This window comes from Spermophilus citellus, assembly GCF_964194105.1.
Source record: "Spermophilus citellus genome assembly, contig: SCAFFOLD_58, whole genome shotgun sequence".
Classification (NCBI taxonomy): Eukaryota; Metazoa; Chordata; class Mammalia; order Rodentia; family Sciuridae; genus Spermophilus; species Spermophilus citellus.
In genome coordinates this window covers 1,296,805-1,367,999 of record NW_027672891.1, presented here as the reverse complement: position 1 = coordinate 1,367,999, position 71,195 = coordinate 1,296,805, and the positions used below count along the sequence as shown (strand labels likewise).

The window sequence follows — 71,195 nt, the reverse complement described above, 5'->3', positions numbered from 1 at the left end:
TTGTGCATTGATTGATTGATTGAATCATGCTTTGTCTCTGCTGTAGGAATTCTCTGGGAGTAGACCATGCTAAGTGTATCATATGTATAACCTTTTGGGATGCTTTTGACATTGCTGTAAGCATGCAAAGGGTTCAACATGTACCACTTCTGTTCTCTGTGTCAGGGTGTTGGGAAGAAAATGGGAGAGGAAGTTATATACATCTTGAGCAAATCAGGCTTTTCTATTTTTAGTCCTTGCTACTGTTTGGAAAGTACAGTCCCTGTTCGTGGCAGTCTGGCATGTGTTTCCTTAGTGCCATTTCAGAAAAGAGAAAAAAATAAATATGGGATTTTTTTTTGGAGTGAAAATAGTTACTCAGTGAAATCACATAAGTTTCCCCTTTTTCTCTTGATGAAACCTCAAACCAACTAAGCACAGATTCCTCAACCTCAGCTATGCATGTCATGGCCTCATGTAGAACAGGAGACTGGAGTCAGCAAAATGTAGTTTAGCAAGATATGTTCTGGTGCTTCAGCGAGACAGTGGGTGGGGAAGGCAGGGGTGGGAGTGGCGATGTGGCTTTGACCAGCACCAGACTAATGCCCTATGGAGAAACTGAAGCCAGAGTTAGGTAGACAGACATGTATCACTGGAACCCTTTTCTTTAGCTGTTCCTTCTTCATGTCTCTCCTTGGAGAAATTCTCCCTAACATCCAGTCCATCAATTTCAATCAATGAATGACTTCTCTTCTGGACTTAAGATGAGTTTTGGGGGGATTTTCCTCGTCCAGAGATGTATTAGTTATCATCAGCAAACAAGAGAGGGACTTATCCTGGTGAACACGATGTGATCTGCATTTAGGGTTGTTTTACTAGAGTGGGACATGACCAAACAAAAGAGGCAGTGGTAGCAGAGATTGGGGTCAACTTCAGGAGTCCATGGGGGCAGACACGCCTGAACTGAAGTTCTTCCCATGAATGTGGGGAAGGGCTATTTGGAAAGGAAGGTTCCTGGAAAAGGGAAGGGTTCAGGATGTTTTGCAGGATTCTGACTTTTTTCAGGGGAGATGAGTTTGCTTCCTGACTTAGTGTTTATCAAACAGGAAAATCCTCCAAAAATCAGAAACTCTGAGGCAAGCATGATGTGAACATTACTAGAGGAAATGTTGATAACAGCAATATTGTTCCTCTTTAAGGAGAGAGGGTATACATACAGTCAACATACATAAGCAACTCTTCTTTGATAAAATTGTGGGAGTAGGGTGAGAATAATGCATTGGTATAATTAATGCTAATTTGTGGATACTGCTGTATTGTTGTCATTGTTTTATAATTGAATATGTATTAAGCTCCAACAGAGTGCTATGAATAATACCAACTTATAGTTGATTTATTAGAACACTCAGTAGACTTATAAACACCAATAAATGGAAAATCACAGCACCCCTTGGAGGTGGTAAACATCTTTGCCATTTCTACAAATGAGGAGAAGTGAAGTAGATTGTGTTTGCTTTTCTGGCACTGTGGGTGAGAACGCAGAACTGTCGAATGAAAGAGAAGTATTTTCCCTGTCCCTGGGAACTGGGTTAGAAAACATTACTAAATAATTCTTAAATGTGTTCAGAGTTGTGGGATTTTAATTAAATTGTTCCAATTGTTGTTAGCACTTGAATTAACAACAGGCAGCCAAATTTTTGGCCAGCAGATTTTAAATTTATTATGGAAAAGAATTGAGGAAGGCACAGAAGGTTTATTAAATGCAGATGACTAGACCCTGCCTTCATGTGTTTAAACTGTTAAATCAGAGGGTAAAAGCTAAGACTGCCCCCCTTTAATGGGCATCTGAGATGCTTCTATCTCCAGAGGATGCTCAGTTTCCCTTTGCTACCCCAGCTTTGCCTTATTATAAGAACTTCCTTTGGCTACTGAAATCTAGAGCAACCCTGAGACAAACTTTGCATTTCATATTATTAGGGTCTCCTCAAAAATCACCTGGTATGATCTTATAATCCTCTATTTTAGGGAACATATCACCAGTGAACATTTACAGAAGGGCTGCTGCCTGCTTAGCATTCTAATGGACATTTAAATACCAGTTCTTGATTTCACCTGGTCTTAAAGATGCCGCTTTGGAGCTGGTTTTACATTCCCCTGTTTCATAAGCAGAATCTGAAAGTAACATTATATGACTTGGTCAAACCTCATGCTTGTTTAAATCCTTTCTGTTTAAATCTAGTAGGGCCTACATTTCACTTTTGAGTTTGAAACACAGGTGGAAAGCTTTGCAGCACTGAAAGCATTTGAATATGGCTGTAGAGCCTCCAGACCTGGTTTAAGTATGACATATTTTTTTAAGCTTTCACCCCATTCTTTAATCCATCAAATTAAGAAGAATTTTTTAATACATTTAAACATGTAACTAAACTACTTATATTATAAGTATAAACATCAATATTAGTGTTATTAATATCAGGGACAAGATAATATCAGTAAGCCAAAATTATAATATCAGTGTTGCTTCATTTATTAAAGGAATATTATTTTTTTAATTGGATGTTCACAACATTACAAAGCTCATGACAAATCATATTTCATAGATTAGAATCAATTGGGTTATGAACTCCCATTTTTACCCCAAATACAGATTGCAGAATCACATCGGTTACACATCACATTTTTACATACTGCCATATTAGTGACTGTTGTATTCTGCTACCTTTCCTATCCTCTAATATCCCCCCTCCCCTTCCCTCCCATCTTCTCTCTCTATCCCATCTACTGTAAATCATTTTCCTCCATGTTTGTTATCCCATTCCCCTCGTAAACTCTTATATGTAATTTTGTATAACAATGAGGGTCTCCCTCCATTTCCATGTGATTTCCCTTTTTTTCTCCCTTTCCCTCCCACCTCATGTCTCTGTTTAATGCTAATCTTTTCTTCCTGCTCAGCCTCCCTGTTCTGTTCTTAGTTGCTCTCATTATATCAAAGAAGACATTTGGTACTTGTTTTTTAGGGATTGGCTAGCTTCACTAAGCATAATCTGCTCTAGTGCCATCCATTTCCCTGCAAATTCCGTGATTTTGTCATTTTTCAGTGCTGTGTAATACTCCATGGTGTATAAATGCCACATTTTTTTATCCATTCATCTATTGAAGGGCATCTAGGTTGATTCCACAGTCTAGCAATTGTGAATTGTGCTGCAATGAACATCGATGTGGCAGTATCCCTGTAGTGTGCTCTTGTAAGGTCTTCAGGAAATAGTCCAAATAGGGCAATAGCTGGGTCAAATGGTGGTTACATTCCCAGCTTTCCCAGGAATCTCCATACTGCTTTCCAAATTGGCCACACCCGTTTGCAGTCCCACCAGCAGTGTACAAGAGTACCCTTTTCCCCACATCCTCGCCAGCACTTGTTGTTGTTTGACTTCATAGTAGCTGCCAATCTTACTGGAGTGAGATGGTATCTTAGGGTGGTTTTGATTTGCATTTCTCTGACTGCTAGAGATGGTGAGCATTTTTTCATATACTTGTTGATTGATTGTATGTCCTCCTCTGTGAAGTGTTTGTTCATGTCCTTGGCCCATTTGTTGATTGGGTTGTTTGTTTTCTTATTGTCTAATTTTTTGAGTTCTTTGTATACTCTGGATATTAGGGCTCTATCTGAAGTGTGAGGAGTAAAAATTTGTTCCCAGGATGTAGGCTCCTTATTTACCTCTCTTATTGTTTCTCTTGCTGAGAAGAAACTTTTCAGTTTAAGAAAGTCCCATTTGTTGATTCTTGTTATTAACTCTTGTGCTATGGGTGTCCTATTAAGGAATTTTGAGCCCGTCCCCACAATCTGTAGATCGGAGCCAACTTTTTCTTCTATCAGATGGAGAGTCTCTGATTTGATATCTAGCTCCTTTATCCACTTTGAGTTGACTTTTGTGCATGGCGAGAGGAGGGGATTCAGTTTCATTTTGTTGCATATGGATTTCCAGTTTTCCCAACACCATTTGTTGAAGATGCTATCCTTTCTCCATTGCATGTTTTTAGCTCCTTTATCAAATATAAGATAGTTGTAGCTTTGTGGATTAGTCTCTGTGTCCTCTATTCTGTACCATTGGTCCACCCGCCTGTTCTGGTACCAGTACCATGCTGTTTTTATTACTATTGCTCTGTAATATAGTTTGAAATCTGGTATCGCTATACCACCTGATTCACACTTCCTGCTTAGAATTGTTTTTGCTATTCTGGGTCTTTTATTTTTCCATATGAATTTCATGATTGCTTTATCTATTTCTACAAGAAATGCCATTGGGATTTTGATTGGCATTGCATTGAACCTATAGAGTACTTTTGGTAATATCGCCATTTTGATGATGTTAGTTCTGCCTATCCATGAACAGGGTATATTTTTCCATCTTCTAAGATCTTCTTCTACTTCTCTCTTTAGGGTTCTGTAGTTTTCATTGTATAGGTCTTTCACCTCTTTTGTTAGGTTGATTCCCAAGTATTTTATTTTTTTTTTTTTTGAGGATATTGTGAATGGAGTGTTTTTCCTCATTTCCGTTTCAGAAGTTTTGTCGCTGATATACAGAAATGCCTTTGATTTATGTGTGTTGATTTTATATCCTGCCACTTTGCTGAATTCATTTATTAGTTCTAGTAGTTTTTTTGTAGACCCTTTTGGGTCTTCTAGGTATAGAATCATGTCATCCGCAAATAGTGATAATTTAAGTTCTTCTTTTCCTATTTTTATGCCTTTAATTTCTTTCGTTTGTCTAATTGCTCTGGCCAGTGTTTCAAGAACTATATTGAATAGAAGTGGTGATAGGGGGCATCCCTGTCTTGTTCCAGATTTTAGAGGGAATGCCTTCAATTTTTCTCCATTCAGAATGACGCTAGCCTGAGGCTTGGCATAGATAGCTTTTACATTGTCGAGGTAAGTTCCTGTTATCCCTATTTTTTTCTAACGTTTTGAACATAAAGGGATGCTGTACTTTGTCAAATGCTTTTTCTGCATCTATTGAGATGATCATATGGTTCTTATCTTTAAGCCTATTGATGTGGTGAATAACATTTATTGATTTCTGTATATTGAACCATCCTTGCATCCCAGGGATGAATCCTACTTGATCATGGTGCACAATTTTTTTGATATGCCTTTGTATCCGATTCGCCAGAATTTTATTGAGGATTTTTGTATCTAGGTTCATTAGAGATATTGGTCTGTAGTTTTCTTTCTTTGAGGCGTCTTTGTCTGGTTTCAGAATCAGGGTGATGTTGGCCTCATAGAATGAATTTGGAAGAGCTCCCTCGTTTTCTATTTCCTGAAATTACTTGAAAAGTATTGGTATTAATTCTTCTTTAAAGGTTTTGTAGAACTCCGCTGTATACCCATCCGGTCCTGGGCTTTTCTTGGTTGGAAGTTTTTTAATTGCTTCTTCTATTTCATCTATTGATATTGGTCTGTTTAAGTTGTGAGTTTCCTCCTGACTCTGTCTGGGCAAATCATATGACTTAAGGAATTTATCGATGTCTTCACTTTCTTCTATTTTATTGGAATATAGGTTTTCAAAATAATTTCTAATTGTTTTCTGTATTTCTGAAGCGTCTGTTGTAATATTGCCTTTTTCATCCTGTATGTTAGTGATTTGAGTTCTCTCTCTTCTTCTCTTTGTTAGCATGGCTAGGGGTCTGTCGATCTTATTTATTTTTTCAAAGAACCAACTTTTTGTTTTGTTAATTTTTTCAATAGTTTCTTTTGTTTCAATTTTATTGATTTCTGCTCTGATTTTAATTAGTTCTTGCCTTCTGCTACATTTGCTATTGTTTTGCTCTTCCTTTTCTAGGGCTTTGAGATGAAGTGTGAGCTCATTTATTTGTTGGTTTTTCCTTTTTTTGAGGAATGACCTCCAGGCGATGAATTTCCCTCTTAAAACTGCTTTCATTGGGTCCCATAGATTCCGATACGTTGTGTCTGTATTTTCATTTATCTCTAAGAATTTTTTGATTTCCTCCTTTATGTCTTCTGTAACCCATTGATCATTCAGTAACATATTGTTCATTGTCCATGTGATGTAGGATTTTTCCTTCCTTCTTTTATCATTGATTTCCAGCTTCATTCCATTATGATCTGATAAAGTGCATGGTATTATCTCAACCCCTTTATATTTATTGAGGGTTGCCCTATGGCATAATATATGATCTATTTTTGAGAAGGTTCCATGTGCTGCTGAGAAAAAAGTATATCCACTTGATGATGGTTGATATATTCTATATATGTCAGTTAAGTCTAGGTTATTGATTGTGGTATTGAGGTCAATAGTTTCTTTATTCAACTTTTGTTTGGAGGATCTGTCCAATGGTGAGAGAGGTGTGTTGAAGTCACCCATGATTATTGTGTTGTGGTCTATTTGATTCTTGAGCTTGAGGAGAGTTTGTTTTATGAACGTCGCAGCGCCATTATTTGGTGCATAAATATTGATAATTGTTATGTCTTGTTGGTGAATGGTTCCTTTTAACAGTATATAATGTCCTTCCTTATCCCTTTTGATTAGTCTTGAAGTTGATTTTATTCGATATGAGAATGGCCACGACTGCTTGCTTACGAGGACCGTGTGCTTGGTATATTTTTTCCCAACCTTTTACCTTGAGCCTGTGTATGTCTTTTCCAATCAGATGTGTCTCCTGGAGGCAGCATATTGTTGGATTTGTTTTTTTAATCCATGTTACCAGCGTATGTCGCTTTATTGGAGAGTTTAAGCCATTAACGTTTAGAGTTACTATTGATATATGGTTTGTACTTCCTGCCATGTTTGATTATTTATCTCTTTTTTTCCTAATTTAGTTTGTTTCTCCATGGTTAGCTTTCCCCTCATCCTCTGTCTTTACCGAGGCACTTCCCGCTGATGGTTTTGGTTATTGTTTTCCATTTCTTCCTTGTGTAGAGTTTTGCTCAAGACGCTTTGCAATGCTGGTTTTCTGGCTACAAATTCTTTTAGCTTTTGTTTATCATGAAAGATTTTTATTTCGTTGTCGTATCTGAAGCTTAATTTTGCTGGATACAGAATTCTTGGTTGGCATCCATTGTCTTTCAGTGTTTGAAATACGTTGTTCCAGGATCTTCTCGCTTTCAGCGTCTGTGATGAAAAATCCGTTGTCAACCTTATTGGTTTACCCCTAAATGTAATCTGCCTCTTTTCTCTTGTAGCTTTTAATATTTTCTCTTTGTTCTGTATATTGGATATCTTCATAACATTGTGTCTTGGCGTTGGTCTACTGTGATTTTGTGTGCTCGGTGTCCTGTATGCATCTACAATTTGTATATCTGTTTCCTTTTTTATTTCTGGGAAGTTTTCTGTAATTATTTCCTTCAACAGGTTACCCATTCCCTTGGCATGATAGTGCCTTCCTCTATCCCGATGACTCGTAAGTTTGGTTTTTTTATGTTATCCCAAATCTCTTGGATGTTTTTCTCGTGATTTTTTACCAGCCTATCTGAGTTGGCTAGACTCTTTTCAAGATGGTATATTTTGTCTTCATTATCTGATGTTCGGGCTTCTACTTGCTCCACTCTGTTAGTGATACTCTCGATTGAGTTTTTAATTTGGTTTATTGTTTCCTTCATTTCTAGAATTATTGTTTGATTTTTTTAATAATCTCTATCTCCTGATAAAGATGCTTAACTTCTTCTTTTATCTGTTTTTGTAATTCATTTTCAATGTGATCTTTAAGGTTCCTTTCCATCTGTCTAAGGTGTTCCTTGAGTTCTTTATATGGCCATTTTTCTGATGACTCCATGTCCTCCTGAATATTTAGGCTGTCTTTCATTGTTTGTACTCCTTTTCTTCCTTGCTTTTTTATGCTCATGATACTTCTTGTTCTGTTTGACTGTTGAGTTACTGTTTACTCTTATAAGTTTATTTGATGCTTGGGAGGAGAGGTATTAGAAGGGAAGGGAAGAAGTCATATTTCCGGCAGGTCTCCTTTCAGCGGAATTTTGCTAGAAGTTCCTCCGTAGGTAGAATCTGGGTGTATTAATGGGTCTTTCTGATCCCGTTACTGTGGAGATACTGAAAGTGCTGCTTCCTCGCCGGCCGCCATGTTGGGTCCCCCCTGACATATTTTAAATAAAGCATTCATGTAAAAATGGTGGAGAGGTGGGGAAGGAAATGTGGAAGGGATAATTTAGCATTTTGTTATTCCTTTATTGTGCAGCTTTTTTCTTTTATATAGACTGGGGACTGAACTGACCCTAGGTGAATAGCAGATCTTTGATTGTCACTTGACTCTCCACAGCCAGAGCAAAAGAAAATATTTGTCAGGAAAGATTGCAGTTGGGCATGAGCAGCATTTTGGAGGAGAGAGAGGATTTTTAGGTTGGGACAAAAACAGTGAGGTTGAGACAACATCATTCCTTGCACTCTTTAGACTTTTTTCAGCCTCCATCTAGTGAAGTGACAGACTAGTCTCTGCAGTCTGTTAATCTGTAATTTTGTGTTCAAAGGTGGAGATGTTTGTGTGATCTAGCCATGCTTGTTCCTCATGTTGTGGAAATCACACGTATTCCTGATCATGGTGGGATCAATAGTTTCCCGATATGTTTCTATACTCACTTTTTATCAATGGCAAACTTTGTCATAAAAATAGGAATTCCTGCTGAGAGTGTTAGTGTAAATTGTCTGTGCACTGCTTAAAATATATGTGATTCATACCCTGTGTTTGTTCCCACATCAACACTAAGTCCCAAGATACAATTACCCCTGCCCACTCTCTCCTTCGTCACGGTGACTGTGTTTATCCTTTAGAGATCTATAACTTGGATCAGAGCCAACCTCCTTCTATCCCTAGGGTCTGCACAGCTGAGTGGTCTGATCATAGCTGACCCTCTGAGTCTGCGCTTACTCTTATTTGTACCTCAGAGAACACTTGTATTTGCCAAGTGCTCCCAGGTGTTGTAGAAATCCTCTCATGTCTTTATGCTCATATAGTAAATTTCTTAAGTATTTTTTTTCTCCATCCAAGGTCTTCTCAACCATCACTGCACCCATGCAGCTCACTCTCCCCAATTTCTCTATTTAGCCGCTCTTTCTTCTTCCTCTCTTTTTTTCTCTAACATCGTGTGCTTCATATATTTACCCACACGTATCCTGTCTTTTAATGTGGCCATTTTTGGATAAACTAGCGCCTCTAATGCAGCTGTATTCACTTGGAGGGCAGAGAATTACTGATTTTCCTTTATCTCAGTCCCTCCTCCCTTCCCTTCTCTTTCCTCCCTCCCTCCCTTCCTTCCTCCCTTTCTCCCTTCCTTCCTTTCTTCCCTGAACTTCTGGTTCCTGTACTCTTAATATTTGATAAATATTTATGGAAAAGTGAGTAAAACTATCCCAAATGGGGAAGTAGAAGATGAAAGAAAATGTTGGATCTTGCCTTTTTAATTATAGTTACAGCCATGACCTAATTCTTGGTAACCTAATGCGCTCTTATAATCTCGGTTTGAGCTTACAGGCAAGACTGTTCCCCTTCTTCATTTTCAGCTGGATGTCAAGCAAAGTGCAAGAGCTTTGGAACACAATGTTTGGGTTCCAAATTGTAATTATTTTATTTCCTACATGAGTGACCCTAGAAGGGTCTCTCTTTCTTTCTGATCTTTGTTTTCCTCTTTTGTTAAACAAGAAGAATAACTCTTACCAATCTCTAGGAATGCTAGGCAAATGCAGTGAGGTGCTTGTGAAAGTGCTTTCCTAAAGTTAAGCATTCCTTTACTAACAGTGGCAGTGCAGAAGGAGCTAAGGGCCCCGCCCAGGTCCCCAAGGTGACTGTCCCAGGCCCAGTGTGGTAGACTGTTTAGCTGGCTAGAAACGCTGCTGTCTTGTAGGATCTTTACCAGAACTGCCTTGAAACAGGAAATTTGGCCAAGAGAAAATGATGCTCAAATGAGGATGCTCATAATGGATCTGATGCATCTTTTCATACCAAAAAATATGATTACTGGGGTTTTAGATAATTCCTCCCATCTCTCCCCCATTCTAAGACTTCATGATAAGGCATAGCTTATATTTTGAGGATTCCTCTCCTGACTTCTTGCTCAAATGCTGTCACTCTCACCTCTATTTCCATTTCCACTAAACAGTATACGTTTCCTCTACAAAATTGTTACCAATAGCCCTATTTTTGAAATGAGTATGTCAGATTCTATCCTATTAGTTTCTGTTGTATGGGTTCTGTCTTTTCAATGATCAAAATGTTTAAACTAAACAGAAATAAATATGAAACAAAAATATGATTAAAATTAATACTATTAATATTTTTATTATATAGACTTCTCTCTAGCTGTAAATTCATCATAATTTTGCACAGGCATTGAAACCAGTGTTGTAACAGAAAGCAGAGAAACCACAGAAATATTACAGGATAAATTATATTTTCAAATTAAATCAAGTTTTGAACTGTAACAAATTGTATAAATAAAATGAGAGTCAACAGACTCCTGATTAAAATAATATTTCCTCATTATGTGTCAAAACAAGTCCAATGTTTAAATATTAGGAAATAAGACACCATTTAAGATGGGGTGATTTTAACAGGTCTATTTCTGTTTGACATCCCAATTATGCCTTTGTATGAACTAAAAAGAACCAGTATGGTGATGTGTTTCTGTAATATCAGTTACTCAGAAGATTTAGGCAGGGAGATTTCACATTCAAGGACAGCTTCAGCAATTGAGTAAATACTAAAGCAAACAAACAAACAAAATCACGACTGTGTTGGGCAAGGTGCACACAACTATAATCCCAGAAGGATGGGAAAATGAGGCAAGATGATTGTAAATTCAAAGTCACCCTCAGCCAAAGTGAGACCCTAGACAACTCAGTGAGACTCTGTCTCTAAGTATAATACAAAATAGGGCTGGGGATGTGGCCCAGGGTTAAGTGCCCCTGGCTTCAATCCCTGGTACAAAAAATAAAATAAAATAAAATGGGGCTGGAGGTGTGACTTTGTGCTTAAATGCCCCTGAGTAAAATCTCTGGTACAAAAGAAACAAAAATTCTGCTCTTTTGAATAAGTGTCACTATCTAACATCCAAGAGAATATGAAAATATTGATAACTCCTGTAGCCTAGAAGAGGTTGAGTTTTGGCTTTGAGATAAGGTAGAGTTGAACGTGAATTCCAGTAAAGTTACATAGCAAATATTCTTGTGAGACTTACCAAATATTCTTTCACAGTGAACACCTATGTGAACCTCATCTATTTTAAAAGGTACAATAATCATAAATGCCAACATGTAACAATTCTTCAGCTTCATCTATATACAGAAAGTAGATGATATGATTTTACTCTGTTAAGAGCCACATTTTAGTCAGAATGACGCCTTGCATTTTTGGCAGAGGGAATGATTGAAAGGTGACCCTGCTCCGGGATTAGGACAGCTCTGGGATTAGGGCAGATCCTGCTGCCTTGGGCGCCCGCTACTTTGGAATTCCCATTGAGTTCTCGCAGGGTTCTGAGAGAATTGACATGCGGAGCCCAGTGGAGGCAGTGTGTTCCGGCAAGTGTGTGTAGAGTGCCCGTGAGAGTTCAGGAATAAAGATTGCTGTTTGAACCTTCAAGGCTGTGTGGAGGCTCGGTTATTTTGTGCCTAGCCAGACTGCGGCATTACTCCTACTCTAGAAAAATGTGGAGTGTGTTTCCAAAACTTTGGATATGGTCTCTTATTATTTTTTATGGATTATGTAATGCTGTAGCTATGAAAGATTATCAGTCAGGTATCTGGTAAAGAAACATTTGAATGTTTTTGTTTTTGCTTTCAGAACACTGTTACCTCCATGAGAACAAGCCCACAATACTTTTTTAATCATGAGTTATTTTGGGAAAAACATCAGAGTGTTTTATTGGCAGCCAGATGACACTCTAAAGTTCAGTGTATTTACCAACCATCAGCTAATCATATGCAGCAAAGATTCCAAGTGAACTGAGCCTAAATTGACGACCATCCCAAATATGAGCTAATAAGTTTTAGAATGAGTTAAATAGTGACAGATAATTAGTTAATTTATTCACTATAGGCTGGATGCCAGGATTCAATCACATGATGTGCAGAGGTTGTATGAAAAACAACAGTCATCTTATGGACAGTGATTTATTTTTTCTTCATTAAAATTTTGTTGACTCTCTTAATAAATTGCATTGAACTATAGAAAAATATTTATAGACATAGATGCCTTTAATTCTGAAAATATTCTCCCACTACCTTATAAATTTGGTATGAATATTAGCACAATTATAAAAGCCAAACACCTCAATCCTGCCTCTAGTGTCAAGGTAAAATTGCAAATAAGTTTCCCTTTAATGTATTTATATCATACAGTCGGGGCTACCAAAAAATCTGAAGACCTGGCACCATGCACCTCCTGTGACACCAATTCTTTATGTTTACCATATGGATATGAAATGGGAATGAATCTGTTCTTAGAATCTAGTGAGAAACAATGCCCACATTTTTACAGTTCTGGGTTGGAGCTGCCAGCTGTCTCAATGTTCACTGTCTCTCCTCTTCTTTGACCCTGTTGAGAATATGTCCAGGAAGTGTATTCCATCACCTAGGAAATAAAAATGAGTGGTTCAGGCCTTTCATCTTGCTGATGTCAATGAATCCATAGCTCTCAATGTGAAATTTGGATACAGTAAATTGAGATATACCTGAGACTTCACGTAAATAGTGAATATTAAGATGATTTTCCAAAAGTGCATGTATGTATTAATAACTTCATAGTGTCAAGCCATGATAATATATTGAATATAGTGTTTTAGTTACAATTTGTTTAAGCTCTTATTTTCTTCCTCTCCTCCTCCTTTTCCTCTTCCTCCTTCTCCTCCTTCTTTTTCATTTAAGGACAGGGTCTTACTGAGTTTCTTAGTGCCTTACTTTTTGCTGAAGGTAACATTGAACTCACAGTTCTCCTGCAACCACCTCCTGAGCCAATTGGATTACAGGTGTTTGTCACTGTGCCTGACTTTTGTTTTTCATTTTTAATTTGAATAGAAAAAACTTTAAAATTATACTTGTAAGTCTCTTTTTAGGGGTGAGAGATATGGGGGCATTGATGCCTAAGGAAATTGCTAATGAGTTTAAAACCTCAAGCTGTTTTTCATAAGATCAGAGAACAGAAAAGTTAAATAAAGATTTAAAATAACTGTGATATCATTTCCATAAATAAAAATATATACATATTTATTCACAAATTGCTTTAACCTTATATACAGTGATAAGTGTCAATGCACTTCTGTCTGAGTTAGGTCCTACTATTGGAAGGAAATTCTCCCTCAAAGTCACTCAACCCAATGCATTTAATGCAATTCACAGCCACTCAAAATAATAATTTGAAGAATGGTAGGGGGATTCTAGAATTGTGATGCACACCTGTAATATAAGTTACTTGAAAAAGCATCACAGGAAAAAATTATACTCTCTCTCTCTCTCTCTCTATAAATATATATATATATATATATATATATATATATATATATATATATATATACACACACACACACACACACACACACACAAGTAGTGAGGGTGCACAAGTTATATATATATATATATATATATATATATATATATATATATATATATATATGTATGTTTATGGGTACACTAGTAGTGAGGGTACACAAGTCTAATACACAGTCCTTTTTTCTTGAATCTTTATTTGTTGCTGTAGATGGATATAATATCATTATTAGTTTGTTTCTTTGTTGTTTTTTTTTTTTTTTAATGTGGTGCTGGGTGTTCAACCCAGTACCTCACACATACTAGAAAAGCACTCTACCAGAAGATTCTGACCCCTTTTTTCTTTGACATTGAGGGCCTGCTATCCTCTCATGTTTTTAATTGCTGAACTCAGCAGTTTTAGGTGTGCTTCTTTTCACATTTTGACACCATTGTCAGCAGATCCAAGATCTTAACTTAGATAGTCCTTTTTTTTAAAGAGAGAGAGAGAGAGAGAGAGAGAGAGAGAGAGAGAGAGAGAATTTTTAATATTTATTTTTTTAGTTCTCGGCGGACACAACATCTTTGTTGGTATGTGGTGCTGAGGCTCGAACCCGGGTCGCACGCATACCAGGCGAGCGCGCTACCGCTTGAGCCACATCCCCAGCCCCTAGATAGTCCTTAATACACAGTTTCTCATTTTGACTTCTGGGTTAAAGATTAGTTTCCAACTATAGGTAGATGCAAACTATTATTGAATTAAATAGTTTTTATTTGAGTTTCTTTACAAAAGTCTTTTTTTTTCTTTTCTTAGTTCACTATGTTCTCAGGTTAGAGTTTTGACAGTAGATGCTTTCAGTTCATGGATATGCGGGAAAGAGTCCAGGGCTGGGAGTGGTCAGGAGAGGACAAAGGCTGCAGGTCGGCAGAGAGTAGGTGGCAGCCCTGCTGGCCAGATCCTGGGATATGGAGTGGACTCAGTTCCAAAGATAGTGACAAGACACTGCAGGGCTTTTTGCCGGTTTGGTAGGGCGGGCAAGAGATGGTGGACACCTGTCTCTGTGTCCCTGTGAACCTGCCAAGGCCCCTGTGATCCCCCCTCCGCTTGGCTGCTGATTGGCTGTGAGGTTTGACTTCTCAGAGGTGAGAAGTGCCACGGAAGGGCTTTGGGGCTTCAGAAGCAGGTCCAGGCCTCCTTAGGTCTTTCCTGGACGCTCAGAGATGCAGCAAGGAGGTGAGAGCCAGAGAGAAGCAGCTCTCTCATCCTCTCTGGACAGTGACCCTGCCAGTGGAGTGGCATTCACAGGCTCTGGTCTGTGGCAGTTTTCAGGACAGTCCTGGGGACCGCTGCTTTTTGTCATGAAAAGGGACCTTTGATTGTAATTCTGAGCTTTCCCTAGGAAGAAGAGGGCCTAGGTAATTCATCCGCTTCCGCTACCCCAGGGAGCATGGGGCAAAGATTGCTAGAACTGTACAAGTGTAGCTTTCATTGTTCACACCACAGAACAAACGGAGTCTTCCAAGAATCCTGCAGGGTACTGGGTTACACTTATGAGCAAGAGCGTTCACAGTTTAGCAGAGAATGCTGCATCAACAGATAATCTCTCTCTCTCTCTCTCTCTCTCTCTTTCTCTCTCTCTTACACACACACACACACACACACACACACACACAGTATATTAAAAAAAAATCGCAGTCATCATTATAGAAGACCTAAGGGAGTGATCAAAGATTATCATGGGGATCCTGGTTTACATGGTGGGCCAGGGAGGGCCTGCTTGAGAACGTAAATCCTGAGTTGACACGCAAAGGAAGGGGAAGTACTTTCTAGGCAGAGGCAACAACAGCATGTGCAGAGTCCCTGAGGTCAGAAATAAGTCTTAGGAAGATTAGACCTAAAACTTAAAAGACCCTTGCGGTTGTCTTCCCCACTCAGCCACAGCTTCTTGCACACTTACATCAACAGGGAGTTCACTCTCAACCAAAGCCTCCAGCCCTTTGCTCAGAGAGCTCTGGCTGTAGAGGCCCCTCATCTGGAGCTGACCTCTGCCTTCCTCTGTCTCCTACTCTGTTCACTTGTGGTTCAAACCAGGAAAGGTCTGGCCGTCACCCTCCCTGACCAGTTGGGCCTCCAAGTGTTGGCAGGGGGTGGGCTTTTAAATGCCTTTCTTTGCCTACCCCATCCTCCATGGGGAAGCCTGGCCCCTGCCCACTGACCTCCTTGCCTCTTCCCGTCCAGGTCATCCGGAAGGGCTGGCTGACCATCAATAATATTGGCATCATGAAGGGGGGTTCCAAGGAGTACTCTCCCCCCTAGCTGCCTGCGTCTGGGGTGAGGGAGGCCCTCAGGGCAGACAAGCGCTGCCCACGTCCCCAGCTCCCCGTGACCCCGTCTTCCCAGCCTTCCTCCGCTGACCCCCCCACTCCCCACCAGTCCCACAGCAGGGTGGCACCCCCATCTCTCTGCACATCCTCCCAGCCCACCCTGTGTCCCCAAGTCCCCTGCCCCAGCTGCGGGCTCCGGTTCTGGGATGGCAGGCGGGTCGGTCCAGCTTGCAGCGGCGGCACCGAGGGTCTAACCCAGCCCAGCCTAACCAATGTGCAGACTACTGTACAATGCGGGAGTCCTGAACAGATAGTCTAAACACTGGGTAGACGGAGTGGAGGTGTCCTCTGGTCATCCAGGCAGCAGGGTCCGACCGTCCGGTGGTAGCTTCAGCTCCATGGCCTGGAGATCCAAGGCCCCCCCAACCCAGGCCCTGTGTCCCCCCAGCCCCAGCCCGGCCAGCCGCAGTCCCCTCTCTGCTCTGGACTCCCCTTCTGCCTCCTTGGCAGGGGTGAGCGGGAGCTGGGCTGGGAAGGAGGGGCCTGGGGAGGGGGCTGGCCGGCAGGAAAGGAGGGGTGGGGGAGGAGGCCGCTCCTACCTAGTGTCCAACCCCCAAGCGCAGGGCGGGTGGCGGGCCTCCCTCGAACGGTTCCAGATGTTCCCTGGCCGTGTGTGCAACTTCCTCCTCTCCTCCCACAGTGGCCCTCTGGGGCTAGCGGCCACCCGCCTGGCATAAAGAGGGCTTTATGTGGCTGCATGGGCCCGTTGGGTGTGGGGGTGAGGGGGGAAAGGATGACGGATGACGCACCAGGAAGGGGAAACAAAGTCCCCCTAAACCCAGCTTCCCTACCTGGACCTTAAGTGATTTTCCTGTCCAAATCCTGAGTCCCCTGGAGATCATCCCTCCAACACAGGTCCCATGGTGTTGGGTGGGCAATTGGGTGGAGCAGAAACCCCTCCTACTCCTGGAGCCCTGGCCTGGGACACCTTCTCCTGAGATCCCTGAACCCCACCCTGGGATACAGCAGCCTACAGATGCATGTATGTTCACAGATACACACTACAGGCCAACCATGTTTAGCCCCTTGCACACACTGTATGTAGGTAAATCTGTGTTCCCACGCACAGGTCCTGTGGGCACATGCACGCAAACACACAGCCATTCACAACTGCCCCACATCCACAGTGTGCACACATCCACACCCATACACAGCATGGTCACACTCACACGTGCACACACCTCTGTACCACAGACACATGAACACCCACAGAACAGTGACAGGATGCATGCTTAGGCTTGCCTGTGCTTGCACAAATGTAACCACACACGTGCACAACCACAGACACTCCATCTCTGGGCTTGTGCTATGTGTCTGATTGCTAACACATGGGCAGCTGGGGGAGTGGGATGAGCTGGCCCTTTGAAGCTCCAGGCTGGTGGCCCCCCTTCCCTGTCTCTGTAGTCAGGAAATGAAGTCAGAGGCCACCAGGCCAGGGGTGAGAAAGACTCATGTGAGCTGTCCCTGCCTGGGGCTGGCCTGGCTTGCCTCCAGGATTCGCTTAGGGTGGGCTGTGGGACCCACACTCAGCCTCCCCTGCCTCTCCTGCCTCCCCAGTGCCTTGGGCTCTGGGGTATATGCAGAGCTGCTGGATTGGCTTGAAGTCAGGGGGCGCTGGTGGTGCCAATTCAAGTCAGGGTCCCACAGGTTTTATTGGGCAGCACCTGTGTGGTGGGAGGGACTAGCACCCAGAAGCCCACCACTTCCCCTGGGAAAGTCCTCAGGAAGGTGCCAGTAGAGGTCTGAGTCCCAAGCCAGGGCTGCATGCTTTAGTGTCCCTACGGTTCAGGGCTTGGTCCCTTTCCAAGTACTTTTCAGCGCTAGGTGCTGACCAGTGTGGAACACTTGGGGACTGAGGCATGGCATGCCAACCTCACCCGAGGCTCCTCCCTCTGCCCACAGGAGAAAGAGAAGAAATACATGCTGTCTGTGGACAACCTGAAGCTGCGTGATGTGGAGAAGGGTTTCATGTCCAGCAAGCATATATTTGCCCTCTTCAACACAGAGCAGAGGTACCTGCCTGGCCCAGCCGGGCTGCTGAGGCCCCAGGTTCTGCAAGCCCCCAAACACTCCTGTTGAGTAGAAACTGGGTACTTTCCAGGAAAGAGCAGGACTTGCCCGAGGTTCACAAGGAGCCATTTATTTGACCCACAACTGTTGACTTTGTCCTGTGCTCTGGACATCATATCTAGATCTCTTCCTCTTCCTATCTTTGCCCTTCCTTCTTCCTTCCTCCCTCCCTTTCAGTCAGTTGCTTAATGCCTGATCTGCACTGATGCTCTGACAGGCACTGGGGACAGAGAAGATTCCTGCTTAGACCTTGTCCCTTCTTGCATTGCCCAGTTTCTCCTGGGGGCAGTGGAAGCACCAGGCCTCTCACCCACAACCCCAGACCCTAGCCTTCAGGCCTCTACTACTCAGAGATGAGGGTTTAGCACCACTTCCCCTGGGAAAGTCCTCAGGAAGGTGCCAGTAGAGGTCTGAGTCCCAAGCCATGGCAGCATGCTTTAGTGTCCCTACGGTTCAGGGCTTGGTCCCTTTCCAAGTACTTTTCTGCCTCACAATAACCATAAGAGAACAATCATTGCTGATGAGGAAGCTGAGCCTTAGAAAGAGGAGGGGACTTGCCTGGAGTCACACAGCTAGGATACTGCAAAGCCAGGGCTGGACCCTAAGTGTGACAATCTCAAAGTCCAGGTCTGCCCTTAACCCCCAGGGGTGGGGCTCCACCCCACTTCCCTCCCCGCCTGCTGCATCTTGCAGGAATGTCTACAAGGGTTATCGGCAGCTGGAACTGGCCTAGGGTTCAATCCCTAGTACCAAAAAAAAAAAAATGTGAAAAGAAAACTGGAGATATAGTACAGTGGTAGAGCTTGTGTCTGACATGCTTAAGGCCCTGGATTCCAGATTCAGTTCCCAGCAAAACACACACACACACACACACACACACACACACACACACGACCAAAAGAAAACAAAACTTTATATTTTAAGTCCATGATATCAAAAATATTCTTTTCAGTATGTACTCATCTAGAATATATTAGCAAGATACTTTACATACTTTTCTACCAAATTTTCCAAATCCGATTCAGATATTAAGTTTCCATTGGAAATGATCTAAATTTAGATTTCATGAAATTTACAATTGAAAAAGCGGATGCACATAGCCAAGTTGTCCCAAACATACATAAATGTTTTCCAAGAGCAGCACCTTTTGAGAACCCCCAGACATTTTCCAGCTCCTTCATAACTTGTGGCTTAGTGAAAAACCAGGTCCCCAGGGAAGTAGAACTAGGTTTGAATCCTGGCTTTGCCACAAATTCCCTGTGTGACTTTGGGCAAATAAGCTACCCAATCTAAGCCTGTCTCCTTACATGTAAAGTATAGATGTTGATGATAGATTCAATGCATATACAGTGTGTAGCAACTCAATGCCTGACACGGGACAGGTGCTCCACGTGTATTTGAATAAAGAGTAAATGAGACTGGGTGTCAAAATCTCAGCCATGAATAACGCAAAGCCTGTGCAGAATAACACCTGGAGGTTTTAAGGGGAACATTAACAATGTATCCCCATGCACAGACTCGCGTTTCACTCAGTCCAGGCACACATTTACAGCTGCTACAGAACAGCGCTGAAGACCGCTGAGCGCCGTCAAGGGCTCAGAACATTTTAAACTGTTATCTTCCTTAGTGGAGCATGAAAGTTCTTGGAAAGGCTCAAAAAAAAAATGAATAGGCAAGTGTGTCCTCGTGGCATACTAGGTTCTAAGTCTCTTCCCAGATCTGTGACTTTGGACAGGTGACTCTTCCGCCTTGGAGTTCACGGTCCCCTTCTGAGAAAAGTGCAGTGCAGTGGGGCAGGAAATCCCCGAGGTTAGGCTCAAAGTCGCAACTGAAAACTGAATCTCGCTCCCAGTCGGGCGCACTGCCCCAGCAGGGCCTGGGGGGAAGGCAAGGCGGCACAGGCATCAGGTCCCACGCTCCTCCCTTCTTCGCCCGCAGACCAAGGAGTTCATCTTATCAGAGCTGCTGGCCAACCTGTACTCCTGCGGGGACCAGAACACACTGATGGAGGAGTCTGCGGAGCAGGCACAGCGGCGCGACCAGATGCTGCGCATGTATCACGCGCTGAAGGAGGCGCTCAGCATCATCGGCGACATCAACACGACCACCGTCAGCACGCCTATGCCCCCGCCCGTGGACGACTCCTGGCTGCAGGTGCAGAGCGTACCGGCCGGACGCAGGTACCAGGGCCGGCCCCCACGGCCCCAAAGCCCCCAAGCCCGGGGCCCGCGGGAGGAAGGCCGGGACCGGGCAGTGGCGCGCCCGAGTCGCCGAGGCGGCTCCCACCTCGAGCGAGGGGCGGAGCGTAGAAAGGGCGGGGCTTAACGCGGGGCGGGGCTTGCCGTGGAGCGCTGGCTGCGGGGCGGAGCCGGATCATTGGTGATGTTAGGGGCGGGGCTTAAGCTCCCTCCACCACCTTGGGGCGGGGCTTGCGTGCATGGGCGTGGCTGGCACTGGGCTGGGGCGGGGCCTCAGGCTGGGGCGGACGGCTCACGTCGGGTTCTTCTGTCCCTGTCGCCCGCAGATCGCCCACGTCCAGCCCCACGCCGCAGCGCCGAGCCCCCGCCGTGCCCCCAGCCCGGCCCGGGTCGCGGGGCCCTGCTCCTGGGCCTCCGCCTGCTGGGTCCGCCCTGGGGGGGGCGCCCCCCCGTGCCCTCCAGGCCGGGGGCTTCCCCTGACCCCTTTGGCCCCCCTCCCCAGGTGCCCTCGCGCCCCAACCGCGCCCCGCCTGGGGTCCCCAGGTGAGTAGGGTCTGACTGCGGCGGGAGAGGCCGCCGGGTGGGCGTGGCCGGGTGGGAGATGAAGTCGAATTCTAGAGCAGCTGCCTGGTCGCCAGAGCCGACCGGCTGCATCCCAGGCACTGGGTCTCCAGTGCCGGAGCCACGGACGTGGGGCCAAGGGCTGGCGAAGCCAGCTGAGTCCCGGAGGTGCTCTTTTCTGGGAACGGCTGTGGGGCTCATCCCACCTGCTCCCTTCTCTCCAGCACTTGCATGGCGCTTCACTCTTTTTTCACTTCTGGCGCCCCAAACATTGCCTTCTTTCCTCCTCTCTTCTCAGTTCTCCATTATGTCCTCCTTTCTCCTGGTGAGCCTTGCTCAGGCCCAGGGACCTGAACCCAGAACCTTCCTCTGTCGACCATGAGGATTGTGTTGTTACACTCAGGGCTACTTGATCCCCCGTTTTCTAGCCCTCTTTTGACTTGTCTGTCTCAGGGTGGTGTCTAGCTTCTGGCCCACAGGAAGAGAGGCCAGGCTGCGACTGTGTGACCAGCAAGGTGTGTGATGTGTGTGTGGGCGTGCACACAGGTGTGAGTGTGAGTGGAACCCAGGCATGGGTAGGACAGGAAGCAGGTGGGGAAGGATTTTGGAAGCCATGGGACAATCTGGTGGCCCTTCCTACCTCCTCTGGACCAATGTGGTAGGGGTGGGGAATGAGTAGGAGTAGGTATAGGCTGTCCCATTCCAGAATTCCAGAGATTTCTAGAGAAAAGTATTCTTTCCTTCCCTTAGTTTTTGGTTTTGCTCCTTTTTTTTTCTTTTGCAGTGCTGGGGATGGAACCCAGGGCCTTACTCATGCCAGGCAGCACTGAGCCATACCCCCAGTCCTGACTTTGCCTTCTTCATCCATGATCCTCTTTAAGGAAGTTCACTCCAATATCTCACTTAGTCTGCCCTATATCCACTGGCACATTCTCTGAGGAAAAACCCAGACCAATAGCATCTGTTTCCAGATAGCTGGAGGGTGGGGCTGGAGTTCTAGCCTCCCATACCCAAATGAAGTTGGCATGGGGCCTGCTCTTTGAGGATATGATGACGAAAGCAGATGGGGTGAAGGCAAGCTGCGTGGCACTGGGCAGGAGCACTGGACTGGGAGTCTAGAAATGCTGGTTCACCCTGACCTAGTTTTAGACAAGTCATTTTCCCTCCCTGGGTCTCAGTTTCCCTTCTACTGAATGATAATTAACTTTCTGCCTTTCTCTCAGGGTTGGTGTGGGGATCAAGGGAGACAAGGGCTGTAGGGATGCCAAACGACACATGTGGCTATAGGAGCACTTTGCCAACTGCCAATGTGAGCTCAGACTCTTATGGGTATTCCACCTGCCCAGGTCCCTGCTGAGGTGTAACATATAAGAACTGTCAGATCAGGTACCTGCTCTAATTCCATTCTCAATGATATATGGGAAACATCTGGAAAATGATGACTCTGCCTGGGGAAGGAGCAGACTGAAGGAGCTTCTTCAAAGCAGCTTGACTTTAGTGGGGAATGGGGCATGATGGAGATAAAGCTCAGGTGTAAAGAATCCAGAGGACATTGGGTTGGGAGAAGACATATGGGCAGATTTAGTGTGGACTACACTAAGGAGAGCTGCTGGCTGGGCAGAGTACAGACAATAAGGAAAGTGTGGATAAGGTGGGGCAGGTTGGAGAACCTTCATAGAAGAGACTGACTTGGGACTCTGCTATAAGCAGTAGGGAGCCATGGAAGGCTCTTGGACAGAGAAATGACAGCTGGGCCCTAGAAAGCAAGCCTTTCCCTTGTAGAGCCGTGCAGTGGCCCTGTGAGCACATTAGGCACAAGAGCGCAGGGAGCTGGTGCAAATGCCTTGTGTGCAGGCAAGCTTCTGTATTGTGACAGCCCACGCGTGTGCTTCAGTGTGCCAAGTGGCTGCATGCCCCAGATCCATGCTGCACGAGCCAACCAGCAAGAGTGTTGGGCACTGGGAGGTGGTTGGAGGGAGGTGTATGCGTGTTGTTTGTGGGCATGTGTGTTAGCATGTGCATGCAGGGCCGTGGGGCCTCACAGCATGTGTGTGCATGCCCGGGCGTGTGTGTGTGCGTGTCCCCTGCCCCCAGGCCTGCCCGACTTGTGCGTGTGAACTGCCCTGTTGATTTCGTGCTGTCTTTCAGAATCACTATCAGTGACCCCTGAGGAATGTCAGCCATAGTAGGTACATGCTCTCAGCCTGCTGCATGAACGGTGTGTCTGACCCCACTGCACCAGCTCCATGCTGGGGGGTGCAACCTGGGATCTCAGAGCAGGCCCCCCTCCCTCTCCCTTCTGCAGCTCCAGACTCCCTCTTCCTTTCTGTCCTCTGCCAGCTGGCTATCTTACCTCCCTTTTTAGCGAGCCTCGGGACTCAGCACCGCTGCCCAATGTCTCCATGGACAGGCTCCCTGCCCCAGATGGCAGATGTGGGTGCTCTCTGGAGCTACCAAGAGGCCAGAGAGCTCATGGTTTATGGTGAACGGGCTGGGACCTTGGAGGAGTTGTGCACACAGTTGATCTCTGAGGAGGCTAGAGGCCTTTGAACTTTATCCTGGGCATTCCACATCCAGCCCCCAGTCTGAGCCAGTAGCTGTGGCATGGCATCCTACTCCTGGCCTGGGAGCTCTGGGAACCAAGTCCTCCCCAGGGCAGGGGCTTGAGTGGACGCTGTGGTTGTTTGATTTCTGAAAGCCTGAGTGTCTTATACACAGTCAGTCCAGATGAGGCAGGGACACAGAGCCCCCTTCCCTGCCTCCTTGTGACAGAAAACAGAGTCCTCAGCCCCAGGTGAAGCAGCTCAGCCAGCCCTGGGTTCCCGCATTTTGGCCTGTTGCTCCTAAGGGTGACCTACACTTTTCAGCCTGGGGAGAGTACAGACAACAGTGTCTGCTAACTTGGGCGAGTCAGTCTCTGAGTTCCACCTGGCCAGGCCACAGTATGGGCCCGGTGACCCCACCTGCCACCATTCCCTGGCTACTGACTCTCACTCTTCTGCTTTTCCCCAGCAGGAAGGGCCCAGCCTCACCTACGCGACCTGCAGCCCCCCGACCAGCTGAGGCTCCCCTCTTAGACTTATAAGTCTGTGGCCACTGGCATCCGGCTGCCTGCCTCCCCTTCCCCCCAGGTCCCCTCAGAGGACTCCTGGGCTTTCCGATCACCAAGGGGCCTCCAGTGCTCCCTCCAGCACCCCTTTTAGCTTTGCCCTCCTGGTTCAAGTCTTCTTTCCAGCCTGGTGGCTGCTGTGGAGGCTAGGGGTAGAACACAGGGTAATCAGAGGTGGGGGTGGCCCCAGGGCCAGGCTCATGTCTGAACTGTGGGAGCACTGCCTGGGTGGCGAGTGAAGGTTGTGTGTGTGGTTAAGCAGGGCTGCCCTGCCTGCACCAGGCTAACTGGGAGCGCTGGCCCAGCCACCTCCAGCTCCTCCATTCCATTTGCCTTCCCTTTCCTATCTGTCCATCTGTCCGTTTCCTCTTTTCCAGAAACCTTGTCCACGCCCACAGCTGTGTCACCTGTCAGGGCGTGGCTGTTCCTGCCTTACCAGCTCTCTCCTTCCTTTTCTCTCTCGTTTTCTCTTGGTTTTCTCTCCAACTGCCAGCCGATCAGGTCAGGCAAGTCCGTCCCGTCCTGAGAGCCCCAGGCCCCCCTTCGACCTCTAACCAGATCCCTCCTATTCCTCGGAGACCTCCCTCTCCAAGCCTGCCTGGACAGCTGCTCTGTGACTTGACAGTGGCCCCCCACCCCGGCCCCAAAGCATCCCTTTTCATCTGTGACTTAGTCTGCCGTAGTGGTGAGCTGACACATCCAGGCGTGACTTTGGTGAAAACTTGTGTCCCTCTGTGGTATTGCTCCTGCCCTGTTCTATAAATATCTATAAATACTCTATACATATACATCTATATGGCTGACTCAGCCGTGCCTCTAGTGTTGGGAATCAGTCACCATGCTATCTCCTTGTGGACTCGTGTGGCCTCAATACAAGGGAATGCTGTCGCCCTGATGTCCCCGGCTCCACAGTGTGCCACCTTCAGTGAGCCTCTCTGTCCTGCTTGGCCTGTGGACAGCCAGCCCCCTCAGCCATCCTTCTGTTGCCGCTCGAAGCATGGGGGCGCTGTGCTGGCAGCTGCTGGCTCTCTGAAGGCCTCCAGTCTTGCTGTCTCTCGGCTGAGAATAAAACTCATTCCTGGATGATGGGGAAACATGTGTCCTCTGCTGGCTTGTGTTCTCTGTGGGGCTTGGGATGGGAAGGTCTGCACACGGGCTGGGTGAAGAAGGGCCATGGCTAGTATGCTGTAAGGAGTGTGAAGGTGGTTAAAGCACCTGGAGGTGAACTTCTCATCCTGTGAACCCGGCTATGGCCACTAGGGGGCAGGGCCACAAACTCAGCCTAGAGGGAGAACCTGTGGCTGGGGTGGGCACTCTGAAGGGACAGCCAGGAGGAAGAGGCTCCCAGGTGTGGAGAGGCCAGGGGATAGTAAGTCTGGACTGGAAGTTGACACCCTTAGGTGTTGCATCCTGTGACCCTTCCCCACTGATAAACCTTGCGTCTTCACACATTAGGACAAGACTGCCCTGAGAGCCCCCATGGTGATCGCCCTGGAATCCTCCAGGCTTCACCAAGCAGGGTAGAGGGGACAGGCTTGGAGGATGGCAGACAGCCCTGCTAGGCACACTTCATGCAGTCCAGAAGCCTGCCCTCTGCTGGCAGGACCACTCCCTGCTTAGTGCTGCCAGCTGTCAGGACCCAGGGAGGCAAACAGGAACCCAAGGCTGAGCGGTATGGCTAAATCCATTTATTCAGAAATAAAAAGCAAAATAAACAGGAGCTGCATCACCAGGGCACCACAACCCCATTCCTGCCTCCTTCCTTTGTCCTATGCTATCAATAAATAAATTTCCCAATCCCAAATAATTATTAGACTCTTCTCTCCATTTGCCAGCTCCAACTATGATACAGGGGGCAGTCCTACCCCAGAATTTACAAAATGATACACAGGTACAATATGTACACTGGGGGAGGGGAGGGGAGGCCCACCCCCCCCAGCAGCCTCTGCCCTGCCTGGCCTACAGTTAGCCTCAACTGTCATAAGGCCTGAGAATGCTGCCCAGTGGCCCTGCCCAAGATATTTCTGAGGATGGGAGCCCTCAGGACTACCTGCGCCCACGCTGCCCTCGCCTAGCCTTCAGTAACCCTAAATGTTTGAAGACCCATGAGAATGCTGCCCAGCTGACCTGCCAAAGTGCTTCTAAGACGGGAGCCCTGCTGAATGGAGGACTGCCCCCGCCAGACTCTGCCCCAGCCCCACCTACAGTGAGCCCCATCTTAAGGGCTGTGAAAATGTTGCCCAACTTGCCTGCCTCAAAGTACCTCTTGTAAGAGGATAGAGCCCCCTAAATGAAGGACTGCTTGGTGAGGGCAAGGGGGCCACCATAGAGCCCTGCCCCTCTAGAAAATTATGAGCCTCTGGCCCTCTTTCTGGAGCAAGAGTCCAGAAATCAAGACTCAGCCCTAGCCAAGGTGGCAAAGGGTCTGCACCTGTTTGTCCCCTATTAGGGGTCTTAACTTGCTAGTCCTAAGGGTAAAAGGGTAACTGGGAAGGAATGGCAGGGACAGGGGGGTAAGGGACAGGTGGGGGAAAAGTCCCTGGCCCCTCCTCCCCGGCCTCCGACTTAGATGACCATGATCTTAGCCTCATCATTGTCATCGGCACAGTAGAAGAAGGGGACGCAGGGGTTGGTGCCCAGGCCGAGGCGTTCCTGGGGGTTCTGGATCTCGCGCAGCAGCTGTATGATCTGCTGCGCAGTGTGGTTCTCAGGGGGAGAAGCCGCCCCAGCCTCTCCTTGTGCTGGCTCCACGCTGTCAGCAAGGCTCACCTCTCGAAGGTCTTTGGAGAGAGGAAAGGCCTCTGAGCACGGGGCAGCCCTCTGCTGCTCCTCCTGTCAGCCTGTCCTGAGGTCTCTACTCACCACCCTGCTTGTCAGTTGCTCCAAATTCCTGGGGGCTTGCTGGCTCTGGAGTGGTGGTCTCAGCAGGACTCTGGGCCGCTGCCAGGAACTTGCCCTGCCACTCGTTGCGCTCCCCCACAAGCTGCAGCACCAGCTCCTGCAGCTCCAGCAACTTGACCTGAAGGGAGAGGTGCTCAGTGCCCCGGCCCCCGCCCAGCCTGCAGGCCTGCAGAGAAGAGATGTTCAGGGGCTCCTACCTTCATCTCCTCCTTGTCCTGGGCCAGCCGGCTGATGTACTCCTCCTCCTCTCGGTGGCGCTCCTTCAGCACTGCCCTCTGATTTTGGTAGAGGGCAATGTATTCTCCTGCAGGGGGGGCAGGGCACAGGACTCAGATGCTGGGGCTCCCCCAACAGGCCCCTATGCAAACCCCACTGCCTTGGGCCCCAGCTGGGCTCACCGATGGTGTCCGTCTCTCCAGAGAGCTGGATGCAGCGATGTTCCAGTTCCTCCCCCCGCTCCTTGAGCTCCACCTTCTCCTGCATGACCTCCAGGAAGCGGCTCTGAGGCCAAAATAGCAGGGTCAGGACTCAGGAGGGAACTGTCCTGTATCTACACTTCCTCTGTTGGGAAAGGCTCTCACCTGCAGCTTCTCCATGGCCATCTGTAGAGCCTGGGTGCTCTCCCCAGACACACAATTGTCCCCACTCCTGGGGACCAGGGCTTGCTCTGTGGGCTCACTCTGGGATGTGGCTTCCAGATGAGCCAGGCGCCGGCAGTGTGTCTGCTGCTCCCTCAGCTGCCTGCGCAGCCGTGCCTTCTCTTCCTCGGCACTGGCTAGAGCCGCATTAAAAAATACCACCTAGAGGCAAGACATGTCCTTTTTATTGAAGAAATGCTCAGGACAAACCAGGGAGCAGAGAGCAGAGCAGCCCTCCCCTGGGCCTCAGTGGGTCACTACTTTTCCTAGGGGGGCACGTATCCAATCCCTGTCTCCACGGGAGGCATGGGTGTTGGCGGAAATGGGAGTGGGAAAAACCAAGGTATCAGGACATCCAGAAGGACCACAGAGGGAGGCAGAAAAGGCGAGCTGGGGAAGGGACAGAAGAGCACAGCTCACCATGGCCTCTCGGCTGTCCAGGTCCTCTGGGATGGTCAAACTGGGCCGAGAAGCCTCCTCCTCCTTTTCTTCCTTGTCCATTTCATCTTCTACTGCAGACAGCCAGAGGGATCCCTCAGACAACCCAAGGGGAGGCCCAGGAAAAAAAGGGTCCATTTCTGACCCCTCACTGTGTACCCCTGGGCCAGCCTCCCCAGAGATTAACAGCACGTTCCGAAGGCTTCCTCTAACACTGTTCCACCACAGTCCCTCTTCAGGCTCCCCTCCTTGGGACGGTTTCACTCACCTTCCCCAGGAAGAGCCAGGAGGCTCAGCTGGGCCTGTAGCTGTTGGTTTTGCTGACTGGTGGCTTCTAGGCGCTCCTACGGATTGGGAAGTGAGTGAGAAGGCATAGAATGGCCAGGTCCTCCACTTAGGGGCCCGGCCTCAGCAGCCCCCTCACCTGGGTCTCCTGCAACTCCTGGCGGGCCATCTCCACTGCCATCTTGCCCTGCACCTCTTCATGCTGCAGCTGGTCTATAAGCTGAGTCTGCAGCAGAACCTGCTTGTGTAGCGCCTCCTTCTCGGAGGTCAGCTGCTGATAGGCAGCCACGTGCTGTTGATAGGCTGCCACGTACTGCTGCAGGTGAGACAGGTACTGGTCTCGCTGCTGTTGCAGATCCTGAGCCTCCTGGCTCTTCAGCTCCACCTGTGGGAAGGCCCTGGGTGTAAGGGCAAATGTCACTTGCTTCCAGTTCTTGATCCCAGCCCATAAGTGACGGTGGTGGTTAGTGGTGGAGGGTAACAGAGCCCCATGCCTCCAACACTTAGCCTCACATTTTGTAACCATCTTTCCCTACCACGGGAACTTCAGGCCACAGATGTGGAAAAGCAAAGAGAGCCACACACATCTGTTAAGTGCACCCTACTAGTGCCCAGTAACTGAAGCTAAAGAAACCAGGGTTAGTGGTGTGAAGCATTAAAGCCTCTCATCATGGCTGTCTCTTCCCCTACAGTGAGGGCACATGGGGCAAGGGTTACCGTCTCCTTTAGCTCTCCCAGCTTCTCCTGTAGCTGACCCAACTTCTTGGCCAGCTCCTTCTTGACGTGCTGCTCTGACTGCAGCGCACTGGTGATCTCCATATTCTCATTCGTCTGAACAGAAAGCAGGAATCAGTGCCATACAATGCAGCTAGAGACCCCAGGCCTGGGTGTCCACCTGCCACAGTCAGAGAGTTATCCCTCCCCCCACAGACACCTGAGCGAGGCTTTAGCTCGCAGGGTGCTTCACAGCCACCATTTCGTGGGGGGCGGGGTGGGGTGAAGGCCAAGACAGAAAGGCCCAGAAGGACCTGATGAGGAAGGCCTGTGAGCCCATGGGCCACGCGCCAGCCTTACGAAGCCGTTCTGTAGCTCCGCCAGCTGCTCCTTGAGCTCACGGTTCTGGGAGAGCGCGCGGCTGATGGTGGTGCGGTCGTTCTGCATGCTCTCCAGGATCTGCTTGCGCTCCTCTGCCTGCTCGCCCCAGAGCTCCGCAGCATGCTGGAGCTCCAGCAGCCGCTCCTCCTGCTCACGATTCAGGCGACTCAGGCTATTGTTATCCTGCACCTGGACATGGAGCTGTCCAGCCAGGTTCTCCAGTTCCTTCTGCAGCTGCTCCACATCTGCCTGCAGCTGCTGCTCTGCCTCTGAGGGCCCTGCTGGGGGCTCCACGGGTGGGGGCTCCACTGAGAAAGGAAGCACACAATAAGGGACTTGGACCTCTGGCTTTTCAGAACCCTCTTCGTGGGTCCACAGCTCTTAATTCAGGCTCCTCACTCCAAACCTTGCCTTCCTAATAGTTCCTCATGCCTACATGATGGTCAATCCTTCAAGTCATTTCCCAATATAGTTCCTTACACTGCCATGCTCAAGTCAACTGTGGGAGGCTGGCAGTAGGCACACTATCCCTCTCCGAAGATGGGGACACACTGCTGGCTCAGAGAGGTGATAAGATTTGCCATACATCTTCTGGCACAGACCCCTTTCCCTCTGCCACAGTGTCCTTGAAATCACTCTTCTCCCTGAGGTAGTCTAAGCCACCCCCCCAAAGCCCTCAGACATACTCCGGCTCCAGGTGACCCTCGTCCCCACTCACCCATCTGGCTCCTCAGTTCTGCCAAGTTGGTCTCCAACTCCTGAACCCGACTCTCACTCTGTTCCTTCTCCTCCTTCAATGTGCGCAGCTGCCTCAGGCACAGGGGGAAAGAGCAGAGGGAGGGCATGGAGGACCCTGGCCCCGACTCCCTCTCTGCCCCCACCTCCAAAAATCCAGAACATGGACCCCTCTCCTGGTTGCACTCCACAGCAGGACGCACCAGGGAAACCCAGTAAGCCATCTGAGGTCAGGCCTCACCTGCTCTGACATCTGCTGCATCCTCTGCTGCCACATGGTCCTCTCTCCTTTCAGGTTCCCTCTGCAAAGCCTACCTGCCCCACATGTTTCTCCAGCTGTGCCCGCTCCTCTACGGCCTGCTGTAACTGCTGGTTACTATCAGGGGCTTCAGACTGGCTAGAGAACTGAAGTGGGGAAAGTGAGAAGTTTAGATCTGGGGAGCCCAGGTGTTTCACATGATGCCTCCATAGGGTGTGAACTAGATCAGTGTACGACTCAGGGTCATTACCACATAATAAAAGTGCTGGCTGAACCCTCAGGAGAGGGATCAGACTCCTGGATAACCATATACAGGAAATCTACAACATGATGGTGTTCAACCAAGATGATTTAAAAATAAAAATTTAAAAAGCTATATCATTGAGATTCTGATTCCACAGGTCTGGGCAGAGCTCCCATTTGTGGATTTTTTAACCATCTCTGGAAGATTCTATGGCAGGACCAGACAAGAACCCAAATTTTCCAGCTCTTGGTTGGAGGCCACCCTGATGACCGCACGGGGCCAGGGCTGGGGCTACTGGGGCTGCCGCCTTACTTGTTGCAGCAGCAGCTCAGACATCTCCAGCTTCTTTTGGAGCTCCTCTGCCCCCAGCTGCATAGCTGCTTTCTCTGCCAGCACCACACGGAGCTTCTCTTCCAATTCTGAGTTCTGCTGCTTCAGGTCCTCGTTATTTATGCTGTAGTCAGAGGCAGCACAGTAAGGAATGTACCAAGAACAGGAAGAGAAATTTCGGTGACCAACCCATTGCCCTTGCCACAGAACCATGGTATTAGAAGGGACTCCAGGAATCAGGAGTCACAGGTGACAGACCACAGAGAAGATACGAGTAGCCTGAGGCTGCCCCAGGAATGAGGCAAAGGCTGGGACTACAGTTTGGCTTTGGACACATCCAAGCCTATAAAACCTCTTCCCCATGTTCACCTCCCACCCTCACCCCCACCCCCACAACCTCACTAAAGTCCTGGACTGCCCATTCTCCTTCCCCTTCCTACTTGTTCTTGTACAACTCCAGCCTGAGGGCATCTCTCTCTTTGGTTAGCTCCTTGTTGTGCTGCAAATACAGAAAACAAAGTCAGGATCTGGACCTGGCAGGCCAAAGAGGCAGCCAGCACTCTAACCACAGTAACTATTCCAGAGTGACACTTCCTCACCCTCAATCACACTTGACAGTTGTCCAAGGCATTGCTAAGCCCAGGGTTCATTTATGTTTTCATGTGTGTTTGCTTTGATTTGTGTGATAGGGAGTGTCTCAAGACGTTATCCCTGCTGGTATTTAACTCCTGGGCTCAACTGATTATTCTGCTCCTCTGTACTTGGGACTAACAGTGTACCACCAAACTCAGCCTTGATTTGTTGTTTTCCTTGTGCTGACAACAAAACCCAGGGCCCAAAGCATGCTAGGCAAGTGCTCTATCACTGAAATACATCCCAAGCCCTCTTGTTTGCTTTGACTTTTATTTATCTGTTTGTTTATTTTTTGGTGTTGGGGATTGGCCCAGGGTTGCTTTATCATAGCCTTTTTTATTTTTTTAATTTTGAGACAGAGTCTCACAAAGAGGTTGGCATTGAACTTGTAATTCTCCTGCCTCAGCTCCCCAAGGTGCTGAGATCACAGGAGATCACCAGATCACCACCCTGCTTGATTACTCATTTGTTTTGAATAAGAACTCAGTAAGGCTCGGCATGGTGGCACACGCTTATAAGCCCAACAGTTTGGGAGGCTGAGGCAGGAAGATCGAGAGTTCAAAGTCAGCCTGCCTCAGCAAAAGGGAGGCACTAAGCAATTCAGTGAGAACCTGCCCCTAAATAAAATACTAAATAGGACTGGGGATGTGGCTCAGTGGTTGAGGGTTGAGTGCCCCCGAGTTCAATCCCCGGTACCAAAAAAAAAAAAAAAAAGAAAAAGAAAGAACTCAATAGGGGAAAAAGATCTAACAGATAAAAGATCTACAATTGTATCTAATACTGGTGCTACTGTTATTACTACTAGCTGTAATTATCTACACTAAGTGCTTTGCCAGGCATCATGCTAATGATCCCACTTTATCTTTATAAACACTGTATGAGGCAGTTACTGGTTATCTCCATTTTGTAGGTGAAACACAGCCTTTAAGAAGCTAAGTGGCCTGTCTGGGATCACTTATGCAGAGCTCAAATTTGAACACCCTGGTCCCCACACAGGGATGGGGGTATAGTTAGAAGAAAGGAAGTTAAATCTGTTGTTCACAATTTGATTGGATAGTACATTCACATAGTCCAAAATGCAGAAGGTACAGAAGTGAAATGTCACTAGGTGTGGGGACACACACCTATAATCCCAGACTTGGGAGGCTGAGGCAAGAGGATTGCAAGTACAAGTCAGCCTTAGCAAGGACCTAAGCAACTTACTGAGACCCTGACTCAAAAAATAAAAAGAGCTAGGGATGTGAACCCCTGGGTTCAATCCCCAGTACTCGCCCCCCCCCCACAAAATAAAGAAGTGAAATATGTCTTAGCCACCCTGTTCCTCTCCCTGAGTTTATGTATTCCAGACATGTTTTATGTATATTACACACATGCCCCCTTCTCTCTCCACAAACGAAAACATACTAAGTTCTTGGGAACCTTCACAGCCCATGCATCATATATCCCTTCTCCTAGCACCTGGTAGAGGCCACAACAGGCTAAGGGCATGGTGGGCTTCCCACACTCAGGGCTCCATATCCAGTGCTCACTGTGCAGAGCACCTGACTCATCCCCAGGCTTCCACTACCAACCACACCACACAAAGCAGCAAGAAACGGCCCATGCTGCATTCTGAGCAGCAAGATGCTCCATCCACAGAAGGGCCCTTTATGCTCACTCCTGCACTGGAAAGGTTAGGCTGCTGGTGGCGGGGCAGGAGGCTGGGCTCACCCTGTCTGCCTTCTTTTGCTGTGTGGAGACAGCAGACAGAGTCCGTTCCAGCTCTCCCACACGCTGTCGGGAAGACTGCAGACAGCCAGCAAGACCCTCAGACTCTCCTGGAATGAGAAGTCGAGATGAAGCCTCAAGAAATTACCCACAGGCCCACCAAAGTGTCAGACTAGAGGCTGAAGAGGTCCCCAGACTCCCACCTGCTTTCTGCCTGACTGTGTTCTGAGTGTGAAACAGGGCTGTCTGTAATTCTGCTTTCTCAGACACCAGAATTCCTATGGTCTGGATGTGAACCTTTCAGAAAAAAACCAAAACAAGTGCTGAGGAGGAGGAAAGAGGTGTTTTCCAGGGAACATAGGGGACACATGGCACTGTCCACTCACCTGCAACTGTTCCCTTAGAGCTCCCTGCTCCTTTGCCAACTTCTCTTGACACACCTTTTTCTCCTAGAGGCAGAGGAAGAAGCAGCTCTTACTGGGGGAGGCAGAGATGGAACAGCAAAGACCATGCCCCAGAGAACCTCAGTGGCCCAAGCAGGCCCACAAATGAGACCTGAGTATGAGGTACCCTGAGTGGGACAGGGTGGGCCACGGGGGGATGGGCAGTGAGCCTTCTCCAAGCTAGGAGTGGGCAGGACAAGACTGTGGCCTCTACCTGAGTCCTACCCCAATCCCAGGAGCCATGCAAGAAGCAAACACAGAAATCACATTACTTTTTCCAGTTGATCCAGAGTGTCTTGGTTCTGCTGTTTCTGCAGGGAAAAAGTCAAAGGAAGGTAATTGAGGTTGATCCCTTTTATGCCACTCTCCAGATCAGGATGGGGCAGGCAAGTGCCAGGGATGGGTCTAAAAGAAGTTGTTAGATCCCATGGGGACATGAACTGACTAATTCAAGCTCCCAAAGAAAGAGAATTTGGGTGTTGACTGGTGTTCGCTCACAGCTATGCAAGGGAGGGGCTGAATCTGAGTTCTCTTTAAAGGACAATACCATAAATCTCCAGAAATGGAGTTGGAGAAACAAAGACAACCCCCTGCAGCTTGTGACTCAGGAGGGTGCGTTCCCTCGGCAACTGAGCACATCCTATGGGCCAGGTAAAATTCTGAACAGTAGTGCTGTAGGAAGAAGAAGGATGGACAAGACCCCTCTTCTCCCTGGTGCTTATATTCCAATGAGCCTTTAAGTCTATGATGCTCAGAGCTGAAAGGGACCTTTGATTCCCTTTAATTCTACCTCTGTGGGAAACTCAAGCCCAAGGAGAAGTGGTTAGTCCAAAATCAAAGAGAGCAAATTAAGGACTGAACCAGGGCAGTATGCGGGGCTCCTGACAGCCATTTAGGCTTAGGCTCCTCCTGGAGCGACAACCTCAGGGCAAGTGGGGCAAGGACTCAAGAAATGGTCTTGAGGAGAGAGAGGACACAGAGAGGGAAGCAAAAGAAAGAGCCATGTGGAATGCTCTATGCTCTGAGGTCTCTCCAGCTGAGACCTAGGCCCCCCAGCACCCCATTCCCCTTGGCACCAGGGGCCCCCAGCCCCTTACTGCAGAGCCCCAAGGGAAACTGGAGCCCAGGATTGGCAGCATGAAACCAGGGGATCCCACTGGACTCTTACCAATTCCTCTATCTTGCTACTGAGTTGTTTGTTTGTTAGATAGCTGGAGTCCAGGGCTACTGCTAGCTCTTGGTACCGGCTCTGAGGCACATGCAGAGAGGAGGAGTTGGAGGAGGGTTGGGGGAAGAGGTAGAGAGAGCATCATTAGGGTTGGGGGGTGTGTGGACTGTCTCAGCTGGCAGCAGGGCACCCAGGCCCCACTGTGGGAGAAGATAGGAGCTGGCCTGCAGGGTCACTGGGCCAAGGGCCAGGGTCACTCACCTCCATATCCTTCATGTTAGCAGATGATGAGAGGCCTTCTCCATTGATGTACGATGTAGACTAGAAGAGATGAGAGGTCCAATGGAGATGCTCATTTCCTCTCAATGTCTAAGCCCTCTGACTTCCTTTCTTTCCTTTCAACTAGCAAAATCTTCCCTGGCCATGTTGGACCCCTATTCCCATAACCCCTTTATGCCAACTTCTCAGGGTTCCTATGCTCCCATCAGGCTTCCCCCTTCCAAGCAGCTCTCATCTGTGTTTTCTGCACCTGAATAAATGATGGCATCAAACATATATATCCAGTCCGTTATCTGAACTTCTCCTCCCCACCTCTGCTCCCCTATGGACCCTAATTTCTTAGGTACCTCAGATACAAGACCATTGAGCTGTTGAGAAAGTTGTCGCAGGCTCTCGGTTGATGAGAAAGTCCTAGAGATGGAGACACAGGGTCAGGGGTAGAGATGGCTCCATGGGAAAAAGTTCATGGGTGGTGGCCATCCCTGACTCCTGTGGTCTAGGGTCTGCTGCCCCAGTAGGAGATACTCACTTTGTTTCATCCATAATATTAGGACCAATGTCGGCATCATGGTTCTGTTTGGGAAGAAACACATGACGTGGTCATTCAACTTCTAGTAAAAATCACCCAGGGATAGGGTGAGCCAACCTCATTCCAATAACTTTCCATCTCCCAAACCTCAAAGAAAAGCTGTGTCTTGGCCTCCCCATCCCAGTCCCCAGGAAGAGCACCTGGCTATAGAGACCAAGCTACCTGAAGAGAGGAGAGTCCGTATGAGCATTATCCTTTGGGAAAAGGATGAGTAAGCACACAGGAAGATAGTGGGCAAAAGGGAAAGGAACAAACCTGAGGTGACTCCAGGCTAGGGAGAGTAGGGCCTGGAGAAGGGACACGGCCAAGTGACACGCTGTCATCAGCAGCTGGTGGTGCAGGAGCAGTGTGGTCTTTGGGTGCCTGTCACAGAACAGAGCAGAGGGAGGGGGTCAGGGGCCATATAGGAGAGAACCTGCTTCATTGCTATGGACACAAGGGTGCAGAGCAGGCAGGACATTGTTTCTGCAGTCAGAGGGATAGTCATATGTGCTGGGAGCACCTGGGGGTATAGATACCGTTAGCCCAGGCTTCAGACTGCTTGGCAGCATTTCCGCCAGCCAAAGATCAAAGCAGGGGCTGCATGACCCCCTTCCTAAATACCTGAGGACCTTGTTCTCCCTGGGGCTCAGCAAAAGGTGGTACAGGCTTGGGCCAATGGCAGCCACAGCAGGTAGAAGGAAAGTGTGGCCAAGTCAGGGAGAAGAAATGCACTGTTCTAGAGAATTACTGTGACCCTAACCCTGGGATTCTGCTGGCCAGAGACTATGGGTGATGGACTTGGTGTCATAGTCTACTCCCCTCACCATAACCTAGTTCTACTAGAAATCACATTGTCTCCATTATTCCCCATTTCTGGAGACACCACTATCTCTACTTAGGGGACTGCAATCCCATCTCTGCATTCCTAGAGTAGAAAACCTCTGTGGGAACCAGTTATTGATGCAGCGAGGCTTTGAAACACAGTAGGTCTTCACCTCCACAACAGAGGGGCACAGGCTGGGTGCACAATCTCAGAACACTAGCACAGACTAGGATTTTTCTGATTAGAAAACATCCCCCTATGTGGCTGGCCCCTCACTAGAGCAAACGCCAGACACACAGCTGCAGGACTTATTGAGGCTCCCACCTCACATGCCACTTTGTATCCTCCAAGTTGACAAAGTAAGTCATAGCACCTGGGTAGACCTGACCACCTGGGTGGGAACAGCTATGATGACTGAAAAACTCTTCAACCTGTCATCCCTCTCCCTATGCCCAGTTCCAAAAGGATCTGGCTCTGTCTTAGCTCTATTGCTCTGGCTTGGCAGATGTCCTTGGACAAGTTAGCTAAAGAGAAAGTTCCAATACAATATCCGATGGAGGCCAATGCCTAGCCCTGTGTACCCAGACCCTGCCCCAGGACTGAGCTACCTGCATTCCTGAAAGGTCCTCTATGACTTCATAATGACCTCATAATGCCTGTTGGTTAACCTCACATCCTTTACAGTTAGTTGATCTGAACAAAATAGCCTCAATCCTTGCAACTATAATGCAAACTCACTTTTTCTTAACCTTACATTCCCAAACGTCAAACCCAATGAAGTAATCAATCAAGAAAATTACAAACTTTTAAGGTCTAATGATCTTTTAGGGATGGACACACAGAGGACAAGACCTAAAAAGTTTTGCTGTTGTTTTGTTTTTTAATCTCTCCCAGTCTGAAAGCACCACACTGGGCATTCAAAAGCTCAAGCTCCACACACCTTCTCTCAAAGTTATTCCCAAATTAATTTTAGTCTGGGATTTTTCAGCAGAACAGATCCCGCTGGGAGAAGTCGTTGAGGAGGGCTGAGCAGCGTGGGCTGCAGTGGGATGGAGAGGAGGGTGGGGCACCGACATACTCACAGGGGATCGGAAGTCCCCGCGGGAACTTCGGTTCTGTCCGGGTTCAGTCCTAGAGAGAAGGCTGAGGGAAAAAGCTTGGTGGGACCGCGAGCCGCTTGGAAAGGAACGGGGAACCGTGGGTGCAGGAGGAGCAGCAGTTGGGAAGTAGGGGTGACCGGACCGGTGCTGCCGGGAGCTACACTCCCGGAATCAGGGCCGTCGGGACCCTCGAGGAAGGAGGGGTTGTGGGAAAGAGTGCCAGGAGGGCTGGGTGGGGGGTGCTGAAGGGGATTTCTGAAAGTCCGGGGAGGAGCTGCAAGGAATAGGGAAAGGGACTAATGCCAGTTCCTCACCCACCTCCTGAGCCCCGGGGTCCGAGGCCCCCGGGCCGGGAGTTTCTGTGGTGCAGGAGGATCCAGGGCGAGGACTGGAGAGTGAAGCCTCAGGTGCTCGGGATGAAAAGAATTCGGCGGCCGCAGCCAGAAACCGTCGCACGAAAAGCTGCGCGCGCGCAGCCCCCGCCCCTTCCCAGAGTGGGCGGGGACAGCGGCTGCGCGCGCGCAGCTTTCTTTGTGACTCCACCCGCCCACCGCGGCTCGCGGTGACCTGGCCACGCCCCTCTCCCCGTCATCTTTCTTGTTAACCAATCAGCTTGGGGAATTTAGGCCACGCCCACCACCCACCACTGACGCCTAGAACCGCCCTGGATTCGCTTCATTCCGCTTTAGCCGCCGGAAGAAATCCCAGCGTTGGTTGCTGGGATCTTGGTGATGTGGCGCCCCCTACTTCCCCCTCCCCGCCCCGGTATGTCGGAAGAGACCAGACAGAGCAAATTGGCCGCAGCCAAGAAAAAGGTAAAACGCGCAGGGTCGCGGCCCCTCGAGCCAGACAGACCGAGTCCTTCCGACGGCCGGACCGTGGCCAGAGTCTGTGCCATTCCTGTGGTACCCGGGGCGAGCCCCTGGGCGCCCCCCAGCTCCCCCCACTAAAGTCTTCTCAGCCAGCCCCGCCCCCTCAACAGCTCAGCTCCCGCCCTCGCCAGTCGCCCCTGGGTGACTTTGGCCGGTGACTCCAGGGCTCCCCGCTCCAGGCGCGGCCCCGGCTTCCTGCCGCCCCAAATTGGATCTCCCTGGGCTCCCTGGTGGTCAAGGACCTCGGTCCCAGCCCTGCTTTCCCCTCCCCCACCGTGGAGTAGCGACTCGGGCGTCGGTAGGGAGGAGTGGAATGTAGTTATGTCACAGTCCCCCTCGGAACTGTCATTACCACCGCCATTACCACCGCGAGCTCGGCCTGTGATCTTCCTACCTGGTCCCATAAGTGTCTTCACTCCCTTTGGGCTTCTTTGGTCTGGGCACAGATTTCCACCTGGAAGGGAACTCTCAGGTCTGTGGGACCTAGTGCTGAGAGGTTTTAGGCTCCATTACTTCCAACTCACACAGTGATAACTCAGAAAGCCTACACACTTCACCAATGAGCTAATAAAAACGTTGACAGTATCTCCCGGTGACCATGGAAGAACAGGTTTGGGTTCTTCCTAAACCTGGGATTTTCTCCCAGGTGTCTACCTTCCAGAGTGGCTTAAAAATTTTTTTTTTTCCCCTGACATCTTTACATTCGAATTCCCTGAGATCTGGGACCAGGGTGCCCTTCATTCAGTGTTTGCTGGAGTGAGGCCTGTTTGTCTAATGTGGAACAGGTCCTGGGAACTGAGCTTCACAGTTTGCATCTTCCCCAATTCATCTTCACAACTTGGCGTGCAGAGTGCTCTGGGATAATAAATGTGAGGCATCTCTCTGAAGCATCAGTTTATTTTCTTGAGAGCGATTAAACATTAATGTATATAAAGATGACATTTGTATATATTTTTAAGATTGTAATAGACCTCTCTGAAATGATATTTGGGTTGTGCTCTGTTGCCAGATTTGCTGGGGCTGTGTCTTTACTGCCTTCTGTTAGGACATGTTGATTTGTAAAACTTTGGGAAGTACAGAGGTATAAGCAGGACTCCAATATTTGGCTTCTGAACCGCCCAGTGTACAGTTCCTGCTTGCTTAATATTTACTTATCCACCCCTACCTCTGGAATTTAATTAACTAGTCCCTGAAATTTTTCCTGTAATCTTTAAAAACCAATATTTGTGTGATTATACACTAACATTAATGCTGTTGTTTCTCAATATTGGTGCATTAGATATTTATACCCTACGTTGTTGCATACTCTTTTTGAGGACACTCAGACCATTTTCCCAGTGTGTGACCATGGAGGGAACATTATTATTATCTGCTTTTGTCTTTCAAACTCTTTCTTCTCCTTGCCTTAGAAAGGTGAATCTTAGTTTAGGAGGGATTTTTTCATCTATCCTTTTTTTCTTTTTCCTTTTTATCTAATGACCAATATATTTTCTTCCTACTTTAAGTGTAGCCCATCTGCTCTGAGATATACATGGAAATGATTCTTTTAGAATTGGGAATGTATCTCACTGGTAGAGTAATTTCTTAGTATGAACAATGTCCTAGATTCTATCCCCAGCACTTCACCAAAAACAAACACAAAACCATATTCATTTTTTTGGGAGAAATCAACAGAGAATCCCTTTCAGAAGACTAAAGGTACTGGTGACCCTGATGGCTCTGGTCCCTTGGACTTCTTCCTTGTACCCATTTACAGAGGTCAGCCTCTCTGTTAGTCAGTGTTACCTTATCAATCTCTGAGTAAATTTCAGTAAGAAGAGAATACAAAGGATGAGACCTAGAAGTACTACACAACATTCAGAGAAATGGAAAGGTCAAGTTTATACTTAGAGGGGCCATAGGATATCAAACAAATTTCATAAAGATTCTTGTGTGAAAAATTTGAGTTTGGAGCATTCAGAGTAGTAGTTTATGGCATGGTGGGGGTGAGGGAGTTCAGTAAAGGAAGATATTTTATACAAGATAAAGAACTGGCTTCCCAACTGTGCTGAGGGCCATCTCAGGGTTAAAGAAGCATTACTGTTCATCTGAGAGAAGTTACTTTTTCCTGGCCCTCTCACACTTGCCTGTCCAACTTCCTTAACTGGTGTCTGTAACTACAGTTCATTCACATTCTCATGACCTCTGCAAGAAAGCCTCTGGAGGGTTTTTAGGATTGGGAATGTATTTACTCTTTTCAATAAGTCCTTTTTCTCCTTCCCTGATAATATTCTTCCAATGAATATTATAGACACAAAACAAGAGCCTGATAGCAGCTACAGGAAGTCAGAGGCCCATTTTCATGCATGGCCTCCCCCTTTTCCTGAGGTGACCTCTCCTACCCTGCTGGAAAAGTCCTGAGTCTCCTTCATAGTGTATTCTTTTTAATTTTTTTACATTATTGATTTTCAAAACAAAGTGACAGCATGACAATGACAAAATGACAGCATAATGTGTTACAATTCTTATTACACATATAAAACACAAATTTTCATATCTCTGGTTGTATATATAGTATTTTGACACCAATTCATATCTTCATACATGTACTTTGGATAATGATGTTATCACATTCCACCATCTTTGCCAATCCCCTGCTTCCTCCCTTTATTCCCACCCCTCTGCCCTATCAAGAGTTTGTCTATTCCTCTCATGCTCCCCCTCTTTACTACACTATGAATCTGCCACCTTCTATCAGAGAAAACTTTTGGCATTTGATTTCTTTGGGAATGGCTAACTTTACTTAGCATTATATTATACAATGCTATCCATTTACCTGCAAATACCATGATTTTATTCTCTTTTATTATAGTGCAAGAATTAAAACCAAGAATCAATAAATGGGATGGATTGAAACTAAAATGTTTCTTCTCAGCAAAAGAAAATAAATCTGTGAGGTGAACAGATAGCCTATATCTTGGGAGAAATACTTTACCCCTCACACATCAGAAGGAGCACTAATCTTTAGGATATATAAAGAACTCAAAAAGCTAAGCAGAAAAAAAAACCTCAAATAACCCAATCAATAAATGCGTTAGGGACTTGATAAGACACTTCTTAGAAAAGGATATACAATCAATCAACAAACAAATTAAAAAATGTTCATCTTTAGCAATTACAGAAATGCAAATCAAAACCACTCTAAAATATCATCTCACTTCAGTCAGAATGGTAACAGTTATGAAGACAAACAACAATAAGTGTTTGAAAGGATGTGGGGAAAAAGGTACACTCATGCATTGCTGGTGGGACTGCAAATTGGTGCAGCCAATATGGAAAGCAGTATGGAGATTCCTTGGAAACCTAGGAATGGAACTACAATTTGACTCAGCTATCTCTCTCCTAAGTCTATACCCAAAGGGCTTAAAATCAGCATACTATAGGGACACATCGACATCAATGTTCATAGCAGCACAATTCACAATAGCTAAATTATGGAGCCAACCTAGATGCCCTTCAGTAGATGAATGGATAAAAAATGTGGCACATTATATTCATAATGAGGCTATTTACCCCACAGACTAAATAAGATCATGGCTGTGTAATACATTCTCCACTCTGAGAAAAGCATACTGAGTGACCCACTTGAGCTGCTTACAATTTAATCTTTTAATGATGAGAACACTATTGCCAGACACAGAGGCACATTGTAAGGTTGTGATTCTTTAAATGATTAAAGAATGATTAAAGAATCTCAGTAACCTAAAGCTTTTTAAATTTTACTTAAAAAATGTCTTGTAATTTAAATTTTAATATGGGTTCTTACTGTTATTATTTTTAAATTCTGGAACATATCTGGGAAAATATATAAACCGATGAAGAGTATTTTTAAATGTTATATGCACATCCAAATGGGAATTTAGCATACACAAGGAAGAAGCACAGCTTGTCAGATTTTATCTGCAGCCTGATCTATTTTATGAGTCACAGTAAAGACTCATCACTTTATGAATGGGGCTGATCTTGGGTGTTTTGAAAGTTTTGTTATCAGGCCAGTGGGGTGAAGGTGAGCGAGATTGAAGTTTTGTAGACGGGATGGCAGTTTATTGATGAAATTTTGAGGATGGAGATTAGAAATTAAATTTTGGTAAGAAATGTGCACTGATTGAGATAAAACCCTTTCTCCAATTCCTGCACATTGTTTGCAAACATCTTGGTGAGTGAGTTATTTACCTTGAGCTGGAAAAGAACTAATCCTGATTGACATTTAAAATGGTTTTACATAGAGGCAGAATGAGGGTACATTTGTCTGGTTTCCCATGTGTTGGGATGCTTTAATTTTTTAACTACCTTCTCTTCTATAGACTGACACCTTATCAACACATTTTTTAAGAAATTAATTTTTATCTTTAATGAAATATAATCAGAAAGAAGCCATTGAATATTCATGGGAATGAATTTGTGTTTCCCATGAGAGATGCTGAACAAACTGGTGAAGAAGGTAAAGTAGTCAGTCAATTTCACAGTGGGCCCTGCCAGCCAGATCAGCCCCTGCCTATGTGCCCAAGGGTGCTGCCAATCCATGGCAGGGTAGACTATTAGAAAACAATCTTTGTTCTTATTTTTCATTATATCCTATCTTCCCCTACAATTTATGTAAACACTGTAGCTCCTGAATCTTGGTTTTGGGCAAGCTGGAGAGAGAAGCTGGTGGAGACCTAGGAAGTGCTACCTATGGCAAGAAAGAGGGAGGAGATGTGGTCCAGGATTTTAGCTTCAGTGGGAGAAAAGTCTGAATACATCTCCAGGGGAAAAGGTGTTATGGTGTGTGTGTGTATTTTCACTCACTGTGGGAGTAAAGCATCATAGTTTGTTCTTTCATTATTGATTTATGTTATGAAATACCTGTGTGTCTAGCATGTTCCTCAATCTCCACAAACCCTCTGTCCTGGAAAGAGCCTTCATACATATTGTTATGTTTTAGATGTGAGGTGTCCAGCTAAAGATCATGTTTTGAGACATTACAAAATGGTTTATAGGAAATAGGATTGTGTTATAAAAGGCTTAATACAATCAGGGAATTTATCCCCAGATGATATTAACAGAGCTGTAACTGAAGGTGGGTACAGTATGGCTGGAGGAGATGGGTCATTAGTGTGCTTTGGTATATATAGCTTATATCTAGGAGTGCAATCTCTCTCTGTTTCTGATCCTCCTATGAGCTACTTACCTTAACCACACTCTTTCTCCATGATGTTCTGCTTTACCTTGAGCCCCAAAGAATGGAATTGGTTATCTATGGATTGAGACCTCTGAAACTGTGAGTCCCCAAATAAACTTCTACTTCTCTTAAATTGTTCTTTCTGGTCTTTCAGTTACAGCAGTAAAAAAGCTGATTAAAGCAAATAAAACTAAGTATTCCTCCCCCCCCAATAAAACTAGTGCTAGCAAAGGGAAGATGAGACTTAAACCTACCCAAGGTACAAGGCCTGCAGGTGGTACAGGTTACTTGTATAGGAGATATCACGGTGTCACAGTTTCTGAGGCATGAGAAACTACTTCACTAGTGCCCCCCATCAATGAAAGGCACAGTTTTCCCCCTAAGATCTCAAAGGGATGGTTCAGCCTACTCCACTGCTCTGCTTTGAAAGATTGAAGCAATTTCCATTCTTCAGGGGAAACTTTGCATAACTGATGGCTCGCCTAAAGTTACCAAATACATCAGCTGCATCATTATGAAATATTTATTCATAAGGAAGATACATTTTAAAAAGGGGAGGCTTTAAATGTTGTTTTAAAACTCAACCCTTGAGGTCAAATAGCTATTAGAAAATTTACTTATTCTTAACTATTAAGAATATTTAAGGAGATAAATTAAATAGCTAATGCAAAATGTCACTCCTGTTCTCTCTCATTTATGTATACATATAGTCGTATTTATAAATATATTCAGATACATATATAAAATCAATCTATCTATATTTCTATGTATGTATGTATATATATATATATATATATATATATATATATATATATATATATATATATATATATAATCTGGCATTCTATTAAGGAAGGCTAATACAAATACAAAACAGGGAGGACTGTTATGTGGAAACCCAGCTGCTTTCTGAGACTTTGATTCTCCTACCAAGTGCCTTCTCTACCTCTTTCCAGGAATCTCATGTTTTCATCAGTTCTTTCTCCTCCTTTTTTCCCCTCTGTCCCTTCATCTTTGCTTCCTATCAGGCTATGTAGAATTCACTTTAGCCAGCACTTCTTAGTTATTAAATTACTATTGTCATTATCTATCTGTCAGAGCATCTCCTTTTGAAAATGTCATAATTTTCTCATTTGTCTGCTTTTCCTACTCCTATTGCTTAACCTTCTCACCCTTTGTTTCCCATTAGTGTATTTGATGCATCCCTGGCAATCTACCTATTACATGTTTACTTAAATAATTACACATGTTTAAAAAATAAACAGTGATTTTGGGGCATTTAATTTTCAATAGATGGTGCTGTGTTTTGGGATCTCCTGTTCTTTTCTCTTTTTTTGCCCAATGTGTTTCTGCAATCTATCGATGTGTCTTTATGCAAATTTAACTCATTGTGCTTGAATACTCATAGTGTATGACATGGACTTTAATATGCTTGTTACATTTTATGCTTCATTCTCCCACTCATGGGTAAGTACTCTGGAATGTTTAGCTGTGCTGCAATAAACATCCTCTCACCTGGTTCTGTTTTGTTTTGCACCTGTTTTGAGTTTCACTATGGAATGACTTACAGGCCAGGCTGAAAGATAGGTTCTATAAATTCTTAGTTTTAGTAAGGTCCACTGAATTGTTCTTTGGAATGGCTCTACCAGTGTATATGCACCCAAGCTATTCATTTCTACCCTTTTCTTGTAGCATGCAAAATTATCCAACATTTAAAAGTTTTTCCCATATAATGTATGCAAAATGGATTGACTGAATTCAAATTGTAAATTGGAAACATTAGGTAGTTAATCCATGTTTTAAGAATTATTTTCTGAGTTTGTGTTTCTGCTGTAAGATGTACTGGCCAGTAAGTGGAATTACTGTGCTCAGACTGCACCCCTCCCTATATCCATACCTGTGACCGTGACATCACTTCCACATTGCTTCCACAAAAAGTAATGTGATTTCCTCTGATTGCAAGTTCCTTTGATGGTAAGTTAAGCAGAAAAGACACAGTGCTAGTTCTAGGGTGAGGCTTTAAGAGCAACAAGAGTTTCTGTCGCCTTTTTTGCACTTCTGCCATCAGCAGGAGAAAGATGCACCCTAGATAGCATATTGAGCTTTCTATTGCACTGAGTTACCTTAACAAATCACAAACCTCACCCACAAACCTTAAAGCAATACCAATTTACTCTTTACTGTTCTGCAGCTCCAAAGTGGATCATGCCGGGCTAAAATCAGGGTATCAGCAGGACTGTGATTCTTCTGGAGGCTCTAGGAGCATTAGTTTCTTTGGCTTGTGGGTCCCTTTTCTATCTTAAAAACCCACCACATCGATCTGAATTTGCCTCATGCTGCTGTTTCTTCTATTTTTCCTTCTGTTGTCTCTCTGTTTTGCCTTCCATCTTCTACATTTAAGAACTTCCATGATTACAATAAGCTCAGAATTTAATATGATCTTGTCTCAAAATCATTTAATTTACCACCTTCATTTAATTGACAGCCTAATTCTCTTATGCTGTGTAACCTAACTTTTATGGGTTCTGGGAAGTAGGACATGTACATCTATTGGGGACCATTAATACCACAGATAACTCTTAAAAATGAAAGCATTGTTATTCTGTGGCACACGCCTGAAATCCTAGCAACTTGGGAGGTGAGGCAGGAAAATTGCAAGTTCAATGCCGACATCAGCAAAAGCAAGGTGCTAAGCAACTCAGTGAGTCTCTGCTCTCCAAATATAAATATATACAAAATGGGGCTGAGGATATGGCTTAGTGGCTGAGTGGCCCCAAGTTGAATCACTTGTACCTAAGGTGGGGGAAAAACACGAGAGCATTGTGGAGAAGATTTCAATCTAAACCCTGACCTGGAGCCCCGTGCAGCAGAGATCAACAGTGTAGCCCCAAGAGACCTGCAAGAAAGTAACAAAACATTCCTCAGCCATGTAAGTGCAACGGAATATTATACAATCATTAAAAGGATTAAGTCTGAGAGGGACATGGTAAATAGAGTGAAAACAACATTATCAGAAATAGTTTAGATGTTGCAGTGGTATACACCTGTAATCCCAGCTACTCAGGAGGCTGAGGCAAGATCCTGTCTGAGGGGAAAAAAGGGGGGGGGCTTAGATTATAGCTCAAAGGTAGAGCACTACTGCCCTTTATCTCCACTACTGCAAAAACAAAACTAAACAAAATATGTACATTATTTCATTTGTATAAACATGTGCTTTTAGAATGGGATTGAAAAACTATTATAAATATAGTTATTCATGGGCTAGGGGTATAGCTCAATGGTAGAGCACAAGTTCCTAGGTTTAGTCCTCAACACCAAACAAAATTTATAAAGCAGTTCTACTAAACATAGTTAACTTTGAACAGACACATAATCAGCAAACTTAGATCAAGAGGTAGAAATAGAGAAATGGCAACAGTCTGTGCTTTCCAAAGTAGGAGAGACAGATGCTCCTGGGTAATAAGTACAGTGAGAGGTTAGATACAGTAGGATTTTGGATGTTACCCCCCCCCCCAACATTTTGTTAAAATATTTAAAATGCTACTGACTGATTTTCTAGAATATTTTATAAGGAAAACTCTCAATATCAATTAAATGCAACCTAGCATAGTGCTTTTCAAATAGCAGGTATTCAGTAAGTGTTTGCTTCTCTCCAGCTGTGCATGCTGGCAAGATGAGCTGGTCAAAAGAGCTGGCTGCAACATTAAAGTAAGGAAAGAGCGAAGAATCATGCAACACGTGGACATGAGTTTCTCAGGTGGAGAGTGGGCCTGCTCTGCCACCTCAAGGGTCCTCTTCCACTCTGGAAGGCAAGAGGGCAAGAGAGCAGGTGCACTTGGAACCCCTCTGTTTATTAGGGAAAAGACATTTGATAGAATGTTCCACCCCAATAAGGCAGGGGATAGTGTTTCAGCAGGGGTTGCCCAATCCTGTTGGGTACTGCTCAAGCCCAGAGCTGAGGCTCTTCCTTGATGAGTGGGGGTAAAGGCCACTTGCTTGGTATAACACAAGGTGTGGCATATGTTGCCAGTCCAATATCCCCTTTACTCAAGGCTTTTGGAGGGGCTTAGCTCATGCACACGGCGGTCCCTGACATTTGCTTCTTGAATGAATGAGCAGAATGACTGAATAAGTTCTTAATGAGTGCAGTGTTACCAGCTAGGTTGGAATTTAATAAGAGTAATCCAGAATTTTCTTAATCAGAAGTCTCTTATTTCTGGTACCAGAAACCATCTAAAATGATCATTTCCCAAAATTTATTCAGAGACTTGGTTCTCCAAGTATCTCATTTGTTCATAAGACTTAAGTGTTAACATTTGATAACAGTTTTACAACGTACAACTTTTTAATCTTTTTCTTGGTAATTGGTCTTCTGTTCCTTTCTCTCTAGATTTCTCTAAATTTCCTTTCTCAAGACCTTATAATAAATGATCATTTTAAAAATAGCTTCTCACATATACAGTATAGTATCTAAATTTAAAAAAAGAATTTTTAGTTGTAAATGGACACAGTACCTTTATTTTATTTATTTATTTTTATGTGGTGCTGAGGATTGAAACCAGGGCTGCACATGTTGCTAGACAAGTGCTCCACCATTGAGCCACAACCCCAACCCCTAGAGTATAGAAGTATACTTTGTAAAGTATTTTATATTAACCAAAATCTGCAGTAATAGGAGAATGAATTATTTTATGTAGCCATTAAAATAATTCTACAAACACTTTTCAAGTTGGGAAAATGCCCACAGATAATGTCAGGTTAAAAAAAAAGGTATGTGTAAGTATTTATATAGGAAGACATCTGAGAAAACATGCACCAAGATGTCAGTTGTGGTTATTTCTGGGTAGTGGGTTATAGGCTATTTTAATTTTTTTATACTTTATTTTACAAATTCTCTACAACATTATTCTTTTATGATCAGGCACAATGTTCAGGTATCATTTAAAAAACAAAGACATTACATGCAGTATGATAAACAATTTAATGTTGTATGACTCTCATACAGAACAAGAACATGAAATGCAAAATAACTAGGTCTCCTACATTAGTGTAGTCATGGAACTCTAATTCTTACTTCAGTACCGCTTGTATTATGTAGTCAGAATTCTATATTATTGGACATTTATGGATCGCTTTTTTGTTTTTGTCATTCTTATCCATTTTCCTTGCTGTCAGTTTTTTGTTTTTTCCTATGAACTTGCTTGTCCAGCTTTGTATTTTCTCATTTGCCTCTTCCCCTAACTTGCTGCTTTAGATTTGTTGTAACAAAAGAACCAGAAACTGAGGTTAATGGAATGATTTATAAGAATCAAGGGCTAATGGAACCTAGTAGAAAGGACTTCGTGGCAATTCAGTTTTTCTGATGCTTGATAGTTCTTTGGTTTGCTGTTGGGTCCTCAGCTATCTCCTCAGTATTGATGTTGCAAGAAGCCCAATACTTGGAGATGTTAACTACATTATTAAATATTTTCAGAGCTGGGCTTGACCTCATTTACAAGTTACTGACAGAGATGGCATCACATAGGCTATCCTTGTAGTGAACCAACCAAACCATTTCAACTCCATTTTAAGTGACTTCATTTTTTTCCAAGTAAAATTATTTATGTTTATATAAACAAAGTAGTCAATTATTAGTGAACAAAATTAAATAAAGGACAGTTGTGTAGTTAGAATGAAATTAGTCCTATAAATCACTTTTGCTATATTTTTAAAAAGTTCTTCAAATGTACTAGAATTCAGCAAAACCAAAGTATTACATCTCTATAGTCATTGATCTTAAAGTGTTCCTTTCATTTTGTTACTCAGGTATTTTCAATCTTATTAATCTGTTTAATATTTATTTGACCTCCATGCAAGTCGGTGTAGATTCAGAGATAAGGAACCCACAGGCCTGCCCCTAATGTTCTCACATTCTAATAGAGTAGAAAGTCAACCACAATACAGTAAGTGAAGTGCAGAGAATCATTTATTTACTCATTTGATAAATACATTTGTGCACTTATTGCTTGTTACATCTTGTGCTAGACTGTAGAATGTGAAAGACATGGAATCTGCTAAATGCAAGCTTCATTTAGTTAGTAGGCAGAAACATAAACAGATATTTATAAATTTAGGAGTGTGATATAATTCTGGCTCTATGAAAAACACAAGGGAGGAATATCTGATTCCATTTGGCAGTTAGAGAAGGCTTCTTGCATGGATAATCTCTGAATGAAGCCTTGAAGTTTCAAGAAAAACTAGGTGAAAAAGGAGAGAGGAAAATGAGACAGGAAGAGTAAAGCACTGAGGTGTGGAACAGTTTGACTTCCTTGGGGGAAGGTGTACAAGAGCTTGGTATTATTGGAGTATAAAGGTATAAGCAAGATATGGCAAGAGATGAAGCTAAAGAAGGTAGGTCTGAGCTCTATCCTGAGGGTCTTGAATTTCATGTTAAGGAGATTTTTATCCTGAAGGTTGTGGGATATGTTAATGGGTTTTAAGACAAGGAATAATATGGTTACATATACATTCATTCATTTAAATTCTTACATTTAAAAAATTATTTTTAACTGATACTTAAAAAGATTGAGTTTCAGATTGATCCATTTTGCAGCTGTATGGAGGATAGACTTGATGGTAAAACTATTTAGAGGCTGTTGAACTACAAATGAAAGACAGTGAAATAGGAGTGAAAGTGTGGGGAGATAATCAAGAAACATAGAGAGGATAAAATCAGAATGTGATTGGTTGGTAAAGGAGAAAACATGGATAGAAGGTTGGTGTTATCACTAAGAGAAAAAACAAGGAACAGTTTCAGTTGTTGACTTCAGGAAAGATTGGGAAATCAGTTTTGGATATTTTGTATTAGAAGTTCCTTATGAGACATCTGAGTGGAATTTTTCAAAAATTTTGTTGAGAAAAGTATAACCTATAGTGGCTAACCCAGATTGTCTGGGATCAAGTGTGACTTTGTCATTTAGTGGCTATATGTCTTTATAAAGTTATACTTAACCTCTCTGTAACTCAGTAACTCATCTGTAAATGTTGGTACTGGGGTTGATGTGAAGATTTAGCCTTTTAGTATAAAATACTTTAGAATATTGTCAGGCTGTAAAAAGTCTTAAAGAATTATGAGCCATTCTTAAAATCATTGTCATGTTGGAATTTAGAAGATTAAAGCTATATAGCAGAAAACTAGAGTAGAGAAATATGCTGGGATCAGATAATGAGGAGCTGTATGTATCACTTAAAAGTAGTATGAATTTTAACCTAAATATAGCAGAAAACTTTTTTTTAAATGTGTTATATCTTAACCTCTGAAAGGGTTCTTTCCAAAAAATTTATTATTTTTAGGTAGGTATGCTGCCACCAGGTGGTAGGTATGTGTTACTGTTGTACAAATGAAGCAATAAAACTATCATTTTTTAAATGAAGTATTGATTTGATTAAGATCGCTGAATATAAACAGTCTAATTCTGGTAGGACTTCTTTGTTTCAAAACAAAAGCTAAGATTAGTTAAGATGAGGTAAGAGAGGGTTGTTGTAAAAATGCAGAGATTTCAGAGGAAGGACGGAGAAGTGTAGTAGGGCCTCAGAGAATCTGAAAAGCCATGGGAAATTGATGCCATTCTTGCCACCATTTTTTATCTCATTTCCATATTTTTGTATATTAACTTCCTTTATTTACACATCAGTTTGTGTATGAACAAAAATTATAGGATGAATTTCCCAACCTATGCTATATAGTGGAGTGGTTTCCCATTAAATGCATTTTTAAAAATTTTTTAAAAGGCAAAAAAAAAAAACAATATATAAACAGTGGAAGCAAATCTCATAAAATAAACCGCTATCCAGTGGTTCCCAAATTTCGCTGTACACTCGAAGCTCCTGGTAAGCTTTTTAAAAATTCTTTTTACTGTTTAGAACACACCCCATGCCAAAATCAGAAATATGATGGAAACCAAGTCTCACTATTTTAAAAAGATTTTCAAAGAGCAGAAAAGTTTAGAACCCATTGATAGAGCCACTTTGCATGATTTTGCAATACTTGAGTGATTATATATTATGGCTTCTTATAAGCCAGGTACTTTACTTGGTGTGCTTCTGTAAGGATTATTTAATGCCAGAAGGAAAACTGGCTGTATTGGATATAGAGAAAAGTGTCTTGGGCTGCAATTTATCTTGTAGGATGATCATGTGTACTGTAATTTAGAGGTCATTTTAGTGGCGTGGTTGTAATTACATGATGATCAAGTTATGCACTAATTTTAGAATCCTTCATACAAGATATCTCTTCTCTATAACCTTTCTGGACAGCTCTGCTACTTCCTTGTTCCCTACTTTCAAGAGAAGAATCTAATTGATTCACTCCTCTTATCAAAAGAGGGGGAAAACAGATGTCATGGATGGTAGGAGTTGTAAGTACTGGCCAGTTCCCTCAGAAGGAAGTTCTACATACTTTAAAAGTACTTCAGTGTTTCACCTACAGAAGAATGCATGGTAAATATATAAGATTAAAACAAGTGAAAAAAAAGACCTCTACACCTATCACTTAGATTAAAAATATTCATGTACCAATGCATTAAAATATTTATCTAATTCCACCCCTAGCACCTGAGCTAACTATAGTTCTGAATTTATCATCACCTTGCTTTTTATACCACATATGTGTACATAAACTATACTTGGTTTTCTGTTTTTGAACTTAATGGTGTCATTATGTGAAGTCTTCAGTGATTTTCCTTTTGTTCAATATCATTAGAGCATTTTCACTCCTGCAATAGTATTCCATTATAGAAATTTATCTCAGTGTCCATTCTCATCAGTGAGCATTTAGGTCATTTCCAGTTTTATTACTGTTACAAATACTACTACTGTGTTAGGTTTTGTCTGCAAGTGCCAAGGGTTTAGAGTTGTATAGAAATCATGAATCCTGTGTTCCCTTAGTCCTTGAGTACTAGAGAGTTTCTTTGAAAATGAGGTAGAAAGAGGGAGTGAAATCAAAAGCAACCTGGTGAGGCTGGTGTCGTAACTCAGTAGTACAGCACTTGGCTAGCAGGTATGAGGCACTGGGTTTAGTCCTCAGCACCATATAAAAATAACTTAATAAAATGGGAATTGTGTTTATCTACAACTAAAAAATAAAAAATGAAAAAAGCAAAACTTGTATTTGTTAATATTATCTACATGGTTTCATTATATAAATCATCAAACAGACATCCCTGGGAACTATTGATGAACACTGGATACCCATTGACCATTAACATGGATCACTGAACTGTAGCAGTTCTTTTATTTTTTTCTATTTTTTTTAGTTGTAGATGAACACAATATCTTTATTTATTTCCTGTGGTGCTGAGGATTAAACCCAGTGCCTCACATGTGCAAGGCAAGTGCTCTACCACTGAGCCAACCCCAGCCCAGTTCTTGTATTTTTGAGTTGATATTTCCTGCCAAAACTATATGCTTATCAGAAGGAATCATTTATAACCTAGACTTAAAAATTAATAATAAAATAGCCTGCATGACAATGAAATGGAGCAGAGGTAGGTGGTATCTGAATAATACTCTTTTGGATGTGATTTCTAGTAGGTATATAGTTTTATTATTCTTTTAAAAAAATAGTTATTATTGAAGGTGGAATGGCAGTGGCGGGAGAAGACAGCCTGAGACATAAGCATACAAAGACTGAGTACCCTATCCCAAGCAGCAATTGTAAATGATATTCTTGCTAGACATTTTCTATCAAGCATCTGAAATGAAACTCTCACATTGATTTGGATTGCCCTAGAGCCAGGAGTACTGGATTCAGTTGACTTCAGGCTAAAAAGAAAACACTCTTGTTTTCGTCATAAACATAGGAAACGATGTGATAGTAAAATGAAATGAGACTCCAATATGAAACTGTAGCCACTGCTTTAGCATTTATCACTTTGTTCCTCACTCTCTCTTGGTATTCTAGTACTAATATCATTGTATTGATTCATGGAAGAAACTGAAAAGATTGTTTCATGACCTAAATTTTTTGTTGTGTATGTTTATATGTGCATATTAGATACAGAGATCTCTGTGTGTGCATATATACTTACATGCATCTATATGTATAAAATAAGCAGATATAAATGGAAAACAGGCACCATAAAAAATAGTTATAGTAACACATGGAGCCATGATAATATTATCAGTAAATATTCCTTAAAGATATGTAGGGGTAGAAGGCAGTAAAGATCTTTCAAAGAAGAAAAAAATTACCTGTAGTCTCATAATCTACAAGTAATTATTTTTAATAATTTGTTTTAATTTTTAATAGTTTGTTTCTATGCACAAATATATTTTAAAACTCCATTTGATTCATTCTATGCAGTTTTGTGCTCTTATTTTACCCAGCTTTATACTGAGAACATTTTCCCACATTAGAATTTTTTGAAAATACTTTTTGACAGCTGCATAACATTACATTGCATTAAGTAATATAGTCATGTGTAGCCATGGACCTGAATGTATCATCTTAGGGGTTTTTTGTTGTTGTCGTTGTTGTTGTTGTTTGTTTTTGGTTAAAGAAACTATGTAGGAGTTCTGAAGTTCTGAGAAAGAATGCCTATAATTAATGCTTAGAGGTGCCTCTTCCACAAAAAATCAGTTTTTAAAAATTCAGCAATTATTCAGAGCTTATATGCAGTCACTGTTCTAGACTTGGAGTGTATAATGATTGATTTTTATTAAAAATCCCACCTTTCTGGAACTTTCTAGTAATTTGTTCTGAATGATACTTAATAACATGAGAATAAAATAATGTTTTGGTAATTTTATGTACTTAGATGTGATTCGTTATGAACACTGAATCATTCCACTTTTTCTGTATCCTATACCATTTTTCAGTTGGGATTATTTAGTAATAGCTATATACTGTTTGTTGACTTGTATTTTCAAGCAACAGTTTACAAATTTTCATAAGTAAAATGCTGGTTTCCTTAGAATTGCAGGTAAAGAAAGGAGAAAGGAAAGGAAATAATTGAAAAATTTTCTCAAAAAACCCCAAGACCTGGAGGCAAGTTTAAATGATCCTTCTAATGTATCTCTTCATTATACAGTTGAAGAAACTGAATTCTCCTGATGTTAAGTGGCTTTTCCACTGTCACATAGCTAGTACTATATGACAGCCCAGCACTATATTATATGTAGTCCATATTGTTTTGAAATTCAAGAAATATTTGGGTTGTCTGTATACCCAGGCCATGAAGTACACAAAATTAAGATGATTCCTTAAGCTACAGAATCTGTTTTCTTTTTAAACATGAAGGTGATCGCATTGAATGGGATTATAGGCTATAAATAGGTTTGGTCGCTCAATGATTTAAAGTCTTGTCATCTTTTCCATTCTTGATTTCCTTAGTTTTATTTAGCACTATTTTTTTCTTACAGTTTTTTTTTTTGAGTGGGGGGTGTGTCTTGCTGATTCTGAGGCTGACCCCAAACTCCTGCATTCAAGAGATCCTTCTGCCTCATCCTCTCAAATAGCTGGGACTACAGGCATTCTAGTAGGCCTGGTTTGTACCTTTTTGTTATTTTGGAAAATATGATTCAGAGCATCCTAAAATGTTGCTTTTATCTTTGCTCTCATTTGCCCTTCTTCAGCTGGTTTTTAGGTTAGTCGTTATAATCTTTTTGTTTCCATGGTTAGGCCACCAAATTTTTTTTCTGTGACAGTTTATATAGCTTCTTGTTTATCATCCATGAAGGAATATCGAAAGGCTTAATGACAGCCCTGAAAAGAACAAATAGTCACCATAATTAGAATTATTTGGGATTTCTTCCATTTTCTACAGGAAAAACATAAAAATCACTTTTTATAGTTATTTTTAAATACTATAGAGATTACCAGATTACATATTTTTGTAACATTCTCTTTGAGGTATGTGCATTTTCACGTTTGTTTTTCCTCTCGTCAAAAAACACTTGTCAGTTTGGCGATTTCATTTGTTCATGTCTTTAAAATTAATGTTCTAGGATTGTGAAATACTATGAAAAAGGACCTAAAAATACATAGAAAGCAAATTAGTATAATGAAAGGTTGGATTTGGAGTCAGATACTCTAGTTCTGTTTTGTTTTGACACTGATTATGATATTGATCAGGTAACATTGATTTTTAAAATATTTTTTTTTATTTCTACACAATACATTTATTTTGTTTATTTACTTTTATGTGGTGCTGAGGGCCTCGCATGTGCTAGGCGAGTGCTTTACCGCTGAACCACAACCCTAGCCCCTAACAAATTGTTTTTTATATATCAGCTTCTACATTTTTGTCTCAGTAAGATGTTTTCTGACCTCTCCCCACAGTCCCACAAATTGAATTTCCATTGTATGCTGTCTTTAATGCATATACTTTCTCTTCAAAGCACTTTTTATAACTTGAATGTACATATTTCTTTATTTGTTTAATATTATCTTTCTTACTGGATTACAATTCATGAGAGTTCATATGTGTTATTTATCACTGCATGCCCTGTCATAGCTCATGATAGGCAGTCAATAAGTATTTGTTAAATAACTGAACTATATACTTACAACCTGATATAAATCCAATTTTTATGCTTTCCAGGCATAAAACTACAACACATCTCTTTCGGAAGGCCTTTTTAAAGAAAATCAGGACAATACAGTTTCCTATAACACAATACACCTCTTCTCTCTCTTCTCGCTGTCCATATATGTATATATGAATGACTGTCAGGCTTAAGAAATTGTGCTTTAACCCTTATTTCTCACTCCATTTAATAATAGTTTGGCATTATACTGTGAAGTTCTACTTTTGAGACCATGTGTTTCATTGATGTCCAGCACAGTGCCTGGCATGTAGTAAATAGTCAATGGACACACAAAAATACACAAAAACAGACTTCAATTAGTCATTTATTTTTGAAGGAACATTATAAAAACTTGGCATGTTTTTATATATAACATTTTGAAAATGTATTGTTTTATTGAGAATGATCATATATAAAATTATGAATATTGAGTTTAAGGAACTCAATATATTTATATTCAGTTGTTTATTCATGTTCTGGTCAAGATAAGACATTTACTTGTGATCTGGTCTACTTTTGAAAGATAAATATGTGAACATAATATCTTTCCAGTAAATATTGCAACTATTTCTGTGACTACATATGTTAACACTTTTATAATTGGCTTCCAAATGACAAACACAGATGGCTGTAGTCTGAATTTTCAGCATGTTTTAGAATAAATGTTTTCTCAGTAATTTAAAGTGCATCATTTCAGTATCATATGGTTATCTAATTGATTCAGATTTTTTTGCTTATCTGCTAGCTTGCCATTTTTCAAATTTAAAATAAAACTAAATAGCTATAAATAATTGAATATGTGATACGATCTTATTCCTTTCACATTTTTATAAAACAGTAGTCTTGCCAGAAAGCTATTGTGGATATTATTTTTATGAGAAACTTTTTGTTCTCTTTTGGTTTTTTTGGTGGAGGGAGGGAAGTTATAGTGAGAAGGATTCTTTTTATGTTCTTATTCATTTATTAGCCATTTTTGTATTTGGTCTATTTAATAGTTACAGTAATTCCAATCATATATTTCCTCTTTTTAAAAAACAAAGAAATTTACTTAGTCTCATTCTTTTATCTTTCACCTTTTAAGAGTGATTCAAGTAATTTGAAAATTGTTCATTTTAATTTTGAAACCATGGAACATTTTAATAAAGTAGAATTAGATATGCCTTTTATATGATCTTGCTTAGTGTGGTGACTTTTCAATAAAAGATAAATTATCCTTTAAAAAAAATTCAACATAGGGGCTGGGGATGTGGCTCAAGCCGTAGCGTGCTTGCCTGGCATGCGTGCGGCCCGGGTTCGATCCTGAACACCACATACAAACAAAGATGTTGTGTCTGCCGATAACTAAAAAATAAATATTAAAATATTCTCTCTCTCTCTCTCTCTCTGTCTCTCTCTCTTTTAAAAAATAGATAAAAAATTCAACATACATTTATTTAATATTGCTCTAGGCTTTTAATATATAGAAGAAGGGAGGAAAAAAAGTCCTTGCCCTCATGGGGTTTACCTTCTGGTTAATTTTTCTGAAAAAATAATATAACTCATATAATGAGTAATATAGGCCTAGAACATTATCTTTTTAATTATGTCTGTAGAAGTGATTCATTCTAAATATTATAATGGAACTACTTCTACTTTTTATTCCATATCTGTGTGCTACTATTTACATTTAGTAACAGATATTCTTATTTTGGAGGGTTTTTTTTTGTTGTTGTTTAAATCAAACTTTCCATTCTTTATTTATTTATCTTTCATTTTGTGCTGACGGTTTAACCTGGGCCCTGTGTGCATGCTAGGCAAGCACTCTACCACTGAGCCACATCCCCAGACCTAAGTCATTCTTTCTATAATGCAAAGTTAATAATTTTTTCCTTTGTTATATATTTGACATTTGAATAAATTTTAGATATAAATTATTGATATAATCTGACACTTGGAATTCTAAGCAAAATCTTCATCTTTGCCTTGATAAATTTTGCTGACTAAATATATTCTAATGCAGAAACATGATATTTCAAGAAGTTTCTGAAATTGAGTATAATAGAAATCTCATTATTAGTATTTATTTTTTGGCATTGCATTCTCTCTAAGGGATGTTTTAAAATAATGCTCCTGGATTTTTGATTCTATTTATAGATAAAGTATTTGCCAATATTCTAGTTAGTTTGTTTTTAAGAATGATCTGCTATGCTTCAAGTAGTTCAAGTACATTCCAGCAGCTTAATAATGTGCAAATAGAGGCAACTGGTCTTGCACCTGTTCCTCAACGCACTGGGTAGTTACTAAATAACTGGGAAAAATGTTAAATGTGAAATATTTTTATACTTTGTAAGTATAATCATGAGCTATTTTTGACTTATGAATTAAATATCTTCTTTAAGGGAATAGGACATGTTTATATGCTTTTCTTCATCTACAGCAGATAATTTAAGTATAAAATGTTATTTATAAATAATATATTTGCCACATATTTTGATAGTAACATTAGCAAGATTGCTTTAATACTTTAGATAATAAGAAATTTATTTGCTGTCTTTGTAATTGGTCTGGTTAATAGTTATGGTAATTCTAAGCATATATTTCCTCTTTTTAAGGCAGAAAGGAACTTACATGTGGTCTTCTTTTTTCTCCTCTTAAGAGTGATTCAGGAGCTCAAATTAAATTTAAGAAGTCTTTGTCAGTAGTTGCTTTATATAAAAATCAGAAAACTTAACTCTATTTAAAAAAATACAGTAATAGCTCAGCAATAGATCCTTTGCCTAGCACGTACAAGGCTGTGGGTTTGATCCTCAGTACTACATAAAAATAAATAAAATAAAGGTATTGTGTCCATCAAAAAAATTCATAAGAATAAATAAATAAAATGTAAGTGAGCAATAGGAAAAATACCTGTAATCTGAACTCCAAATGTAAACAAAAGTTGTTAAGGTTGTAGTTTTCCAGAATTTATCTATGCCTATGAATATAATGATATTTAAATTCATACTGGATATAATCATTGAAAGCTATGAGCCTGAGACTTGCCTTATCTTTTTAAAAATGAAGTATAATTTTCCTTTCATGAAAAGAAATAGATATGCTACAATACTACTTTATACCTGCCATTATATCACAAAGTCTTTAATAGCAATTGCTTGCATTGGTATTTTTAATATAAGTTCACCATAATTAGTCTAGTGTTACCTGGTATATAATGTGTACTTCTGATTTTAGGTGGTAAGAAAATATTTTAGGTCTTAAAAAACTTTGGATAGTATTGTAAGAAAGTTTTTACCGTTTTCAGTTTTCTTTCTGCTTATGATAACGAAAATCTGTTTGATGCTTGTCTGTCTTTAACAGTCTTTTATTGTCCATTTTTTTCATAGCCTTCAGCAACCTCTAACTAAAATTTCAATAATAGATTTATAATTTCTTTTATTTTCAGTTTATCTCTTAAAAGAAATAACAAGTGATATTAACTTTCAATTTAAAGAAAATACACTGTTTAAAATATATTAAGTAAATGATAATGTATTGATGACTAGGGTTTGGTACAAATTCTGATGATGACAGACAAATGATAAAACACTGCTGTTTAAAATTTTAAGTTACTTGTAAGTTTTTCCCACTATAAATATGGCTGCAGTGAGCATTTGTATAGCTAATAGGCTAATTATCTTTTTTGTATAAAAGATAATTATAGACGATATCTTTTGTATAAAGTAGTAGAACAGAACAAGTGTGTTTGGAGCTCCTTGTTTTTGTGTGTATTTTCATATAATCTTAAATCCAGAGATTATACTGTGAATGAGAGTCCCTCTATTCCCCTATTCTAGTTATATAGTAGTTATTCCCCTAACTCAGCTAATTTCCTCTTCTTTAGACTTGACATGTTCATTTCTTACCCCTCAATATTTAATAAGTTCATTCACAAGTACCTAGTGTTACAAACTTTACAACCCGAATATTCAATCCAATAGTTATTCTGAAACTGTGAAGTCATCTATATTATTATCATCATTTTAATTTGGTGATAGTTTGATCTTTTAAAGAAAGTGATCCCAAAGAAAAATTATCATTGATGTTAATGATACTTTTTCCTGCAGCTTGCCGAGTTTCGAGAAAGAAGAGCTCGATTGGATGGACAAAACCCTCATAAGAAGCCAAAAAAGAAGAAAACCTCAAGCAATAAAAATGATGTTCATGGCTTGAATATTGATCAATCAAAGAGTGAGGAGATGTTCATAAATAGTTCTCAGGGTGTTGGATCGGCCGTGATGCCTGAATCCACAATAATGAGAACTCTAAACAATGAAGAAACACTTAAACATGAACAAGTTTTTTCTGTTGATGTAAGTATTCATCCAGATTTTAAAACATTCTACCTCTAACTAGAAAGTTGTGGCAGTGAAAAGTCATTAGCATCCACCTGAGGGAAGCTTGACAAAGTCATTGACTTTTTAGCATCAAGAATTGATAATTCTTTTAAAGAACTTGAATTTTTCTGATGGCATGTTAAGGATTTAGTTTTATTTAAAAGAGTTACATAAATTAGAGGAATGGTGTCTTTGATGCTTTTGGCTTACAGATGACATCTACTATATATGTAAAAGTTCTTGGTACTTTTGTATTTATAACAATGGCTTGTGATAAATTTTATATGCATTATTATAAGTCATTGTAATTCATAATGAAATGAAATTTTTAAAGATTTGGATAATTTTTACTAGTTTTTTAATAGTATTTTTGTAAATTTTCTATCATTGTTACTAACAGCAATGTCTTAGTAAAGCAGGATTTTTTTTTTTTTTTTGTAAAGTATGATATTTAGAAGGGGAAAAATGTCATAATTGTAATCATGTTTTACTTTTGTTTTAGCTGGAAAGTGAGATTTCAACCACAGCAGATGATTACACTTCGGAGGTAAGACTAACATATCCCAATTAAAAATGTCATAGATAAAATTGATATTTTTTTTCGAAATTATTGATTGTTGGTACTTTATTTCTTATAAATTATATGCTTCTGTATATATTTAATATAACTTAACATAATATAATATAAATGGATTGAAAAACTGAAAATTATATTTTACTGCTGTATCTTTTTCCAGTGGTTACCTAAAGTCTTAACTGTTTGAATTGCTTAATCCTTAATTATATAGCAGCCATATTTTGGTTTTTAGGAAAGTGAGTCTGCATTTCTAGGACCCATCACCATTTTAAGATAGCCATTTAGCACAGTAAAAATTTTATAATTTAGTATGATTTTTTTATAGTAATGCTTTTTACAAATGTTTGAATACTAGTTTAATAAAATGTGTTTATTGGAATTAATGTTGCTGTAGTGTTGTGTATGTGTGCATGTGTGTACATGTGTGTTACTGGGCATTGAACTCAGGGCCTTGTACATGCTAGGAAAGCACTTTGTCACCAAGCTACATTCCCAGCCCTTTTTCAGTTTCATTTTAAGATAGATTCTCACTAAGTTGCCCAGGCTATCTTTGAACTTGTGATCCTCCTGATGCACGGTGTGCATCACCATGCCTGACAATGATGATTTTTATTTTAGGTGATAAACTGTAAAATAGGCATTGGTCTCTTAAGAAATACCTGCCTTCTTTATATGTTTGCAATAAGTATCACTTTGTTATCTTATTCTTTTTAGATATGATTGTCATTTCTTTGCTCCCAAATTTAGAGTACATGGAAAATTATTATTTACTCTGAATGTTTAAGCAACTTAGTATATTTCATAAGTCTGAATTTATTGTAGGCTTCTAATAGAAAAACTAGGTTCTTTTTTTTTTAAGAGAGAGAGAGAGAATGAATATGAATCTTTTTTGTAGATGGACACAACACGATGCCTTTATTTTATTTTATTTTTTTTTTAATGTGGTGCTGAGAATCAAACCCAGGTCCCGCCCATGCTAGGCAAGCACTCTACCACTGAGCCACAATCCCAGCTCAAAAAACTATGTTCTTAAATTAACATATTACAGTTTTTATTTTTGTTGTTTGGGTGTGGGTGTATGTTTGTTACTGGGGATTAAACCCAGGGATGCTCTACCACTGAGCTACATTCCCAGCTGTTTTTATCTGAAACTGACTTGCTAAGTTGCTCAGGCTAGCCTTGTACTTACAAACCAGAATTATCTCAACTTTATCCATGGTGTGGTTGACTCTGAGGACCTGCCTTTGAACATCTCCCAATAAAATGCTCCAGTAGAGCAAAATCTTGAAAGTCATTCACAAAGACATTGTTAAAATTTGCCTTGAGCTTTTTTCTGAGCTGGCACAAAATAAAGAAAACTACAGGAAAAAAATGTCAGAGGCATTCTCTAAAACTCTCTAAAACCTGGAAGCTATGAGGACTCCCAATAACTACTGATGCCTTTCTGAGCTGCTTGACTATCATACCTCCCAGTCTGGAGGTGAGATCACTTTTCTGTCAAAAATGTCTGTTGCCTGAAGGAGACTCAGGTCTCATCACTGAAGAGAGCAAAGATCAGATAGCAACTCTGCTTTTGTGGAGTGGAGAAACAGGGCTTTCAGGTTGTGTATTGGTGAGTATTGCATGCTGTAGCTTGGGGAATTTGGTGGGAAGGCCTGCAACTAACTAAAGATGAGGATGAGAAGAATGAAATGGAGGGGAGTGAGGTGAAGTTTGAGAACTCTTCTGCAAACTTATGAAAGAAATCTTAGATAAGAAGTTGAGAATCTTAGTTATGAAGGTTGTGACAATCCTCCAGTAGGCTGTCTTCAACCTGCTGCATTGTGACTAGTACTCAGGGCTGAACAGCGAACTCAGAGCAGATCATAACAGTCCAGGCACTTCAAGACAACTCTACAATGGGCAACATGATGACCAGAAAGTACTTGGAGATAGATCCTAACCAACTCATTGTGGGGCATTATAAATATGTTTAAACTGAATTAGAGGAGAACTAACTGAATATTTGCTATAGAGGTATTAGATATAATTATTATACTGGATAAATAATTTATGTAATACTGATAACATGATATTTGACATGATCTTTGATGGATATTTACAAATATTCATTTTATTACACTGTTACTTCAAAATAGAAATTTTAGTGTGTACTAAAATCAGAATGTGTCATTTCTGAGTCATGAAAAACTAATTGAAATTTAGAAGTATTATAATTTGAAAATTATCACAAGTGACTTTATATCTAGAATTAGTATTCCTACATTCTTGTGGTTTTTCACCAATTGCAATAATGTGTTAACAAAAGTTGGTTTTTTGCCTTCCCTTTAGCTTCATTTCTCAGAGATTATTCTTAGAATAAAAGTAGAGCAATCAAACTGATTTTTAAAAAGTCTCTTAGTTAGGACCCTCTCTCCCTTTTATTTGGCAGTTGTGGGTATTGGGCCTTGCACATACTATGCAGATGCTCTACAACTGGGCTACATCTTCAGTCCTAGGATTTGTACTTTTTAAAGTGTCATGGCTCATATAGACTTAATCCTAACTCTAGACATTCTGACTAGTCTGTCCTACATATTTCAGTGTTAACAATTTCATTCTCCTGGGTTCTATTGACATAGAATTGTGAAGGCTTAAGATATGGGCAGGAATGTGGGCAGGAATGAAGTTGGTTTTTGTACTCTATCATCCTCCTTTCTCTTACTACAACATATCTGTGCTACAGGCAAGTGGTGATATGTTAAAGAAAACCCCCTCATCTGTCTGGATGGCGTGACTAGCACTAGTACTATCCCCAGAGGAAAGTTCTTAGGGGAGTGTTCTTTACCTCTTTATTTCCCTTGGTTTGCTTACTAGCCTTTAATTAAATTTATACCAGTAAATGGTTTTATTTGAAAATAAATAGGGCTTAATTTTAAAAATATATTTAGCTAATTTTAAGGAAGCATTTTGTAAAAGAAGATCTAGTAACTTGGAGCTTTTAGTTATCTTTCTGAAGACTAAATAGGAACTGCACTTAGAACTTCAGTTACTTAAATGAAAGTGTCTTTTGCATTGTAAGAACTTAGATGTTTGAGGAATGATTGACATTTGATATGCCTCTTAGATACTTCAGTTAAATATAATCACCATATTTGTTTTGCTATTAAGGCATTTTCCCTAGATGTAAAAGATACAGTTAGTAGAAATATTATTGTTAGGTAAATAAAATTTGGTCTATCATAATATATCAGGAAATTTTTTTATACAGGTAAATGATTGCTGTAATGTGGTGAAAACAGAAAAGCCTACCAATTTATTAATGGTACAGTATATAAAACTACTCATGATACTAATTTTTTTTTATTATTTAAAACCATTTGACTTACTAACCAAGCTTTCTCCTGTATGTAATTCTTTCTGTATGTGATTTCTAAAAGTTACTAGATCTTCTTTACTGCTTAACAAAACAAAGTTACCTCATTTTCATTATAACATGGAATTGGAACAAAATTTGCAGATATGCTGTTTAGGTGCTTTTAAGGTAATATCACATTAATAGCAAACCAGATTGCTATAGAAGTGAACTTCAAAGTGAAGAGTGATGTTTTAAAGTGGATTTTGCTATGGAATTCAATATTCGAATTCCTCTCTCAGGAATGTTGCTAGTACTGAATTATTAAAAATATTTGGTTGATTTAGGAAGAAGAATTTGGTGTCATTGATTCTTATTCTGAACAAGGCACACACTATAGTGAGACTCGCCTAGAGTTGATAGAAAACGAATTAGTTAGGAAACCTGAACATGAGCCCGAAGAACTGAACAGAGAACTGGAAGAAATGAGGGCCACCTATGGGACTGAAGGATTGCATCAGGTACATTTACCTTCTGTGGCCTTTGTTTGCTACTCACAAAAACAAAAAAGGAAATTTTTTAAAAAATATTTATTTTTTAGTTTTTTTTTTAGGTAGACACAATATCTTTATTTTACATTTATGTGGTGCTGAGAATCGAACCCAGTGCCTCACACATGCTAGGCGAGGCACTACCACTTGAGCCACATTCCCAGCCCTCCAGGAAATTTTAATGATAGTTTATGTATTTAATGAGAATTACAGGTGTTAACTTAAGATTATCTCATTCATGAGAAAAATGGGGTTCTTGCGCATAGTATTAAGAATCCCATTTTACAACTAGAATTCAACTAATAGGGGTAACATGTATGTTACTTTGTTTATTTAACTTAATAAGATAGAGTAAAATAACTTTAGTGATTTCAGGATAGATGTTTTTCTAATGAGCCTGAAAGAAAATTGTGGTATAAATCACATTTTTTAAAAAAATGATGACTTAAACCCATTAAGAATATCAGCAAGTCCCTGTAAATATTCTCTGCAGTTAGAGTGACATCTCTTGTATTAAGTAATAAGTTATGAACTCAAGATGAAAATGGGACATTAATGAGGATGATAGAATAGATATCAGTTTCATCCTCTCCAAAAACAAGTTTGTGGTGTTGCCTGGTAACAGATTGGGGGAGCTCCCCAATATAAAGGCATTTGCTTCTAGAATTAGATATATAGAAAAACCAGAACAAGTGAAAATTTTTTGCATGTGCACATTAATTTCTTTGAGATTGATTTGGAAGTAAAACAAATTTCTTAAAGCTCATAGCTTTCAAATGTGGGAGATAGCATATAAATTGTAAGAATTCCACTAATGTGCTTTGAATCTCATATTTTTTAAAAAGTTGCTTGTAATAATGATAATCAGTTTTATGTAAAATATAAGCCTAGAATGTAATTCTTTTCTCTGATTTCCTTTAGTTACAAGAATTTGAAGCAGCAGTTAAACAAAGAGATGCTATTATCACACAGCTCACCGCCAATATACAACAGGCAAGAAGGGAAAGGGATGAAACGGTGAGAGAATTTTTAGCGTTGACGGAGCAAAGTCAAAAATTGCAGATTCAATTCCAACAAGTAAGTATTACAAGTAGAACAAGACTTACTCGATTTTTATAACGAATTTTTAAATTTTTTCACTTTCTAGAACAAATCTCTTATAAAGCCATTTGTTTATTCGTACTGGAAAAACTAGTGAATAAGTGTTATGTTAATCAAGAATTTAATTTATACTTCTTGGGTAGTTTCTTGCTGTTATTTTCTTTGTACTTTTCCCTGTCTCTATTTAAAAATTCTACAAAGTCTTATCAGGTGTATTTTTGCAGAAATTAACCTACAGTTACACCCTACTTTTTCCAACCCTGGTATGGTTTTATGTTAATTAGGTTCTCAATTATAACTAGACTGACAACTGGATATATTCCATTAATCTTTAGTTGGAACTATAATCTAATTGCATTAAACAAAAGGGAGGAATTTAAGGTAAGAATACAGGCTTGTTTATAGAACTTAAGGGCAGAAATACAATCAGAACTCTGAGAGAAATTGGAACTAGAGTTTGAAAAGTCATCAGGAATCCAGGAAGAACTTTCAGTCCGCATTTTTCTCTGCCTGTCTGCCTGTCTTATTTCTCCTATTTTCTCAGCTTTATAATGTGAAAGGTAAATTCTTTGGCTCATTACCCAAAGTGCACATTACCTATCAGCATGTTGACAGCATGGAAACATGTTGACTGAGATTGTAAGCCTATGAAGTGAGCATGCTTTCCAGAGAACCCCTGTGGGCTGAGGGTACGATAAAGTGTCACTTAAAATTTAATATTTTGAGGTTTCTATTTTTAAGTTACAGGCTAGTGAAACTCTACGAAATAGCACTCACAGTAACACAGCTGCAGATTTACTGCAAGCCAAACAACAGCTTGAAGAACAAGACCATCTATTAGAAGATTATCAAAAAAAGAAGGAAGACTTCAAAATGCAAATTAATTTCTTACAAGAGAAAATTAAAGTATATGAAATGGTATGTGTATCTTAAGGAAGTCAACCTACTTGTAGCAGCTTTGTAATTAACTTTAAAGTTTTTAATGGAGGTGTTTATCTTTTTTTTATGCATATGCACCACAAAATTTCATAATTGAGACAAACTCTTTGAGTACATAAAATAATATATTTCAAAAGCATTGAGAATTTCGTAGTAATAGTTTTAAATATGATACTACTCATTACTCTGCTCCTTAAAAGTGATCTGCCTATGTTAAACTGAAGTCAGGAGAATCTATTTTTATAACTAGGATTTCTATCCTTTTTCCCCCAACTAAATGTATTTCTTCTTATTTTAGCCATGATTACAAAATTCTGAAAAAGAAATTTTGTAAATTTAAACTACAAAAAAATGTGGTTGATTCTTTTTATTCACTTGAGTTATATTCCAGTTTGGGGAAATTATTTAGTCAATAAGAGCTCCTGGTAGGAAATGTATCACATGGATTGTAATCTTTAATCTTTTTTTTTCAATTATTTTTTTATTGGTTGTTCAAAACATTACAAAGCTCTTGACATATCATTTCATACATTAGATTCAAGTGGGTTATGAACTCCCATTTTAACCCCGTATACAGATTGCAGAATCACATCGGTTACACATCCACATTTTTACATAATGCCATATTAGTAACTGTTGTATTCTGCTACCTTTCCTATCCTCTACTATCCCCGCTCCCCTCCCCTCCCATCTTCTCTCTCTACCCCATCTACTGTAATTCATTTCTCTCCTTGTTTTTTTCCCATTCCCCTCACAACCTCTTATATGTAATTTTGTACAACAATGAGGGTCTCCTTCCATTTCCATGCAATTTCCCTTTTCTCTCCCTTTCCCTCCCACTTCATGTCTCTGTTTAATGTTAATCTTTTCCTCCTGCTCTTCCTCCCTGCTCTGTTCTTAGTTGCTCTCATTATATCAAAGAAGACAGTTGGCATTTGTTTTTTAGGGATTGGCTAGCTTCACTTAGTATAATCTGCTCTAATGCCATCCATTTCCCTGCAAATTCCATGATTTTGTCATTTTTTAGTGCTGAGTAATACTCCATTGTGTATAAATGCCACATTTTTTTTATCCATTCATCTAATGAAGGGCATCTGGGTTGGTTCCACAGTCTTGCTATTGTGAATTGTGCTACTATGAACATCGACGTGGCAGTATCCCTGTAGTGTGCTCTTTTAAGGTCTTCAGGGAATAGTCCGAGAAGGGCAATAGCTGGGTCAAATGGTGGTTCCATTCCCAGCTTTCCCAGGAATCTCCATACTGCTTTCCAAATTGGCCACACCAATTTGCAGTCGCACCAGCAATGTACAACAGTACCCTTTCCCCACATCCTCGCCAGCACTTGTTGTTGTTTGACTTCATAATGGCTGCCAATCTTACTGGAGTGAGATGGTATCTTAGGGTGGTTTTGATTTGCATTTCTCTGACTGCTAGCGATGGTGAGCATTTTTTCATGTACTTGTTGATTGATTGTATGTCCTCCTCTGAGAAGTTCAGGTCCTTGGCCCATTTGTTGATTGGGTTATTTGTTATCTTACTGTTTAATTTTTTGAGTTCTTTGTATACTCTGGATATTAGGGCTCTATCTGAAGTGTGAGGAGTAAAAATTTGTTCCCAAGATGTAGGCTCCCTATTTACCTCTCTTATTGTTTCTCTTGCTGAGAAAAAAACTGTTTAGTTTAAGTAAGTCCCATTTGTTGATTCTTGTTATTAACTCTTGTGCTATGGGCGTCCTATTAAGGAATTTTGAGCCCGACCCCACAATATGTAGATCGGAGCCAACTTTTTCTTCTATCATACGCAGAGTCTCTGATTTGATATCAAACTCCTTGATCCATTTTGAGTTAACTTTTGTGCATGGTGAGAGAAGGGGATTCAGTTTCATTTTGTTGCATATGGATTTCCAGTTTTCCCAGCACCATTTGTTGAAGATGCTATCCTTCCTCCATTGCATGCTTTTAGCCCCTTTATCAAATATATAAGATAGTTGTAACTTTGTGGATTAGTCTCTGTGTCCTCTATTCTGTACCATTGGTCCACCCGCCTGTTTTGGTACCAGTACCGTGCTGTTTTTATTACTATTGCTCTGTAGTATAGTTTGAAATCTGGTATCGCTATGCCACCTGATTCAGACTTCCTGCTTAGAGTTGCTTTTGCTATTCTGGGTCTTTTATTTTTCCATATGAATTTCATGATTGCTTTATCTATTTCTACAAGAAATGTCTTTGGGATTTTGATTGGCATTGCATTAAACCTATAGAGAACTTTTGGTAATATCGCCATTTTGATGATGTTAGTTCTGCCTATCCATGAACAGGGTATATTTTTCCATCTTCTAAGATCTTCTTCTATTTCTCTCTTTAGGGTTCTATAGTTTTCATTGTATAAATCTTTCACCTCTTTTGTTAGGTTGATTCCCAAGTATTTTATTTTTATTTGAGGATATTGTGAATGGGGTGTTTTTCCTTATTTCCATTTCAGAAGTTTTGTTGCTGATATACAGAAATGCCTTTGATTTATGCGTGTTGATTTTATATCCTGCCACTTTGCTGAATTCATTTATTAGTTCTAGTAGTTTTTTGTAGACCTTTTTGGGTCTTCTAGGTATAGAATCATGTCATCTGCAAATAGTGATAATTTAAGTTCTTCTTTTCCTGTTTTTATGCCTTTATTTTCTTTCGTCTAATTGCTCTGGCCAGTGTTTCGAGAACTATATTGAATAGAAGTGGTGATAGAGGGCATCCCTGTCTTGTTCCAGATTTTAGAGGGAATGCCTTCAATTTTTCTCCATTCAGAATGATGCTAGCCTGAGGCTTAGCATAGATAGCTTTTACAATGTTGAGGTAAGTTCCTGTTATCATCCCTAGTTTTTCTAATGTTTTGAACATAATGGGATGCTGTACTTTGTCGAATGCTTTTTCTGCGTCTATTGAGATGATCATATGGTTCTTATCTTTAAGTCTATTGATGTGGTGAATAATATTTATTGATTTCCGTATATTAAACCATTCATCCCAGGGATGAATCCTACTTGATCATGGTGCACAATTTTTTTGATGTGTTTTTGTATCCGATTCTCCAGAATTTTATTGAGGATTTTTGCATCTAGGTTCATTAGAGATATTGGTCTGTAGTTTTCTTTCTTTGAGGTGTCTTTGTCTGGTTTCGGAATCAGGGTGATGTTGGCCTCATTGAATGAGTTTGGAAGAGCTCCCTCTTTTTCTATTTCCTGAAATAACTTGAAAAGTATTGGTATTAATTCTTATTGAAAGGTTTTGTAAAACTCCTCTGTATACCCATCCGGTCCTGGGCTTTTCTTGGTTGGTAGTCTTTCGATTGCTGCTTCTATTTCTTCCATTGATATTGGTTTGTTCAAATTGTGTGTATCCTCCTGGCTCAGTCTGGGCATATCATATGACTTAAGAAATTTATCGATGTCTTCACTATCTTCTATTTTATTGGAATATAGGTTTTCAAAATAATTGCTAATTATCTTCTGTATTTCTGTAGTGTCTGTTGTGATATTGCCTTTCTCATCCTGTATGTTAGTAATTTGAGTTCTCTCTATTCTTCTCTTCATTAGGATGGCTAAGGGTCTGTTGATCTTATTTATTTTTTCGAAGAACCAACTTAATTTAGTTTTGTCAGTTTTTCAATAGTTTCTTTTGTTTCAATATCGTTGATTTCCGCTCTGATTTTAATTATTTCTTGCCTTCTGCTACATTTGCTGTTGTTTTCCTCTTCCTTTTCTAGGGCTTTGAGATGAAGTGTGAGCTCATTTATTTGTTGGTTTTTCCTTTTTTTTTTTTTTTTTTTTTTTTTTTGAGGAATGACCACCAGGCGATGAATTTCCCTCTTAAAACTGCTTTCATTGTGTCCCATAGATTCCGATATGTTGTGTCTGTATTTTCATTTATCTCTAAGGATTTTTTGATTTCCTCCTTTATGTCTTCTGTAACCCATTGATCATTCAGTAACATTTTGTTCATTTTCCATGTGATGTAGGATTTTTCCTTCCTTCTTTTATCATTGATTTCCAGTTTCATTCCATTATGATCAAATAAAATGCATGGTATTATCTCCACCCCTTTATATTTACTGAGGGTTGCCCTATGGCATAATATATGGTCTATTTTTGAGAAGGATCCATGTGCTGCTGAGAAAAAAGTATATCTACTTGATGATGGTTGATATATTCTATATATGTCAGTTAAGTCTAGGTTATTGATTGTGATATTGAGGTCAATAGTTTCTTTATTCAACTTTTGTTTGG

General features: G+C 41.8%; 2 protein-coding genes and 1 pseudogene across 6 annotated transcripts; 2 read left to right on the top strand and 1 right to left on the bottom strand.

Moving 5' to 3' along the window:
- The first annotated feature begins 19,909 nt into the window (after positions 1–19,909).
- On the top strand, positions 19,910–24,475 carry LOC308640434 (uncharacterized protein). Of its 4 annotated transcripts, none has more exons than XR_014020273.1 (3): positions 19,910–20,092; positions 20,437–20,653; positions 23,687–24,475. XR_014020273.1 is itself a non-coding variant. In XM_081312355.1 (3 exons), the coding sequence occupies exons 1-3, from the start codon at positions 19,917–19,919 to the stop codon at positions 23,746–23,748; spliced, it is 429 nt and encodes a 142-aa protein (XP_081168481.1). In that variant the 5' UTR covers positions 19,910–19,916; the 3' UTR covers positions 23,749–24,475. The 4 variants fall into 4 exon arrangements, 2 of the variants coding, with proteins under 2 accessions (XP_081168481.1, XP_081168480.1); XR_014020274.1 differs by having other exon boundaries at positions 23,684–24,475; XM_081312355.1 differs by having other exon boundaries at positions 19,910–20,066.
- Positions 24,476–26,345: 1,870 nt separating this feature from the next.
- Positions 26,346–35,881, bottom strand: LOC308640464 (golgin subfamily A member 2-like; annotated as a pseudogene). The gene is made up of 23 exons (XR_014024361.1): positions 35,780–35,881; positions 35,465–35,508; positions 35,283–35,346; positions 34,918–34,977; positions 34,657–34,737; positions 33,761–33,799; positions 33,432–33,494; positions 33,249–33,342; positions 33,049–33,155; positions 31,146–31,204; positions 30,688–30,829; positions 30,114–30,277; positions 29,856–29,943; positions 29,108–29,445; positions 28,760–28,873; positions 28,182–28,427; positions 28,026–28,101; positions 27,740–27,828; positions 27,263–27,481; positions 27,080–27,182; positions 26,879–26,985; positions 26,643–26,799; positions 26,346–26,560 (listed from the first exon to the last, which is right to left on the bottom strand). The product of XR_014024361.1 is annotated as a golgin subfamily A member 2-like (transcript).
- A 2,293-nt stretch (positions 35,882–38,174) lies between these two features.
- LOC308640450 (A-kinase anchor protein 9-like) lies at positions 38,175–66,022 on the top strand. Its single transcript, XM_081312361.1, has 6 exons — positions 38,175–38,244; positions 60,151–60,396; positions 60,923–60,967; positions 64,248–64,301; positions 64,679–64,852; positions 65,804–66,022. The coding sequence occupies exons 1-6, from the start codon at positions 38,197–38,199 to the stop codon at positions 65,999–66,001; spliced, it is 765 nt and encodes a 254-aa protein (XP_081168487.1). The 5' UTR covers positions 38,175–38,196; the 3' UTR covers positions 66,002–66,022.
- Positions 66,023–71,195: the final 5,173 nt, after the last annotated feature.

What these genes read in the sequence shown, in the direction of transcription:
- LOC308640434 (XM_081312354.1), top strand. Translation starts at nt 19,917, where the DNA reads ATGGAGGAGTCTGCGGAGCAGGCACAGCGGCGCGACCAGATGCTGCGC. An exon ending in TGGACGACTCCTGGCTGCAG is followed by an intron (nt 20,067 to 20,436) that starts GTGCAGAGCGTA and finishes TGTCGCCCGCAG; the next exon opens with ATCGCCCACGTCCAGCCCCA. An exon ending in GCCCCGCCTGGGGTCCCCAG is followed by an intron (nt 20,654 to 23,683) that starts GTGAGTAGGGTC and finishes GCTTTTCCCCAG; the next exon opens with CAGGAAGGGCCCAGCCTCAC.
- LOC308640450 (XM_081312361.1), top strand. Translation starts at nt 38,197, where the DNA reads ATGTCGGAAGAGACCAGACAGAGCAAATTGGCCGCAGCCAAGAAAAAG. An exon ending in TGGCCGCAGCCAAGAAAAAG is followed by an intron (nt 38,245 to 60,150) that starts GTAAAACGCGCA and finishes TTTTTCCTGCAG; the next exon opens with CTTGCCGAGTTTCGAGAAAG. An exon ending in AGCCTACCAATTTATTAATG is followed by an intron (nt 64,302 to 64,678) that starts GTACAGTATATA and finishes TGGTTGATTTAG; the next exon opens with GAAGAAGAATTTGGTGTCAT.